At 46.1% G+C, this 72,089-nt stretch overlaps 1 protein-coding gene across 2 annotated transcripts; it reads left to right on the top strand.

The window, feature by feature from the left end:
* The first annotated feature begins 44,653 nt into the window (after positions 1-44,653).
* On the top strand, positions 44,654-71,703 carry CNOT11 (CCR4-NOT transcription complex subunit 11). 2 transcript variants are annotated; one of them, XM_073664778.1, is made up of 7 exons: positions 44,657-45,184; positions 46,579-46,743; positions 48,586-48,738; positions 49,669-49,871; positions 60,392-60,594; positions 64,569-64,665; positions 70,709-71,703. In XM_073664778.1, exons 1-7 carry the CDS (start codon positions 44,869-44,871, stop codon positions 70,904-70,906), a joined length of 1,335 nt encoding a protein of 444 aa, XP_073520879.1. In that variant the 5' UTR covers positions 44,657-44,868; the 3' UTR covers positions 70,907-71,703. The 2 variants fall into 2 exon arrangements, with proteins under 2 accessions (XP_073520880.1, XP_073520879.1); XM_073664779.1 differs by lacking the exon at positions 46,579-46,743 and having other exon boundaries at positions 44,654-45,184.
* The last annotated feature ends 386 nt before the right edge of the window (positions 71,704-72,089 follow it).

Genomic DNA, 72,089 nt, shown 5'->3' with positions numbered 1-72,089 from the left:
GCCTACCCTCTATATATCCATCCTGCCCCCCCCCTGCATATATCCATCCTGACACCTCCCCATATATCCATCCTGCCCCCCCATATATCCATCCTGGACTCCATGTGTCCAGCCTGCCCCACCCATATATCCCTGTGTCCAGCCTGCTCCCCCTACATATCCATCCTGGCCTCCTTGTGTCCAGCCTGCCTCCTCATATATCCATCCTGACACCCCCCATATATCCAGCATGCCCCTCCATATATTTATGTTAGCCCACGTGTATCAAGCCTGCCCATCCACATATCCATCCTAGCCCCCCATGTGTCCAGCCTGTCCCCCCCCATATATCCATCCTGGCCTCCATGTGTTCAGCCTGCCCCCCCCATAGATCCATCCTGGCCTCAATGTGTTCAGCCTGCCCCCCCCCCATAGAGCCATCCTGGCCTCCATGTGTCCAGATTGCCCCCTCCCATATATCCATCCTGGCCTCCATGAGTCCAGCCTGCCCCCCCATGTATCCATCCTGGCCTCCCATGTGTCCAGCCTGCCCCCCCATATATCCGTCCTGGCCTCCCATGTGTCCAGCATGCCCCCCATATATCCATCCTGACCTCCATATGTCCAGCCTGCCCCCCATATATCATCCTGGCCTCCATGAATCCAGCCTGCCCCCCCATATATCCATCCTGCCCACCCCCCCTTTGCCTGGGTCCAGCCAGGGTCCCCCCTTGTGTGTCCAACCAGGGTCCCCCCTTGTGTGTCCAGCCAGGGTCCCCCCTTGTGTGTCCATCCAGGGTTCCCCCCTTGTGTGTCCAGCCAGGGTTCCCCCCTTGTGTGTCCAGGCAGGGTTCCCCCTTGTGTGTCCAGACGGGGTTCCCCCTTGTGTGTCCAGACGGGGTTCCCCTTTGTGTGTCCAGCCGGGGTTCCCCCCTTGTGTGTCCAGCTGGGTTTCCCCCCTTGTGTGTCCATCCAGCTGGGCTTCCCCCCTTGTGTGTCCGTCCAGCTGGGCTTCCCCCCTTGTGTGTCCGTCCAGCTGGGCTTCCCCCCTTGTGTGTCCGTCCAGCTGGGCTTCCCCCCTTGTGTGTCCGTCCAGCTGGGCTTCCTACCTTGTGTGTCCGTCCAGCTGGGCTTCCCCCCTTGTGTGTCCTTCCAGCTGGGCTTCCCCCCTTGTGTGTCCGTCCAACTGGGCTTCCCCCCCTTGTGTGTCTGTCCAGCTGGGCTTCCCCCCTTGTGTGTCTGTCCAGCTGGGCTTCCCCCCTTGTGTGTCTGTCCAGCTGGGCTTCCCCCCTTGTGTGTCTGTCCAGCTGGGCTTCCCCCCTTGTGTGTCTGTCCAGCTGGGCTCCCCCCCTTGTGTGTCTGTCCAGCTGGGCTTCCCCCTTGTGTGTCTGTCCAGCTGGGCTTCCCCCTTGTGTGTCTGTCCAGCTGGGCTTCCCTCCTTGTGTGTCTGTCCAGCTGGGCTTCCCCCCTTGTGTGTCTGTCCAGCTGGGCTTCCCCCCTTGTGTGTCTGTCCAGCTGGGCTTCCCCCCTTGTGTGTCTGTCCAGCTGGGCTTCCCCCCTTGTGTGTCTGTCCAGCTGGGCTTCCCCCCTTGTGTGTCTGTCCAGCTGGGCTTCCCCCCCTTGTGTGTCTGTCCAGCTGGGCTTCCCACCTTGTGTGTCTGTCCAGCTGGGCTTCCCCACCTTGTGTGTCTGTCCACTGTCCAGCTGGGATTCCCCCCTTGTGTGTCCAGCCAGGGGCCCAGACCATTACATACACACACACACACACACACACACATACACCTCTTACCTTCCTGCGATCCCGTGCGCCGTCCTCCTTCTCCTGAGTTGCGCACCTCCTTCACAGCAGGCGCATGACGATGACGTCATAAGCCGGCCGGCGAAGGGAGACGCGCAGCTTCAGCTGCTTCACAGGGACGTGCGCCGTGGTGGTTCAGGTAATGAACGCCGCGTGCGCGCGTCCCCGCATACACTGTGCCTGCGCTTTTAAAGGGCCTGTGCCCCTTAAAACCGCAGGATTTTTTTTTTGCTCTCTTCTCCCCCTCTCCTCTGCAGCAGGGGGCGGGGCCCACCGGGAAAATTCCCGGTATCCCGCCAGCCCAGTCCGACCCTGGTTGTTGTTATATATGTATTTGATTTCCTCATGCTGCAGTAACACCAGACTCCATGCTGTGACTATGCTGGATATGAATAAACCTACATTCTGTGTTCTAAACTCTGGATGCCACGCGGATTAATCCTCTGCTAACAGACATGTATGGCCATAGACGATGGTGAGCTCTAACATTGGGGAGACAGTGTTTGTTTGTTTTTTTGCGCACCTGAGCCTTTGAAGCAATAAGGGAACACTTTAACACTTGATTGGTTTAATGGAGTAATAATATCCAGGGCCCTCCTTTTACTTTGCTCTGTTACCAATTACCCATTTTAGGGTCCCCTCTTCTTTTCCCCTTTGTTCCAGCTATTCTGAGAAGTGTGTCAGCCATGTTATGGGACAGAAGAGAGGCCCTAAAAAACGCAGATTGGGTGTAGAATGAAGCCAAAGGAAGGTACCAGGTATTATTGCCCTTTATACCCTATTATATGCTAAATTTGGTTCCTGGAGCAGAGTCATGACATCTACCGTATATTTACAGTAGATGCCCACTGCATACATGTCAGGTGCAGGCTGTATTTTCCAGATGGTTGGTCAGAAGTAAGATATTGATAATATTAGAATACAATGCGGTACACAAGTATTGTATTGTATAAGCAATCACAAGTTGTAGAGAATATTAAAAAAAAAGAGTCTAACAAATTTAAAGAAAACCTGACCGCTGATACCCATTATCCACGGGCAGCATGTATCAGGCACTGGCTGTATGATCTCAGCCATGCATGCTTGACTCTGAAAAGCTTCCGCATTTCAGAGAAAAGCATACTCTAAATCAGGGGTTTCAAAGTTTGCTAAGTATATGGGCCGCACATAGAAAAAATGTGAATTTGAAGGGCCGCATTCTTTGTAGGATGATATTGTAGCACCCTGAGGATTCGGCTGCTACAGGGGTATTGCACCTCAACCCAGAGGTGTGGTATTCCACTCCCGGGTAAGGATGGAGTGTGGAACTGAGCTCAGTTAGCTGCATGCACTACACACATCCCATTTCCGAGGAACAGACCGATGGTACTCCCACTAGAGAAATGTGCAGGTACGACAGTGTCTGTTCCTGGCTGGAGTGGGAGGGGGGTGGAACATCCCAGTAGTGTAGGGGCAGATAGGGGGAGCAGTCTGGGTAGTGCTAGGAGCTCATTGGGTGCTGGTCACCTGAGCTCACACATAGAGGGAGTATATAAGGTGGGAACCATCTTAGATCAGGGTCAGTCTGTCAGAGTGGAGTCAGAGAAGCAGAGCAGAGGAGAAGAGCAGCTCCAAGGCCAAGAGAGAGAGAGAGGAGAAAGAAAGACCCAGAGGGGGAGAAAGAAGGAACTCCAAGAGCCCAAATTAGACCAGAGGGTGAAGAGTTGGCAACAGGGTACCGGATCCCAAGCTGGCAGAGGCTACAGCACACCTTAGCCAGGAACCGGAGGTCGTGGGCAGGATCGATCTGCCACGATCACCCACTAAATCCACCCGGAAGGCAGACCAGGAATAGGGTCAGGGAACCCAGAAACAAGGGTTTACCACCAAGAGGCCCGAGGGAGCCGGACATAGGTGGATCCCTGGTGGGGAAGGCCAGAGAAGAGGACAGGACAGAAAGGGAGCTCAGGACCACGCTCCAGAATCACCTGGGGGTTGGCCGAGTCCAGGACCTGGTGGACGCAGCACGGCTCGGGTGGTCACTTAAGGCCGGAGTGACCAGAACAACTGCAGTAAGTAAACAAACCCTGAACTGCACAGCCCGACTCTGAGTCTCATTTCCATCCCCGCTGCACCACCACAACCCCCATCCTCTGCAACTGACCCCCTGAGGCTATACCCCTCCCGTTGGGGGTTATACTACCTAAGCTGCACACACATCACCAGCCTCAGTGGACCCTGCTGCAGCGGCGGCCTTTTGCCCGCAAATCAACGGGTGGCGTAGTCGACACAAAAGAACATCTAGTAACATCATAAGGACTGCCACACACTGAGCTTGACACCCTGGGCACGGACCGGGTCACAGCCACTCGGAGACTACAACCCCCATCTGATCCGGCTCCGGGTATCCCCAACAGCACTGGCCCAGGGGGCGCGTCAATATAAATTTTTAATGATACCATATTGTTTTTTCTATACACCTTTTGGATCATTTTTTGAACATTGTTTATTTTATTTTATTCTTTTAAATGGCATTCTTTTTATGGGCTATGGTACAATTTTAAAGTTTTTACAAGTTTACAGTTTTACAGCATTTACAATTTTAATTTCCTTTTTGTGTCCCCTAATTGGCCACATACAGTGATTTTTTTTCCTTACAATTAGCACCATATAGCAATTCTGACCAACTTCTTATAGCAATGTCCCCATCTTGTAGTAATGCCCCCATCCTTGTCCCCATCTTGTAGTAATGTCCCCCATCTTGGGCTGCATCTTGTAGTAATGTGCCCATCCTGGTCCCCATCTTGTAATAATGTGCCCATCCCAGTCCCCATCTTGTAGTAATGTGCCCATCCTGGTCCCCATTTTGTAGTAATGTGCCCATCCTGGTCCCCATCTTGTAGTAATGTGCCCATCCTGGTCCCTATCTTGTAGTAATGTGCCCATCCTGGTCCCCATCTTGTAGTAATGTGCCCATCCTGGTCCCCATCTTGTTGTAATGTGCCCATCCTGGTCCCCATCTTGTAGTAATGTGCCCATCCTGGTCCCCATCTTGTAGTAATGTGCCCATCCTGGTCCCCATCTTGTAGTAATGTGCCCATCCCGGTCCCCATCTTGTAGTAATGTGCCCATCCCGGTCCCCATCTTGTAATAATGTGCCCATCCTGGTCCCTATCTTGTAGTAATGTGCCCATCCTGGTCCCCATCTTGTAGTAATGTGCCCATCCTGGTCCCCATCTTGTAGTAATGGCCCATGCTGGTCCCTAACTTGTAGAACATTCAACTGAAAAGAATCACTGACTTCAGCAGCCCTCAGGACCAGGCCTCAATCATTACGGGGGCTCCGGTACTTGCGGGCCGCATTAAGAAGCATCTGGGGCCGCATGCGGCCCTCGGGCCTCTTGTTTGGGACCCCTGCTCTAAATGCAGCCGGGAGACTAGATGGACAGGCAAACCCCCGGTAGCTTCTCCCCTCCTGCTGCCAGTGACTTACAGGTCTCTGCCTATCCAACCACATCGGGAGAGATCTGTCACTCCAGGGCAGCAGGCGGGGAGAAGCTGCCAGGGACCCACCTGTCCAACTAATCTCCTGTGCGGCTCAGTCCCCGGTGGTTATTAAACTATGTTTTTCTCTGAAACGCTGCCACCTTTCAGAGTCAAGCATGCATGGCTGAGATCATACAGCCAGTGCCTGATACACGCTGCTCATGGGTCAGCTGTCTGGTTCACTTTAAAAATACTTAAATATTGCCCCCCTTAGGAAGCATCACACGAAACGTGCGTCGGGGCAGCAGCGTGGCGTGTGAGCGGTGACACCACATATGGGTAAGAGGATTTAGCGCCCTATTTGATCATTGCACTGTGAAAGCAGGAGTTATTTTATCTATCCTGACTCCATTTTCATTTTTGTACGTGCATTTCCTTGCTCACAGAATGGAGTTTATGTAAGGGGGGCATTTTAGGAATATCTTTGTCTAGAGACTAGAGATAATGGAGAAATTAAACTTAAGGGGGGTAGTATAAGACTACAGACAGAAGAGCTGGGTGTCAGTATTGTTAACTTAGCCAATTATATGTATGTATGCTAATGCCAGCACTTACTATAAAACTAAATAGAATAGGGGCGCAAATGGTGCTGTTACCCAATGAAACAATGGTTGAATAATAAAAAGGACGCTCACCTTGTCGTGTTGTGATGATGCACAACACTTATAAGAGCTAATGTGGAGAGCTGCAGATAGCACCAACCCTAGCAGGGTTTCCAAAATGTATCAACAAACCGATGTAGAAGAAGAAAGGTGTCTAAATGTCCGTGCTCCTCCGCATGCAATGATGATCTCGTGTCCGATGGATAGATGTAAGAATTTTGAAACGCGTTTGAATGTGGCTTTTATTTAATAGAAATTCTTACATCTATCCATCGGACACAAGATCATCATTGCATGAGGAGGAGCGTGGACATTTAGACACCTTTCTTCTTCTACATCGGTTTGTTGATACAATGCCAGCACATATGTAGAGATAAGCAGAGCCAATTATATTGTTACCATGTATGACTATTTCTAAGCTATATAAGTGACCTATTGTGTAATAAAATTCAGATCTACCCTGATGCTCAAATGTATCAGTGTAGTTCTTCCGTGCACGTATTTGAATTTTATAATTTAATTTGGAACAGGCACAATGTCTCAGAACGTCTCACATTATGTGGCGACGACAAAACCTGGCACAACGAACAGGGACCCGCTAATGCAAAAGACTGCTGACCCAACCAATTTGCTGGACCCCAGACAGATGAATAACTTGGGACAGCTGCTGCAATTGGTAGGAAGCTTTATTCTTACACTATCTGAACTTATCCCTCTGTTTTTGTGGGTTGTAGTGTGCGTTGGGTGAGAATTTTCAGGTAATTCAATCTGTTCATAGTAAGTGGGTCCGTTATTGTTAGACAAAGAACCCTGATGAGACCTTGTGTACTGTGTTGAACTTCTGTGTTGTAAGGGGAGTGTGGATTTTGGTATTTCACTGATCATCTGTACGTGGGGTTGGATTGTAGTGATTAGTTGATTGTACCCGGTGGAGCAGACGTTGGTGATTGTCAGCAGTAGCCTCTTGTATTGCTAAGGAAACCCATATTGTCCCTGCCCCTTGACGTAGGGGCTGATGGTTTTCATCTGATTATAAGTCAGGCATGGAGCGACAGAGTGGAAAGCCAATGTGTGTGTGGTACGAGTCCCCACTGGTTTGTGTCTCTAGTCCTGTATTCCTGTTTTTAAAGAAACAGAAAGAAAGGAAAGAAATTTGTGCAGAAAATGCATAGGTTTTGTTCAATGTTTGGTTGTCCACCGGGTGGCAGATTTGATGAAGGTTTCTGGAAGTATATTGAAGGAACAGAAAGGTTGTTTAAATGATGTTGGTTTACTAGACCAGGATGAGATATGCTGGAAAAACTCTAAATCTGTAACTACAGGTGAGTTGGAGGAAGAAAAACATGGTGATAAGTTTTTGTATGTTAAAGTATGTAACAAAGATGGCATTCATTCCCCTGCTGCTCCCAGTTTGACTCCACCCCCTTACATTGTCCCTGAGGGATGGACATGTTGTGTATGTAGGAATCAGAACCCAGATTGGGTGTAGACCTGTTGTTTTTGTGGTGCCCCCTGTTGGCACATAGTAACCATTAAACCTCCTTCTCCTAAAACACGATTGTACCCTTTTTGTTAACGCCCCACAATTCATTTGCATAATGAGCCCCCACCTTGCCAGTGCCCCAAGTGCTACGCCACCATAAGTCTCGGTCAAGCCCCCACTGAATACTATGCCTGCACTGGATGGGACCAATGCCCCTTCAGGCCCTGCCCTGCCCTCCAGTACTTCCCCTAACACAACCCAAATGGATGCAGCAGTTATACGTCAGCCTTTTGCTGCCATGAAAGACTCACTAGGACAATAACTCAGTCAGGGTGAGCAGCTCACCTTAACCCCCCCTGCTCCGCACCCGCAGCATTCGCCCAGATTGCTACCACCAGACCTCACACTCCAGTCTAGAGCCCTGGGAGGTTGTGTGGCATCCCTGGAATCCTAGTGAAACGCTGGCCATGATGAAAAACCAAACAGAGACTAAGAGTATAAATGGCTTACAAAAGAGGATTGTTTATTAATAGATAAATATACAGTACAAAAATTCATTTTAAATATCATAAATGTAGGAAAGGGGGAAAAAAGTGCAAAGTGCCTAAACCAATGTCCCCAAAAGTTCACTGCATCCCATCCCAAATGCTGAGGAAGTTGCGGCCATCAGAATTTCAAGCCACACTCACCACTGCAGTAGTGGCCCGAATGGATGTGGGAAAACCCCACTTGCCAAGTAGGAAACAGTATGTACTCACCGCAAAGTGGATGGGAACGCAGGGAAGGGGGGAACCTCAGGGTAGCAGGCGCACCTCGACGCACGTTTCGCTTTCTCATAATGAGTAGAATGCCAGACCCTGAAATGTTTCCCATGCCATTTGTTAGAGAAAGTAGGAAAAAAAAAATTAGAAAGGCCTTCTCCTGTCAGTAAAAAAATATTATACCCGGGTCTGGCAGAGATGGCAGAACTTAGTATATGAGAACACGTCTAAAGTTCACACCCGTTTACTGTCCTGTGCCTCTGTTGAAGTTTTAAAAGCCTGTGATTAAAGAGCCACTAATAGTGTGCTGCCCGGAGTACCTGTCTATGTCCCCAGCCGTGATACTCCAAGTAGCCAAGGGTGTGGAAGCAACAAATGCCTGAATAACCAGGCAAAAACCCGGTCCAGAGCCCCTCTTATGTACAACCAGTCCAGGCAAGGACAAATAAATTTCACACGTTATAATTGTGAGAAGTCTAAACACACAGAAACTGCAGCCCTGCTAGACTAATGATAACCCCACTTCCTCCCCCTTCTCCAGCAGGGAGGGGGGAGACAGTGTCTCACTAAGAATCCTATTTCTGCTGTATGAGTCTGCTTGAATTTCTTTAACTTTCTTTCTCACTGTTTAGGTCTCTCATGCTGTTACGGCCATTCTTTCTCAGTACTGCTTGACATCTCTGACTTTAATATTCCCTCCTCATGCCTGATAACGTCACCATTCACGTTGCACTACTCTAAATCTAGCCACCTTGTTGCCTCTGGAGCTGTGATTGGGTGGTAGTGATAATGTGGGTGATCTGCTAGTTAAGCCACAAGAGGAACATGACTGTGTACAAATAATGTCCCACGGGGGGGTTCAGTCATGTTACCGATGTCCCACTAGATAACCCAGACCATGAGCTCTTTGTGGATGGATCGTGGTATGGCGTGGATGGCCGGTTCTACATTGGATATGCTGCTGTTTCCCTTCATGAAACCATAAAAGCAGAGCAGCTGCCCCCACACATGTCCACCCAGGAAGCTTAACTACATGCCCTTAAAGAAGCCTGCAGACATACTAAAGATCAGACTGCCACGATTTATACAGACAGCCACTATGCTTTCATGATTATGGACCTATATGGAGAGCTGGATCTTTTGTCGCAGCAGCAAGTAAGCCTATCAAGAATGATAAACCTGTCCAACGCTTGATGGAGGACCTACCTTTACCCAAAAAAGTTGCCATGATGAAAGTCAAAGGTCATGCAAAGGACGACTCCACTACAGCTAAAGGCAACCACCTGGCCGACCAGACTGAAAAATCTGCAACTTGCCAACCTAGAGACAACCCTGCCGGGGTGGCAGCTGCACAGGTGGCCCCCGCCGCAGACCCACTGGTGACCTACGACCTTCTCCAGAAGCTACAACAGGCTGGTGATGAAGAATTCGCCAGATGACAAGAGAAGGGAGCCGTGCAGTCACCAGAAGGACTGTGACACGTGAGGGACTAAGGTTGCCTTTCCCGAGTTCAGTATCCTATCATGGCTCAAGCTACCCACGGCAATACCCACCAGTCAAAGACTGCCATGACAGACCTCGTCCACCACCATTGGTATGCCCATGGGTTCAGTGTCACTGCAGCCAAGCACGTTCAAGACTGTCTGACCTGAGTGCTCAACAACGTGGGAAGCAACACCAAGACGCCTATGAGACACACACCAAGGCCCCTGTACCTGTTCCAGCATCTTCAGAAGGACTACATTAATCTCCCCAAGATGCAAACATACGAGTATGTACTTGTGTGTGTTGTCCTCTTCTCAGGATGTACAGAAGCGTACTCTGTGTGTAAAGCCACCGCCAAGGCTACAGCAAAGAGACTAATCTAAGAAGTCGTCGCAGATATGGGGTGCCTGAGACCATAAAAAGTGACAGAAGCACCCACTTTACCATAGAAGCAATGCAGGAAACAGTGTCCGCCCTGGGAGTGAAAAAGGCCTACATACAGTGTACCATCCACAAAGTAGCGGTACAGTAGAGAGATTGAATGGGACCCTGAAACTGAAAATCCAGAAAGCCATGGCCGAAATGGGCTGACACTGGACAGAATGCTTGCCCCTTGCACTCTTCTCAGTCAGGTATACTCCCAACAAAAAGACAGGCCTCAACCCATATGAGGTGTTATTTGGGTCAGCCCCTAGGCTAGGGTTGTATTTTCCACAGCGGCTCCAGATTGCAACATGATAGGCTGTCTTCTTATGTTATTGAAATTACTAAACGCTTGTCTAACATATATTCTCGAGTTTTCTAGATCCAGATTCTGTGGAGGGGAGCCACCCCCTGCAGCCCGGAGACTGGGTGGTGGTCAAAAGACACGTCAGGAGAGCCCTTAAGCCTTGATTTGATGGACCCTTTCAAGTCCTGATGACAACTGAGACAGCTGCAAAGCTCGAGAGAAAGCCCAACTGGATCTACGCCTCACACTGCAGGAGGACAACTGACACTCTGTGCCTTATCCAGATAAATGGGGGGCTCATCGAGGACTATGTCCCAAGAGAGAAAGAATGGGGAGCTAGTTACCACTTTCTGGTTTCATACCTCAGTCCCGTAGTCAGTTATAAATATGACCTGTGAAACATGGTCTCCTGCCCTCGGGAGGAGTGGCAGCAAGGGGACACCTATAGACTCACCCAAAAGTATATATAAGCCTCCTTACTAGAATGACTCTGCTACAACCAGAATTTGTGTCCAAACGTTGCACAGTAGGGTCCTGCCTTACTTGTAAGTCTGACAACTATCTTCCCTTATACTTGACGATAGAGAACCCCTCTGTTACAGACGCAGGACTATATATGTGACGGGCATAAATACCCTGGGGGGCACTGACTGATTAGGACTCTTTTACCTTAAAGATATCAGGGACCAACCTATTCTAAATTAGACTGAGACCCTGCAACTTAAGACTTCCAAAGACTTATTCCTGGTGGCCTTCCCTATAAGCGACTAAACAAACCTCATTGTTTTCTCCTGCCTAATTCAGCTATTTTCTGCTACAGAAGGAGAAAATACTTCAGAGTGTAATCTGCTCCAGCAGTTGTATCCCCTTATAAATCCTAAAAACGTAAAGGCCAATGGGCCAGGGAATTACACTGGTTTCCAGAATTTAACATGTACCATTGACCTAAAGCATTTAGGTTCCTCCTACTGAAGTCTCAATACCACCACTAACTTGGTAAGAGGCCCTCTAAAATCAGACGGTAGCTAGGGCTGACTTGGCAAAATCGTGAGTTTTATCCAGTACTGCCAGTGGGATGGGAGAGCTCTTGTTCTATTGTTAAATTCATGATACTACACCAGATTGTAATTCCAAATACAGACAAGCTCCACAAATATGCAACAGAAAATCGGAGACACAAGCGTGACACCAGTATTCCTACTTCTTTCGACCCTCACATGTACCTTGACTCTATTGAGATTCCAAGAGAAGTACCGGATGAGTTCAATGCCAGAGATCAAATAGTAGCGAATAAAAATGTGGACTGGATAAATGATATCTACAATGACAAATTGTTGGATGCAAACTCTGACCAGCACATGAATGTGGCACCGTATAGTTTCCTTGCTTGTTGTGGCTTGTGTGTGTGTGTATGTGTGTCCATCCGATGGTGTGACAAACAGACCAATCCGGAGAATCCGGTGAAGCAGTGTAGGGAGACCCGGCTTCTTCTATTATGGGAGGAGAATGTATCTGGGGGAATCTGTAAATGAGCACTGCGGCTGGAACAGCCACCCACTGCCACAAGAGAAGGGAATTGTGAGAGCAGGGGTTATTTTATCTATCCTGACTCCATTTTGATTTTTGTACGTCCATTTCCTTACTCACAGAATGGAGTCTATGTAAGGGGGGAATCTTAGGAATGTCTTTGTCTAGAGACTTTGGGGGGGGGGTAATATAATACTACAGACAGAAGAGCTGGGTGTCATTAGTGTTAACTTAGCCAATTAGATGTATGTATGCTAATGCCAGCACATATATAGAGATAAGCTGAGCCAATTATATTGTTACCGTGTATGACTATTAATAAGCTATATAAGTAACCTATTGTGTAATAAAAGACAGATCTACCCTGATGCTCAAATGTATCAGTGTAGTTCTTCTGTGCACGTATTTGAATTTTACAATTTAATTTGGAACAGGCACAATGTCTCAGAGCATCTCACATGTGGCAACGACAGTACTAAGCACTTTATTCATTTCACCTTTTATGCACAGGACTGACTTGGGCTATAGCCATAGATTACTTAAATGTACTATACAGTAATGTTATGAAGATGTCCTTGTGCATTCAGGTTGTGGCGTAGATATATGTAGCCTTTTACTTTCTGTCTTGCCCTATTCCCTTTTCCTCTGTCATCCCCCTTTCTTTGTAGGCATTGCCTTGGGAAAAACTAGAAGACAAGGGTTATAAAAAAGTACATATTACCTCTCTCTGTCACATTGCTCACACCATCGCCTTATGTTGTGTGGTTGCCCACCTGTCCATTCCATGCACTTTTTTCATATTGATTTGTTATGCTACTAAAATCTGTTTTTAATATATTTGGAATAAAGATTGTATTTTTATAATATAAACAGTTTCTTGTTGATCTACTTTACTCTCTATTGGGCTCCAAAGCTCCCTGGCTTTCGTCTTTGTTAATATATGTTGTTAGTCCTCTCAGGACTATGGTCCTCTTTCTAGTCCATGATGCTGGCTATGTATGGATCACTTTAAAAATATTTGCATTTATAAAGAAAATCTTAATTGGAAATTATACCACATCATGAAAAGGAAACCAGGGCATCACTGATGGAATTACTTTTTCCTCCATCCACCTCACAAAGGATTTTTCCCCATTTTGAGTATATTACATTGTATAATAAATTGTTGCATTTCAAACTACAACTACCAAAAAACACCCCCGCACCACTATATCAACCAGAGGATACAAATGTTATGGGTCTTGGAAGATGGTGATGAAAAAATTAAAGCAAAAAAAAAAGGACAAATGGCCATGAAGGGAAAGTTCTCTAAGGAGTATTGTAGTAGGGAGAAATTATCACCTATCCACGTGATATTTGATATCTTTTAGATGGATGGGCTTCCAACCTCTGGGACCCCCACCAATTGGCACTTTTATCCCCTTTAGAGTAGAGCAGCCATGTGCATGGTCGACTTCCATTCATTCTCTATAGGACTGCCAGAAAGTTGTACTGCTTTCTCTGGCAGTCCCATAAGGCATTAATGGAGTAGCAGTCGAGCATGCAAACTGCCACTAAAGGGTGGGCCATTTACAGTTAGGTCCATATATATTTGGACAGAGACAACATTTTTCTAATTTTGGTTCTAGACATTACCACAATGAATTTTAAACAAAACAATTCAGATGCAGTTGAAGTTCAGACTTTCAGCTTTCATTTGAGGGTATCCACATTAAAATTGGATGAAGGGTTTAAGAGTTTCAGTTCCTTAACATGTGCCACCCTGTTTTTAAAAGGACCAAAAGTAATTGGACAGATTAAATAATTGTAAATAAAATGTTCATTTCTAGTACTTGGTTGAAAACCCTTTGTTGGCAATGACTGCCTGAAGTCTTGAATCATGGACATCACCAGACGCTGTGTTTCCTCCTTTTTGATGCTCTGCCAGGCCTTCACTGGGGTGGTTTTCAGTTGCTGTTTGTTTGTGGGCCTTTCTGTCTGAAGTTTAGTCTTTAACAAGTGAAATGCATGCTCAATTGGGTTCAGATCAGGTGACTGACTTGGCCATTCAATGATATTCCACTTCTTTTCTTTAATAAACTCCTGGGTTGCTTTGGCTTTATGTTTTGGGTCATTGTCCATCTGTAGTATGAAACGACGACCAATCAGTTTGGCTGCATTTGGCTGGATCTGAGCACACAGTATGGCTCTGAATACATCAGAATTGATTTGGCTGCTTCAGTCCTGTGTAACATCATCAATAAACACTAGTGACCCAGTGCCACTGGCAGCCATGCATGCCCAAGCCATCACACTGCCTCCGCCGTGTTTTACAGATGATGTGGTATGCTTTGGATCATGAGCTGTACCATGCCTTTGCCATACTTTTCTCTTTCCATCATTCTGGTAGAGGTTGATCTTGGTTTTATCTGTCTAAAGAATGTTCTTTCAGAACTGTGCTGGCTTTTTAGATGTTTTTTAGCAAAGTCCAGTCTAGCCTTTTTATTCTTGATGCTTATGAGTGGCTTGCACCGTGCAGGGAACCCTCTGTTTTTACTTTCATGCAGTCTTCTCTTTATGGTAGATTTGGATATTGATACGCCTACCTCCTGGAGAGTGTTGTTCACTTGGTTGGCTGTTGTGAAGGGGTTTCTCTTCACCATGGAGATTATTCTGCGATCATCCACCACTGTTGTCTTCCGTGGGCGCCCATGTCTTTTTGCATTGATGAGTTCACCAGTGCTTTCTTTCTTTCTCAGGATGTACCAAACTGTAGATTTTGCCACTCCTAATATTGTAGCAATTTCTCGGATGGGTTTTTTCTGTTTTTGGAGCTTAAGGATGGCTTGATTCACCTGCATGGAGAGCTCCTTTGACCGCATGTTTACTTCACAGCAAAACCTTCCAAATGCAAGCACCACACCTCAAATCAACTCCAGGCCTTTTATCTGCTTAATTGCGAATGATATAACGAAGGGATTGCCCACACCTGTCCATGAAATAGCCTTGGAGTCAATTGTCCAATTACTTTTGGTCCCTTTAAAAACAGGGTGGCACATGTTAAGGAGCTGAAACTCCTAAACCCTTCATCCAATTTGAATGTGGATATCCTCAAATGAAAGCTGAAAGTCTGAATTTCAACTGCATCTGAATTGTTTTGTTTAAAATTCATTGTGGTAATGTCTAGAACCACAATTAGAAAATGTTGTCTCTGTCCAAATATACAGTACAGACCAAAAGTTTGGACACACCTTCTCATTTAAAGATTTTTCTGTATTTTCAAGACTCTGAAAATTGTACATTCACACTGAAGGCATCAAAACTATGAATTAACATATGTGGAATTATATACTTAACAAAAAAGTGTGAAACAACTGAAAATATGTCTTATATTCTAGGTTCTTCAAAGTAGCCACCTTTTGCATTGATGACTGCTTTGCACACTCTTGGCATTCTCTTGATGAGCTTCAAGAGGTAGTCACCGGAAATGGTCTTCCAACAATCTTCAAGGAGTTCCCAGAGATGCTTAGCACTTGTTGGCCCTTTCGCCTTCACTCTGCGGTCCAGCTCACCCCAAACCATCTCGATTGGGTTCAGGTCTGGTGACTGTGGAGGCCAGGTCATCTGGCGTAGCACCCCATCACTCTCCTTCTTGGTCAAATTGCCCTTACACAGCTTGGAGGTGTGTTTGGGGTCATTGTCCTGTTGAAAAATAAATGATGGTCCAACTAAACTCAAACCGGATGGAATAGCGTGCCGCTGCAAGATGCTGTGGTAGCCATGCTGGTTCAGTATGCATTCAATTTTGAATAAATCCCCAACAGTGTCACCAGCAAAGTACCCCCACACCATCACACCTCCTCCTCCATGATTCACGGTGGGAACCAGGCATGTAGAGTCCATCCGTTCACCTTTTCTGCGTCGCATAAAGACACGGTGGTTGGAACTAAAGATCTCAAATTTGGACTTCTCAGACCAAAGCACAGATTTCCACTAGTCTAATGTCCATTCCTTGTGTTCTTTAGCCCAAACAAGTCTCTTCTGCTTGTTGCCTGTCCTTAGCAGTGGTTTCCTAGCAACTATTTTACCATGATGGCCTGCTGCACAAAGTCTCCTCTTAACAGTTGTTGTAGAGATGTGTCTGCTGCTAGAACTCTGTGTGGCATTGACCTGGTCTCTAATCTGAACTGCTGTTAACCTGCGATTTCTGAGGCTGGTGACTCGAATTAACTTATCCTCAGAAGCAGAGGTGACTCTTGGTCTTCCTTTCCTGGGGTGGTCCTCATTTGAGCCAGTTTCTTTGTAGCGCTTGATGGTTTTTGCAACTGCACTTGGGGACACTTTCAAAGTTTTCCCAATTTTCCGCACTGACTGACCTTCATTTCTTAAAGTAATGATGGCCACTCGTTTTTCTTTACTTAGCTGTTTTTTTCTTGCCATAATACAAATTCTAACAGTCTATTCAGTAGGACTATAAGCTGTGTATCCACCAGAGTTCTGCACAACACAACTGATGATCCCAACCCCATTTATAAGGCAAGAAATCCCACTTATTAAACCTGACAGGGCACACCTGTGAAGTGAAAACCATTTCCGGTGACTACCTCTTGAAGCTCATCAAGAGAATGCCAAGAGTGTGCAAAGCAGTCATCAAAGCAAAAGGTGGTTACTTTGAAGAACCTAGAATATAAGACATATTTTCAGTTGTTTCACACTTTTTTGTTAAGTATATAATTCCACATGTGTTAATTCATAGTTTTGATGCCTTCAGTGTGAATCTACAATTTTCATAGTCATGAAAATACAGAAAAATCTTTAAATGAGAAGGTGTGTCCAAACTTTTGGTCTGTACTGTATATGGACCTAACTGTATAAGGATACACCTAAATTAAAAGATAATGGTTGGTGATAGCAACTTCCTGTTTGTGGCACATTAGTATATGGGAGGGGGAAAACTTTTCCAGATGTCTGATGACCATGGTGGCCATTTTTAAGTCAACCATTTTGGATCCAACTTTATTTTTTTCAATGGGAAGAGGGTCATGTGACACATTAAGCTTATTGAGAATTTCATAATAAAAACAATGGTGTGCTTGGTTTTAAGGTAACTTTATTCTTTCATGAGTTTTTTACAAGTTTATGAACACTTATAAAATGTGTTAAAAGTGCTGCCCATTGTGTTGGATTGTCAATGCAACCCTCTTCTCCCACTCTTGTCACACTGATAGCAACACTGCAGAAGAAATGCTAGCACAAGCTTCCAGTTTCCGTTGTTTCAGATGCTGCACATCTCGTATCTTCACAGCATAGACAGTTGCCTTCAGATGACCCCAAAGATAAAAGTCTAAGGGGATCAGATCGGGAGACCTTGGTGGCCATTCAACTGGCCCACGACGACCAATCCACTTTCCAGGAAACTATTCATGTAGGAATGCTCGGACCTGACACCCATAATGTGGTGGAGCACCATCTTGTTGGAAAAACTCAGGGAAAATGCCATCTTCAGTGCATAAAGAGGGCAACACTTCATGTAGCAATTTCAGATATCCAGTGGCATTGAGGTTTCCATTGATGAAGAATGGCCCCACTATCTTTGTACCCCATATACCACACCATACCATAAAGATACGAGATGTGCAGCATCTGAAACAACGGATACTGGAAGCCTGTGCTAGCATTTCCTCTGCGGAAAGATGCATAAGAGGAGGAAAATAAAAAAAAAAATCAGCAAAAAATGTGTTCATGATGCACTTTTAAGGGGGAAGAGATCTTCTGCTGACACTGGTATAGGGGTAATGTCCTCCAATTCTGACAATATCCCCCATCCTGGTATATATCCCCCCCCTTCCTTTTATACTTGGTCCCCATCCCCATCCTGGTATGCCTGGCATCCCTCCATCCTGGTATGCATGGAACCCCTCCATCTTGGTATGCATGGCACCCCTCATCCTGGTATGCATGGCACCCCTCATACCTATCCTGGTATGCGTGGTACCTCTCATCCCTGTCCTGGTATGCATGGCACTCCTCATACCTATCCTGGTATGCATGGCACCCCTCATCCTTATCCTGGTATGTATGGCCCCCATCCTTATCCTGGTATGAATGGCCCCTCATCCTTATCTTGGTATGCATGGCCCCCTCATCTTTATCCTGTTATGTATGCCCCCCTCAGCGTTATCTTGGTATGTCTGGCCCCCTCATCTTTATCCTGTTATGTATGCCCCCTCATCCTTATCCTAGTATGTATAGTCCCCCTAATCCCCATCAGGCTGCACATAAAAAAAAAAATAAACACTCATCCTCACCTTTCTTCTCTCTCCTCCAGCACTGGGTCCTGTCTGCCCGCACTGATCTCTCCATGTGAGCCGCGCATGACGTCACTGCCATGCGCGGCTCACAAGGAGAGAACAGCTGCCGGAAGTCACTGCTCCCTACGCCGGGACTGTGTGCGCGGGGAGCAGTGACTTCATGCTGCTTAATAGCCGGCACACAGTGTAGCCGCAGTGCAGCTTCTGCTGCTGCCGGGCTACCTCGTGTGCCCATGGGCGTGGAGAGAGGTTGAATATTCATGCCCTTTAACAGCGGGCACACACGATCCCCGGCAGCAGCAGGAGCCGCGCTGCTGATACACTGTGTGCCACTATTAAGGAGCATGAATATTCAGTGCTCTCCATGCCCCATTGGTGTGGGGAGCACTGAATATTAATTTTCTTTAGCAGCGGGGACAGTGTACAGTCATGGCCAAAAGTATTGAGAATGACACCAAAATTATATTTTCACATGATCTGCTGGCCTCTGGTTTTTATTAGTGTTTGTCTGATGTTTATATCACATGAAATATAATTGCAATCATATTATGAGTACCAATAGGTTATATTGACAGTTAGAATGAGTTAATGCAGCAAGTCAATATTTGCAGTGTTGCCCCTTCTTCTTCAAGACCTCTGTAATTCTCCCTGGCATGCTCTCAATGAACTTTTGGACCAAATCCTGACTGATAGCAGTCCATTCTTGCATAATCAATGCTTGCATTTAGCCAGAATTTGTTGTTTTTTGTTTGTCCACCCGTCTCTTGATGATTGACCACAAGTTCTCAATGGGATTAAGATCTGGGGAGTTTCCAGGCCATGGACCCAAAATCTCTATGTTTTGTTCCATGAGCCATTTAGTTATCACCTTTGCTTTATGGCAAGGTGCTCCATCATGCTGGAAAAGGCATTGTTGGGCGCCAGACTGCTCTTGGACGGTTGGGAGAAGTTGCTCTTGGAGGACATTCTGGTACCATTCTTTATTCATGGCTGTGTTTTTAGGCAAGACTGTGAGTGAGCCGATTCCCTTGGCTGAGAAGCAACCCCACACATGAATGGTTTCAGGATGCTTTACAGTTGGCATGAGACAAGACTGGTGGTAGCGCTCACCTCTTCTTCTCCGAATAAGCTGTTTTCCAGATGTGACAATCGAAAAGGGGATTCATCAGAGAAAATGACTTTGCCCCAGTCCTCAGCAGTCCACTCCCTGTACCTTTTGCAGAATATCAGTCGGTCCCTGATGTTTTTTCTGGAGAGAAGTGGCTTCTTTGCTGCCCTCCTTGAAACCAGCCCTTGCTCAAAGAGTCTCCGCCTCACAGTGCGTGCAGAAGCACTCACACCAGCCTGCTGCCATTCCTGAGCAAGCTCGGCACTGCTGGTAGTCCGATCCCGCAGCTGAAACAGTTTTAAGATACGGTCCTGGCGCTTGCTGGTCTTTCTTGGGCGCCCTGGAGCCTTTTTGACAACAATGGAAGCTCTCTCCTTGAAGTTCTTGATGATGCGATAGATTGTTGACTGAGGTGCAATCTTTGTAGCTGCGATACTTTTCCCTGTTAGGCCATTTTTGTGCAGTGCAATGATGGCTGCACATGTCTCTTTAGAGATAACCATGGTTAACTGAAGAGAAACAATGATACCAAGAACCAGCCTCCTTTTAAAGTGTCCAGTGATGTCATTCTTACTTAATCATGACTGATTGATCGCCAGCCCTGTCCTCATCAACACCCACACCTGTGTTAATGGATCAATCACTAAAACGATGTTAGCTGCTCCTTTTAAGGCAGGACTGCAATGATGTTGAAATGTGTTTTGGGGGTTAAAGTTCATTTTCTGGGCAAATATTGACTTTGCAAGTACAGTAATTGCTGTTAAGCTGATCACTCTTTGACACTCAGGAGTATATGCAAGTTGCCATTACAAAAAATGAAGCAGTAAACTTTGGAAAAATTACTATTTGTCTCATTCTCAATACTTTTGCCCATGACTGTAGACTGCAGCAGGCGGCTGCTGCCTCCTGTGCCCCGCTCCTTCACCGCTACCACTCCCCCCCACACCACACAGCATATACAGTTAGGTCCATATATATTTGGACAGAGACAACATTTTTCTAATTGTGGTTCTAGACATTACCACAATGAATTTTAAACAAAACAATTCAGATGCAATTGAAGTTCAGACTTTCAGCTTTCATTTGAGGGTATCCACATTAAAATTGGATGAAGGGTTTAGGAGTTTCAGCTCCTTAACATGTGGAGTAAACCTATGGATATATAAAAAAGCACAGATAATCCATACTCTACTTTTAGAGATGAGAAAGACTTTTCGTTCAGTCATAAGAGTGACATGTGACTCTGGCCTCCAGCTGAGCATCACGGTATGAAGCGATACTAAGTCTACATAATCAGCAATGACTCATGTGACATCCGCTCTATAGTTATTATCTGAAAAAAATAAATATATGCGGTGAGTCCAGCAAACCTTCCCGTTTCACCATTGCTTCATCCATGGTTTTATCTAATTATTCTTCTGTGTAATTTCTGGATGTTTACATGCTTCTTATCTACTATATAATCGGCTTATCCTGTCTGTCTGTCCGTCCAGAAAATCCCGGGTCGCTGATTGGTCCGTCCGCGGCCAATCAGCGACGTGGGATTTCAGAACAAGATGGCGGCCGTTAGCGGCTCATCTGCTCGCAGCAGAAGTACCCCGACCGGCGGTCCTCCCTTCACACTTGCCGTCAGAAGATCAGCGGCCGCTGATCTCCCGACGGTAGCCGCATGGAGGTCAGCGGCAATGCAGCTTGGAGATGACAGGCGCTAGCCGGTCATCTCCCGGCTGCTCGCAGCGGAAGTACCCGCACAGGCTGCGCCACTCCTGTTATGTTCTGCTACCAGAGCTAAGGAAAGAGAGGAGATCTGTCCCTACGATAGAACTCAGCTTGATCCCTACGATGTAACAGGGAACCTGATCCTGCGATCAGACCTGCTAAAGTCCTCAGCTAGTCTGTACGGAGACCTATAGATGTGGGGAAGGAATCCCTACAAGTACTAGGGACTGGGAGCAAAATGGACACCTCCTAACAGAAATAGTAGCAGACAGACGAACAAACAAAATATATAGAACACAGAGGTCCGAAGACCAAGCAAACTAACAGAGTTAGATACTGAGCACAGGCTAGCTAAAGAGTAGTAATACAATGAAGTCCAGCAAAGCCAGAAGGGCGGAGCAGGACTAAATAGGCCAACAAGGTCATGTGACCAGCAATAGAAAAAACCTAAGAGCAAGGTTCTAACAGTACCCCCCCTTCTAAGAGGATCCTCCGGATCCCCTAGGACCAGGCTTATCAGGAAATCTCCTGTGAAACGCTCTGATAAGTCTGGACGCGGAAACATCATCCGACCTCACCCATGAGTTATCCTCGGGTCCGAAGCCTTTCCAGGCCACGAGATACTGCAAACTACCTCTATACCGTCTAGAATTAAGGATGCGAGAAATTTCATATTCCCCGTCCTCCACCACCGGAGGAACAGAGGCAGAGGCGTCACAATCCGACATAACAACTTTTTTCAACAGAGAGACATGAAACACCGGATTAATTCTCCAGGAGGTAGGAACCTCCAACCTAACAGCAGATTGGTTGACAACCTGAAGCACCTTAAAGGGCCCTACAAACTTGGGACCCAATTTCTTAGAAGGAATCCTCAACCGCAGATTCCTAGAGGACAACCAAACCATGTCACCAACAGTGAACAAAACCTCCTGTCGTTTCCTATCAAAGTAGTCTTTAGATTTTCTGTTAGCCTCCTGAAGATTACCACGCACATCCGTCCAAACTCTCTCCAAATCGCCGGAAAAATTCTCCTCCTCAGGCACGGCAGATACCAACTTGGAGAACGACCCAAACGACGGATGTCTCCCAGAACAACAAAAAAAAGGCGAACAACCAGCAGAAGAAGATGTATGATTGTTCAGAGCAAATTCAGCAAGTGGCAGAAACTCAGACCACCCCTCTTGATTGTCTGCCACAAAACAACGCAAGAACTGCTCAACATCCTGGTTTTTCCTTTCTGTCTGGCCATTAGATTCAGGATGATATCCAGATGAGAACGACAAATGAACTCCCAACCTGTCACAAAAGGCGCGCCAAAAACGAGCCACGAACTGAGGTCCCCTATCAGAAACAATGTCAGTAGGAACGCCATGAAGTCTGACAATTTCCTTGACAAAGGCCTTAGCGAGAGTCTTAGCGCAGGGCAGTTTGACGAAGGGAACCAAGTGACACATCTTGCTAAAACGGTCCACGACCACCCAGATGACAGTAAAACCCTCAGAGGGGGGAAGGTCAGTTATAAAGTCCATAGCCAAATGTGTCCAAGGAGCACTGGGAACCTCCAGAGGGCAAAGTAACCCCGCAGCAGGAGTATGTGAGTACTTAGATCTAGCACATATAGTACATTGACGCACCCACTTAATGACTTCCTTCTGCCATCCAGGCCACCAAAAACTGGGACCCACCCGTCTCTTGGTCTCAGAGATACCGGGATGACCTGCCAACCGAGATTCGTGACACTCAACAAACAAATCTCTCTTAAAGGTCCCAGGCACAAACAACCTCCCATGGGGAGTGTTAGATGGGGCATTCTCCGGTGCTTTAAGAATCTCATCTTCCAAAACGGAGTCCAAAGCAGCTATCACAACACCTTCTTGTAAAATGTTCTCCTCTTTCTCAGCACCGACTATGGGAGAAAAACTGCGAGACAAGGCATCCGCCTTAACATTCTTAGTACCTGGGATGTAAGTAACGGAAAAATTAAACCGCGAGAAAAACAGTGCCCACCTAGCCTGACGGGCATTCAGGCGCTTGGCAGCATCAAGATATATCAGATTTTTATGATCCGTAAAAACCTGAACAGGAAATTCAGCACCTTCCAAGAGGTGGCGCCAGTGTTCAAATGCGAGTTTAATAGCCAATAATTCCCGATTACCAATATCGTAATTCAGTTCAGTCTCCGAAAATTTTTTTGAAAAAAAGGCACAGGGATGTACTCCATCCCCGTTATCCTGAGACAATACTGCGCCAACCCCCACAGAGGAAGCATCAACCTCAACCAAAAACGGCTTAATCACATCAGGCTGCATAAGGATGGGAGCAGAGGTGAACCTCTCCTTGAGATACACAAAAGCTTCAATGGCCTCAGCAGTCCACTGAACCGCATCAGCACCTTTCCTGGTGAGATCGGTCAGAGGTTTGACAATAATAGAAAAATTTTTAATGAATTTTCTATAATAATTGGCGAAACCCAAAAACCTCTGTATCGATTTCAAACCAATAGGCCTAGGCCATTCCTGCACAGCTTGAACTTTCACCGGGTCCATCTCAAAACCTTCGCTGGAGATAATGTAGCCCAAAAAACTAATTCTCTGTACAGCGAACTCACATTTCTCCAGCTTAGCAAAAAGCGAATTGTCAATTAATAACTGTAATACTTCACGTACGCTTCGCCAATGAGACTCCAGATCCGGCGAATAAATCAGAATGTCATCCAAATACACAACCACATTTTTGCCGATCAAAGGTCTGAGGATGTCATTAATAAGATTCTGAAAAAATGCAGGAGCATTAGTAAGACCAAAGGGCATAACCAAATTCTCAACATGACCCACAGGAGTGTTAAAAGCAGTCTTCCATTCGTCACCCTCCTTCATGCGCAACAGATTGTATGCCCCCCGAAGGTCAATTTTAGAGAACCACTTGGCCCCCACTAACTGGTTAAACAGATCAGGAATCAATGGCAGTGGGTAAGGATTGCGTACAGTAATTTTGTTAATCTCACGAAAATCCAGACAAGGACGTAAACCGCCGTCCTTTTTTTTTACAAAAAAAAATCCAACCGCCACAGGAGACTTAGAGGGCCTAATGTGACCGGCGGCCAAACTTGTCTGTATGTATTCCTCCAAAGCCTTTCTCTCAGGAATAGTAAGGTTAAATAAACGACTTTTAGGAAGAGTCGCTCCAGGGACAAATTCAATAGTACAATCATAGTCTCTATGGGGAGGCAAAACCTGCGATTCCTTCTCAGAAAAAACTCTCCAAAAATCCTGAATAGGAACAGGCAATTCCCCCCTATCCACAGCTGCAATACGCCCGTTACAACACTTGTCATAACATTCATGGCTCCAGGATTTAATTTCATTGGTAGACCAATCCAGTACAGGATTGTGCAATTTTAACCAGGCCAATCCCAACACCACCGGAGAAGGCAAGTTATTCAAAACTACCAAATCCAATTTCTCATGGTGAACACCATTAATAGTGAGAGGAAATTCACAGACCTTGAGAGTAACATTCTTCAAAGGGGAGCCATCCACAGAAACCACAGCAATGGGGAATGACAAAGGTTCGGGTTTTAAATTGAGTTTTTCCAAGAATCCCTCATCAATTACATTCAGAGTAGACCCACAATCGACAAACACCCGAAATTCCATTAATTCATCCTGAGCAATAGTGGAAGCAGCTAAAAATACACCCTTGGAATTTAAACAGGCAATACGGGCATGACTGACCATTTTTTTTTCTTTCTTCATACAAAGCACACAGCTTTTAATGAAATGACCAGAATTTCCGCAATAGAAACACAAACCTTCAGAAAATCTGCGGTCCTTTTCTTGAGAGCGAGGTGCCATCGCTCCAATCTCCATCGGCTCTCCACTGTCAGTACACACATTCTCATGACCAGAAACTGACATAGCAGAGGATTTGCTCTCATTAACCCTTGCACGCAGTCTCCTATCCACCCGTATAGCTAATTGCATAGCCTGTTGCAAATCTTCAGGTGTGGGATAAGCAATTAGCAGGTATTTAACCCTTTCACTAAGCCCAGCAAGAAACAGACTCTTCAGAGCAGAATCGTTCCACCCTATTTGAGTAGACCACCGACGGAAATGAGTACAATATTTTTCCACATTACCTGATCCCTGTCTCAAACGTCTCAACTCAGTCTCAGCAGATGAGACACGGTCAGGATCATCATATAATAGCCCCAAAGCAGAAAAAAAACTATCCACTGATCTAAAGCATGTATCACTAGGTTGCAAAGAAAAGGCCCACTCCTGAGGCTCTTTGCGCAAAAGTGACATTATGAACCCTATGCGCTGGGATTCATCCCCAGAGGACCTGGGTCTCAAACAAAAATACAATAAGCAAGCATTTTTAAATGAAAAAAATTCTTGGTGTTCACCAAAAAATAAATCAGGCAAACGTACCTTAGGCTCCAAGAAATGTGCTCCAGGACAGTTACTCACGTGTTGATGGAGCTCGGCCACCTCCAGAGAGAGTTCCTGCAGGCGTTTAGCCAAATCCAGAACCGACACCATGATGGAACAGAAAAATCTTTCCTTAGAGAATTTGCAGGCTGGACTTACTGTTATGTTCTGCTACCAGAGCTAAGGAAAGAGAGGAGATCTGCCCCTACGATAGAACTCAGCTTGATCCCTACGATGTAACAGGGAACCTGATCCTGCGATCAGACCTGCTAAAGTCCTCAGCTAGTCTGCACGGAGACCTATAGATGTGGGGAAGGAATCCCTACAAGTACTAGGGACTGGGAGCAAAATGGACACCTCCTAACAGAAATAGTAGCAGACAGACGAACAAACAAAATATATAGAACACAGAGGTCCGAAGACCAAGCAAACTAACAGTTAGATACTGAGCACAGGCTAGCTAAAGAGTAGTAATACAGTGAAGTCCAGCAAAGCCAGAAGGGCGGAGCAGGACTAAATAGGCCAACAAGGTCATGCGACCAGCAATAGAAAAAACCTAAGAGCAAGGTTCTAACAACTCCCCAGTCCTCACTAACACGGTTCGCTGATTGGTCGCGGCCACCATCTAGTTTTAGGATAACAAGGACAGAACACTTTGCATAAGTTCCAAGTGTAAGCATCTAGAAGAGGACAGAGTCAAGAGCCTTGAGGCACCTGTAACTTTATGTGTGACTTTGTGTAGGAACAATTAACAACCCACCTACGTCAGAAAAAAATGAATATACTGCAGCATATTCCTGGCCGACTATAGTCTACCTCTGACTATTAGGTCTCAGAGAAGGGACAAGATACGTAGGTTGACCTACAGCTTACCACTTTTCTTTTAAACACAGTAAAACAAGAAGGAACATGCTAACATAACATTATAAGTCACTATTAGAATACATGATCTCTTTGCTTTTTACATCCCTCAAATCTGTGATGTGTATTTTACTTATAATTATTCTATGGTTATTACAGATGTTTTCCTGGAAAAAAACAGAATAATTTTGAGGATATATACAACTGGTAATGTTCAACTAGTGTCAATCATATAGTCTATCTTTCAGATAACCACAATATGAGAGTGTCAGCAGTTGGAATTGCACTGATAAAGCACTATATCTCTACTGCTGCTAAATCCTGACATTTCTGACTCACATTCCTCTGATTCTCTGCTTACAAGAAGTTTCAGTAAAACTAATTCATACTTCATCTTTTCTTGAAAGCAATTACCCATACATATGCCATTGGATTTGCTATGAAGGTGGGCTGTAGGGCCCACTATGGGGCCTCAGGTTGCCATACCCAGGTGCAGAATGAATAAACGAGTGGTTGAGTTTACAGTGGTGGCCAAAAGTATTGGCACCCCTGCAATTCTGTCAGATAATACTCAGTTTCTTCCTGAAAATGATTGCAATCGCAAATTATTTGGTATTATTATCTTCATTTAATTTGTCTTCAATGAAAAAACACAAAAAGAATTGTCCTAAAGCCAAATTGGATATAATTTCACACCAAACCTAAAAAAGGGGGTGGACAAAAGTATTGGCACTGTTTGAAAAATCATGTGATGCTTCTCTAATTCGTGTAATTAACAGCACCTGTAACTTACCTCTGGTACCTAACAGGTGTTGGCAATAACTAAACCACACTTGCAGCCAGTTAACATGGATTAAAGTTGACTCAACCTCTGTCCTGTGTCCTTGTGTGTACCACATTGAGCATGGAGAAAAGAAAGAAGACCAAAGAACTGTCTGAGGACTTGAGAAACCAAATTGTGAGGAAGCATGAGCAATCTCAAGGCTACAAGTCCATCTCCAAAGACCTGAATGTTCCTGTGTCTTCCGTGCGCAGTGTCGTCAAGAAGTTTAAAGCCCATGGCACTGTGGCTAACCTCCCTAGATGTGGACGGAAAAGAAAAATTGACGAGAGATTTCAACGCAAGATTGTGCGGATGGTGGATAAAGAACCTCGACTAACATCCAAACAAGTTCAAGCTGCCCTGCAGTCCGAGGGTACAACAGTGTCAACCCGTACTATTCGTCGGCGTCTGAATGAAAAGGGACTGTATGGTAGGATAGCCAGGAAGACCCCCACTTCTTACCCCGAGACATAAAAAAGCCAGGCTGGAGTTTGCCAAAACTTACCTGAGAAAGCCTAAAACGTTTTGGAAGAATGTTCTCTGGTCAGATGAGACAAAAGTAGAGCTTTTTGGGAAAAAGCATCAACATAGAGTGTAGAGGGAAAAAAAAGAGGCATTCAAAGAAAAGAGCACGGTCCCTACAGTCAAACATAGTGGAGGTTCCCTGATGTTTTGGGGTTGCTTTGCTGCCTCTGGCACTGGACTGCTTGACCGTGTGCATGGCATTATGAAGTCTGAAGAATACCAACAAATTTTGCAGCATAATGTAGGGCCCAGTATGAGAAAGCTGGGTCTCCCTCAGAGGTCATGGGTCTTCCAGCAGGATAATGACCCAAAACACACTTCCAAAAGCACTATAAAATGGTTTGAGAGTAAGCACTGGGGACTTCTAAGGTGGCCAGCAATGAGTCCAGACCTGAATCCCATAGAACACCTGTGGAGAGATCTCAAAATGGCAGTTTGGAGAAGGCACCCTTCAAATATCAGGGACCTTAGGCAGTTTGCCAAAGAAGAATGGTCTACAATTCCAGCAGAGCATTGTAAGAAACTCATTGATGGTTACCAGAAGCGGTTGTTCGCAGTTATTTTTGTGCAACCAAGTATTAGGCTGAGGGTGCCAATACTTTTGTCAGGCCCATTTTTGGAGTTTTGTGTGAAATGATCAATGATTTGATTTTTACTTCATTCTCTTTTGTGTTTTTTTCCTTGCAAGCAAATTAAATGAAGAGAATAAGACCAAAGAATTTGTGATTGCAATCATTTTCAGGAAGAAACTGAGTATTATCTGACAGAATTGCAGGGGTGCCAATACTTTTGGCCACCACTGTATGCACTATTCTCTATTCATAACCATGGGTGTTATGCTTGCTCAACAATTTGTGTAAATCCTATTGAAGTGAATAGAGGGAGCTCCACCTATCACACCTTTATTGCATATATTGTTGACGTGAACCCTTTTACATCACCTTAAAAGGAACCTGTCACCAGAAAAAAAACGCTATTAGCCTGCAGATATGGGATTAAAAGTATTAGCGTTACTAACCTGCCCGGCATCTGCACGCAGCTGAACGTTGCACGGAGACAATCGGTTTCCGTCACAGTGGGGGCGCTGGTTCAGTCACCACTCTGACACTGGCTCTGCATTAGGGCCGGGGGCTCGGTTACAGCCGCACTCTCTATACTCACCCCGTAACTAGAGTTCATTTTCTTCCCGCAGCATTATGCTACATGCAGTCGCCGGGCAGGTTAGTAATGCTATTAACCTGTGTAGCGTCGGCGTCCCTGCCCTCTGCTAGGCAGGGACGCTGTTCCCCTCACCTCTCTGCTCCGAGCCCGGCGTCCTCCTCCCGCTCTGCTGGCAGCGCGCGCTCCTTCACGGCCACTGTGCTTAGGGCGCGCGCGCGCTCCCTCCCTCTTAAAGGGGCCGCGCGCGCCGTCCTAAGGAGTCCCCGGCCAATGGCCGGAGGACTTCACCATATATAAGGCACCTCCTCCAAAATGGAGGTGCCCGAGCAATGTTGTTGCACTGTTCACTACTCTGCTTCAGCCCTCAGGTCCCGTTGCCAGTTACCTGCCTGATTCCTGCCAGAGTCCTGCCAGTTTGCTGTCTGTTTCCTGCCTGATATTCCTGCTACCTGCTTGCTAGCCTGAGGTCCGACGGTCTGCCTTCCTACTCCTGTCAGTCTGTCTATGGACCATCTGCTACCTGCCTGCTAGCCTTCCTGGAGGCTCCGCCGTCACGTGCTGTGACCACCTGCTATTCCAGAGACTCCTGCCCGCTCACCTGGGAGCGCTCCTCCACTACCTGCCTGCTTGCCTACCTGGAGGCTCCGCCGTCACGTGCTGTGACCACCTGCTATTCCAGAGACTCCTGCCCGCTCACCTGGGAGCGCTCCTCCGCTACCTGCCTGCTTGCCTACCTGGAGGCTCCGCCGTCACGTGCTGTGACCACCTGCTATTCCAGAGACTCTTGCCCGCTCACCTGGGAGCGCTCATCTGCTGCCTGTCTGTTGGACTTCCTGGAGGCTCCGCCGTCACATGCTGTGACCACCCGATTATCCAGAGACTCTCGCCTGCTCACCTGGGAGCTCACGTCTATCATCTGCCGCCACAGGTCGTACCAATCCTTTACCCAGAGACTGCCCCGGTCACTTGCCGTGACCTCCTGCCCGTTCATCCAGAGACTGCCCCGGTCACTTGCCGTGACCTCCTGCCCGTTCATCCAGAGACTGCCCCGGTCACTTGCCGTGACCTCCTGCCCGTTCATCCAGAGACTGCCCCGGTCACTTGCCGTGACCTCCTGCCCGTTCATCCAGAGACTGCCCCGGTCACTTGCCGTGACCTCCTGTCCGTTCATTCAGAGACTGTCCCAGTCACCTGCTGTGACTGCCTGCCCGTCTACCCTGGTCGCCACCCGCTCCCTTACAAGGACCGCCCCCTTGTATAGTAGCTCAGAGGTTCCGCCTCCCAGACCTGTTACAGTTTGCTCGGGCCATGGAACCCGGTGGCACCCAAGCTCCCTCGCTCTCGGACCTCTGTCATGAACTGTCCCGTCAGAGGTCCCAACAGGAGTCCATCCTGGGTCACCTGCGGAATGTCAATTCTCGCCTAGACACTCTGACTGCTCCACCAGCAACCACCGCCAGTGCCATGACTCGCAACCCGGCAGCTCCGCTGCCCACCAATACCATGGTATCCTACCCCGGACCCCGGCTTTCTGCACCTCCTCGCTTCGGAGGCGACTCCGCCCAGGCTCGGGGCTTCATAAATCAGTGCACCCTGCACTTTGAACTCCTGTCCCACCAGTTTAACTCCGACCGGGCCAAAATTGCCTTCATCATGTCCCATCTCACCGGGGAGGCCCTGGCCTGGCTAAATCCTCTATGGGAGAGAGGAGACCCCCTGGTGTCCGACTTGCCTGCCTTTCTCATGGCTTTCCGGAAAGTCTTCGACGAACCCTGACGGAAGACCTCATCCGCATCATCTCTGCTACGCCTCCGTCAGGGAAGTCTCACCGTGGGCCAATATGCCATACGGTTCCGTACCCTTGCCTCGGAGCTGGCCTGGGATAACGACGCTCTGGTATCCGTCTTCTGGGAGGGTCTGTCCGGCCGTATTAAAGATGAACTTGCCGGTCGGGACATTCCTACCACTCTCGATGACCTAATAACTCTTGCCACCCGGATTGACCTACGGTTCCAGGAGCGTGCCAAAGAGGTCACCCGTGAGAGGAGGTTTCCACGTCTAGCTCCTACTTTTCAGAAATCCGTCTCTCCCCAGGTACACTCTCCTGAGCCTATGCAGGTCGACCAGACCAAGATGGTCAAAACCCGTCAGGACTTACGCCGTGCCGAAGGGAGCTGCTTCTACTGTGGCAGTAAGGAGCACCGGATCCGTACCTGCCCGGAGAGGTCGGGAAACGCCTGTGTCTAGGTTCGCTCAGAGAGGTCAACCTAGACAAGAATAAATCCTCTCCATCTCTGCTACTGTCAGTCTCTATTATCTGCGGGGAGAATCGTTATTTCGAACTAGCCCAACTTGACTCTGGAGCGGCCGGGAATCTTATCTCACAGTCCCTGGTAGAAAAATACCGCATTCCCACCAAACCTCTGGTTGTACCATTATCTGTCGCTGCTGTGGATGGGGGCCTCTTACCACGTCCCATCCAACTCATCACCGAATCCGTAACTCTGCAGGTGGGAATGCTGCATTCTGAGAGCATCTCTTTTCATGTTCTGCCTGGACTCTCTCACGCCCTCTTACTAGGTCTACCTTGGCTCCAGAGACATGCACCCGTGCTTGACTGGCAGACCGGAGAAGTCCTTCGCTGGGGACAGGACTGTCATAAGACTTGTTTGGTTCCTGTTCATCCCGTCCGTCCTTCTCCTACCCCAACTAATCTACCTGGACTTCCGATTCCCTATTGGTCATTTGCTGATGTCTTTAATAAAAAGGAGGCAGAGACATTACCCCCTCATAGACCATACGACTGTCCTATCGACCTGTTACCCGGTACTACTCCTCCCCGTGGGCGTATTTACCCATTGTCCGCTGCTGAGACCCGGTCGATGTCCGAATATATTGAGGAGAATTTGGCCAGGGGATTCATCCGGAAATCTACCTCCCCGGCGGGAGCAGGCTTCTTCTTCGTAAAAAAGAAGGACGGCTCTCTCCGTCCCTGTATAGACTATAGAGGCCTTAACCAGATCACGGTGAAGAATAAGTACCCCCTTCCGCTCATTCCAGAATTATTTGATCGCCTGAGGGGGGCTAGAGTCTTCACCAAACTGGACCTCCGTGGGGCGTACAACCTGGTCCGTATCCGTCAAGGGGATGAATGGAAGACTGCATTCAACACCCGGGACGGCCACTATGAATATCTGGTAATGCCCTTTGGTCTCTGTAACGCTCCTGCCGTCTTTCAAGAGTTGGTCAATGACATCTTCCGGGACCTTCTCTACTCCTGCGTTGTGGTGTACCTGGACGACATCTTGGTCTTCTCTCCGGATCTTCAGACTCACCGGAGGGACGTTCGTCAGGTCCTGCTCAGGCTCAGGCAGAACCACCTCTTCGCTAAATATGAGAAGTGCCTCTTTGAGCAGACCTCGCTTCCGTTTTTGGGCTACATTATTTCTCAGACCGGCCTACGAATGGATCCAGAGAAACTGTCTGCCATCGAGAAATGGCCCCGACCGGAGGGGTTGAAGGCCATTCAGCGGTTCCTGGGCTTCGCCAACTACTACCGCCTCTTCATACCGCACTTCTCTTCCCGGACTGCCCCAATTTCCGCGCTCACCCGTAAGGGTACTAATCCCAAAGAGTGGCCGCCCGAAGCAGAGGAGGCCTTTCTTTCCTTAAAACAGGCCTTCTCCTCCGCCCCGATGCTGCATCGTCCGGACGGCAACAAGCAGTTCTTTCTGGAGGTTGACGCCTCCTCCTCTGGAGCCGGAGCTGTACTTACTCAAAAATCTTCTTCCGGGAGGATGGTAACTTGCGGCTTCTTCTCCAAACTCTTCTCCTCTTCTGAGCGCAATTATTCCATAGGAGACCGAGAGTTATTGGCCATCAAGCTGGCATTGGAGGAGTGGCGTTACCTACTCGAGGGGGCTCTTCATCCGGTAATAATTTACACTGACCACAAGAATTTGGCTTATCTCCAGCATGCCCAGAGACTTAATCCGCGCCAAGCCCGGTGGTCCTTGTTTTTTGCTCGCTTTGATTTTGTTCTACATTTTCGCCCGGCTGACAAGAACATCAAAGCAGACGCCTTGTCCCGATCCTTTCTGGTATCTGATCTCGAGGAAGAACCTAAACATATCATCGATCCCGCCAGAGTAATGCAGGTGGCTCCCGTGAGTCTAAATCGTCTCCCTCCCGGTAAGACGTTCGTATCGGTACCTGATCGGGAGAAGATCCTACACTGGGGTCATTCGTCTAAACTAGCTGGCCACGCCGGTCAGAAAAAGACCCTCCAGCTTATTTCCCGGCACTACTGGTGGCCTAACCTGCGCAAGGATGTAATAGACTTTGTTTCTGCCTGTGTGTCCTGTGCCCGCAACAAAGTTCCGAGACACCTGCCAGCCGGTCGCCTTCTTCCTCTGCCAGTACCTGCTGCCCCCTGGCAGCATATAGCGATGGACTTCATAACTGATCTTCCCGTCTCTGCCGGTTGTACGGTCATTTGGGTGGTCGCTGACCGCTTTTCCAAGATGGCTCACTTCATTCCCCTGCCAGGCCTCCCGTCTGCACCCGAGCTGGCTAAAGACTTTATCCGCCACATCTTCCGTCTTCATGGCCTGCCCCATCACATCGTGTCGGATCGTGGGGTACAGTTCACTTCTCGTTTCTGGAGAGCCACTTGTAAATTGCTAGACGTCACCCTGGACTTCTCCTCCGCTTACCACCCACAGTCTAATGGTCAAGTGGAGCGGATCAATCAGATCCTGACCAGTTACCTCCGGCACTTCGTTAATGCCCACCATTCTGACTGGGTGGATCTCCTGCCATGGGCCGAATTCTCGTACAACAATCACGAGAGCGAATCTTCCTCCAAATCCCCGTTTTTTGTAGTCTTCGGTCAGCATCCTCGGATCCCGTTTCCCGTCTCCACCTCGGTGGACAATCCGGCTGCGGAATCTCTTGTTAACAAATTTTCCTCCACATGGGAGAGTACCCGGTCCGCACTCCTTCTGTCATCCGAGCGTATGAAAAGACATGCTGACAAAAAACGTCTGGATCCTCCTCAATTCCGTCCAGGGGATAAGGTCTGGCTCTCGTCCAAGTATGTCCGGCTCAAGATTCCTTCCTATAAGTTAGGGCCTCGGTTCATCGGTCCTCTGGAAGTCATCAGTCAGATCAACCCGGTGGCCTATAAATTGAAACTCCCGGCCAACTTGCGGATCCCTAACTCCTTCCATGTATCTCTCCTCAAACCTGTGGTACTTAACTCTTTTTCCAAGTCTACAGGCACGCCTCCTGCTCCGGTTTCCGCTGAAAACGAATTTGAGGTAGAGAACATTCTGGCCACCAAAAGGGTAAGAGGGAAGACCTTTTTTCTAGTAGATTGGAAGGGGTTTGGTCCTGAAGAGAGAACGTGGGAGCCCCCGGAGAACATCCATGCCCCTCTCATCCTTGCTAAATTTCTGTCTGGCCTAAAAAAGGGGGGGCCTAAAGGGGGGGGTACTGTAGCGTCGGCGTCCCTGCCCTCTGCTAGGCAGGGACGCTGTTCCCCTCACCTCTCTGCTCCGAGCCCGGCGTCCTCCTCCCGCTCTGCTGGCAGCGCGCGCTCCTTCCCGGCCACTGTGCTTAGGGCGCGCGCGCGCTCGCTCCCTCCCTCTTAAAGGGGCCGCGCGCGCCGTCCTAAGGAGTCCCCGGCCAATGGCCGGAGGACTTCACCATATATAAGGCACCTCCTCCAAAATGGAGGTGCCCGAGCAATGTTGTTGCACTGTTCACTACTCTGCTTCAGCCCTCAGGTCCCGTTGCCAGTTACCTGCCTGATTCCTGAGTCCTGCCAGTTTGCTGTCTGTTTCCTGCCTGATATTCCTGCTACCTGCTTGCTAGCCTGAGGTCCGACGGTCTGCCTTCCTACTCTTGTCAGTCTGTCTATGGACCAGCTTGGCCGCTCACCTGGGAACGCACATCTGCTACCTGCCTGCTAGCCTTCCTGGAGGCTCCGCCGTCACGTGCTGTGACCACCTGCTATTCCAGAGACTCCTGCCCGCTCACCTGGGAGCGCTCCTCCGCTACCTGCCTGCTTGCCTACCTGGAGGCTCCGCCGTCATGTGCTGTGACCACCTGCTATTCCAGAGACTCCTGCCCGCTCACCTGGGAGCGCTCATCTGCTGCCTGCATGTTGGACTTCCTGGAGGCTCCGCCGTCACATGCTGTGACCACCCGATTATCCAGAGACTCTCGCCTGCTCACCTGGGAGCTCACGTCTATCATCTGCCGCCACAGGTCGTACCAATCCTTTACCCAGAGACTGCCCCGGTCACTTGCCGTGACCTCCTGCCCGTTCATCCAGAGACTGCCCCGGTCACTTGCCGTGACCTCCTGCCCGTTCATCCAGAGACTGCCCCGGTCACTTGCCGTGACCTCCTGCCCGTTCATCCAGAGACTGCCCCGGTCACTTGCCGTGACCTCCTGTCTGTTCATTCAGAGACTGTCCCAGTCACCTGCTGTGACTGCCTGCCCGTCTACCCTGGTCACCACCCGCTCCCTTACAAGGACCGCCCCCTTGTATAGTAGCTCAGAGGTTCCGCCTCCCAGACCCGTTACAACCTGCAGATTAACCCCATATCTGCCGGTTTATAGCCTTTTTTCTGGTGACAGGTTCCCTTTAATCACACATTTTTCTGTTAGTGTGCCATCTAGTGGTAATACATATTAAGTGCATGTTTCATATTGCTTATTATCTATCGAAAGTTAGAATGAGTAGTCAGTGGTTTGACAGCTGCACCTACCATGATACCCACATTTATACTACAGTCAGTCTCCCTGAATATACTGAGAGAAATCCTGTATTTATTTACAGATTTATGCACATGCAGATTTATGGCTCATGCTCATGTATAACCGCAAGTATGAACAATGTATCACAGTAGTGAAGTCCCAATGGATCTACACTAAATAGACAAGAGTCCTCAGACACCTATGCATTATACCTACAGAAGCCTTTGATATCCCATTCTAAATTCGTAGGCATTAACCCCTTGATGCTATCTGCCAGATTTATCCTTTATGCGCACATCAGTTAGTGCTCCATCACGGGTATCTTCATCATGCTGATTGCATAGTACAGCTTCTGTACCAATGCGATCAGTTGCAGACTATTGTGGCCTTACTGATATACACAGTCTTGGGGTTCGCTCACATCTGTGTATATAAAGTAGCTGAGATTCTCAGCTAGAAAAATTGGAGAGTGTCACTCGTTTTTTTCTCACCTAGCATCTGTATGACATGTGTATGCAATCCGTATGCAATGCGTTTTTAACATCAGCTTTATATACAGTAATTCTCTATGTCATTTCAATCTAGTTTTCGAACTAATAAAACAATCTTATACACAGATATGGATAGATGATAGTAAGAAATATGTCAGTGAGATATATATAGTCAGTGCTTTGTGTGTGTAGTTTTCTGTACACATATTTAGCTAATAAAAAAATAGCATGGGGTCCCCCTTATTTTTATTAACCAGCTGAGTGAAAGCAGACAGCTGAGAGCTGGTCTTAATAGTCTGGGAAGGGGACAATAAACATGGCGCTTCCCAGGCTATTAATATCAGCTCACAGCTGTCTGCATAGCCTTTAGTGCATACATGTCAAACTCTGGCCCGTGGGCCAAATCTGGCCTTCAGGGTGGTTTTATTTGGCCCGCGACACCAGAACTACCACCCCTATGTGGGGCCATTATTCTGTATGGAGGACTATGTGGGGCCATTATTCTGTATGGAGGACTATGTGAGGCCCATTATTCTGTATGGAGGACTATGTGGGTCCCATTATTCTGTATGGAGGACTATGTGGGGCCCATTATTCTGTATGGAGGACTATGTGGGACCTTTTATTCTGTATGGAGGACTATGTGGGGCCCATTATTCTGTATGGAGGACTATGTGGGAACCATTATTCTGTATGGCGGACTATGTGGGGCCCATTATTCTGTATGGAGGACTATGTGGGGCCCATTATTCTGCATTAGAGGACTATGTGGGGCCCTTTATTCTGTATGGAGGACTATTTGGGAACCATTATTCTGTATGGAGGACTATGTGGGGCCCATTATTCTGTATGGAGGACTATGTGGGAACCATTATTCTGTATGGAGGACTATGACTATGTGGGGGCCATTATTCAGTATGGAGGACTATGTGGGGACCATTATTCTGTATGGAGCACTATGTGGGGACCATTATTCTGTATGGAGGACTTTGTGGGGCCCATTATACTGTATACTGGTTGGCCCGTGACTTTGTCCCAGTTTTTCATTTTGGCTCTGTGTGTTTGAGTTTGACATCCCTGCTTTACTGGTTATTAAAAAGGGGGGAACCCCCCAAAAATGACGTGGGGTACCCCCTATTTTTAATAGCAAGCAAAGGCTAAGCAGACAGCTGCTGGCTGATATTAATAATGATAACAAACACTGCACTTCCGGGTATACTTCGGTGCACAAGTAGGACCCAATCCTTTAAACAGTGTAAGAAAGACTTGGCACTTGCTTCTTCACATAGACTGAATTATTTTATTGTTCATAGAAATTCCAGATTCAATAAAGACATTACGGTCAGAAAGACCTTCATCAGTCACCCGGGAGTTGATTACACTGCAGCAGGCAGCACTGAAAAGGTGTCTGCAGTATCCACTGCTCAGACAAGTGGCATAATTCATTGTTTACAATGCCATAACTTAGTATTTTGTAGCATAACTTCTTGCTTTAATTACTGCACCAAACCGATGAGGCATTGAAGCCACTTGGGTATTTAAGACATGAATGTGAGATCTTGCTCCATTCCATTTGCAAACCTGCAAACAATTAAAATTTATTGCTATGGGTACAGGCCCCAAATCGTCGCCCTAACTCATCCCAAATGTACTCTATAAGGTTTAAATCAGGTGACTGGCTTGGCCATTGCAGCAGGCGAACATTTTTCTTTGCTAACCAATTTTTGACTAAATTGGATGTGTGCTTAGGATCATTGTCTTGCTGGAATTTCCATCCCCTGTCTACTTTGGTTTTACCATGTGGCATCTTTACATTCTCCATGTTATTCTTGTACATGGTGGCATTCATATTTCCATCAATTCTATGCAGAGGGCCAATGACAGATGCAGAAAAGCAGCCCCAAACCATGACATTGCCACCACCATGTTTCACTGTAGGTGTGTGGTACCTTACATCATTACGTTTTCTAATTGGGTGGTATATATAGTGCATGCCATCACTACCAAACAGATTGAGCTCGGATTCATCCGACCACAACACCTTAGACCAATCTGTCTCTTTCCATTGGCTGTGTTCTTTGGCAAACTCAAGACGGACCTTCCGGTTCTTTGCTGAGATGAAAGGCTTCTTGACTGGAACGCGTGGATTCAGCCCTACTGCTCTTAGCCATCGCACCACAGTTTGGCGACTCACTTTCTCTCCATATTCTTCAATCATTTCGTGTGAAATCTGTACGGCACTTTTATGTACATCAGATACTGACCTTTTCTTACTAATGTGATCAACTCTGGAGGAAGTTTTCCGTGGTAGTCCACTTCTAGGTTTGTTAGCTGTTCTGTAATTTTCTTTTTCTTTCTTTAATATATGTGACACTTGACTCTGAGAACAGTTGATTTTCATAGCTACCTCTTCACTCTCAGAATAATAAGCTTCCTGACATCTGGTGATAAATTTGGCTCTGTCTTTGCCATGTTTTAACCTAAAAACACACACACACACCAAAAAAATTTAGGCAAAATTCAAATACCCATGACAAATTATGCAAAACATTTGGCCCAGCTGCCAGCAAATGTTGAAAACTAACACGTAAAGGGATAAAACAATTTCAAACACAATGTTTGTCCCTATAGCTGACAACCATTTTCTTCAGGTTTACTAAAATCACCAGGAAAATGGCATCACCACAACTAGACAGAAGTAATCACACTTTAGAGAAAAAAAGCAAACGTTTGGTCGCCACTGTATATACAGGTTATATACAAAGAGGCCTTTCTTATGTTCATTGTGAATACAAGTACAATACAATACAGTACATTCTTCAGTATCAAAAATACAAGTTCAATACCAGTATATTCTTCAGCATCCGGAAGGACATCCATCCAATTTGCAGGGTTTCAGTGAGAATGTACTGGTATTGCATTGTACTTGCATTCACAATGAACATAAGAAAGACCTCTTTGTATATAACAAAGACAAAGTGCGACACGAAGGGATGAGGGGAAGGGAGCCCAGACACTAGGGAAAGGGGGAAGTGGACGACCTCCTAGGCTGATCTACAATCACCCTGTCTACCCCTACCGTCCCTATATTGGTTCCTCACCAATCGCTGCACAGGAACCTATCCCTTTATTTCCTTAGCGCATGGCCCTAGATAGAGAAAGGGGGATGAGCTCTAGTCGATCCCCACTGTCAATTAAAGACAGCAAAGGGAGACAGAAATGTGGGAAATAGCTTGGCTTGAGTTGACTTCAGAGAGATGGCACACATGTCGTCTTAGCACCAGAGAGGAAGTAAGAACTGTCATGGCTTGGATTGGGGATTCGATTTGGTGACCTGTTTCTTCATGGTCAGTTCTTTTGTCTCTTGAGCTATTACTCTTTTCCTTTCCTGTCCAAATGCTGAATGTCCCTATTGTCTTTATTCCACCTTCTTGGTTGGCTCCTCTCCAGGTGTTTTCCCATTTTGATTTGCCCTATCATTTTTGGATGGGGGTTTATATATTATCCCTTCACTGCACTTCCTTGCTGGCTATACTTCAAAGAGGATTTGTGCTGAGTTCCAGCCCTTTAGCGAAGGAATTTTCCCTGCTAGGTTTACACCACTTATATTCTTGCTGTGTGTTTCTTTGTCTACCTTCTCAGTACCTTTTTATTTTACCACTATTAGGTTTCTGGGAGGTCATACTAGTTCCATTTATTTTTTGGTTCTCCTTACTATTCCCTCTCTCACCTTTTATCAACATGCTTTAAGTGTCTCACCGTGGGTCTTCGTTTCTACCTGCAAAACTTCCTCTCCCATTATTAGCAGTGTGTTGCAGCCTCCCCTGTGATTCCTCAGGAGGCATGAGAAACCCCTCGACAGCCTTTTAGGGAGTCAGGACCGAGGCGGTGTGCAGCTAGAGATTGACTAGTCTGAATAGGACCAGTTGGATGTAGGTGTGGTTTCTCTCCATAGTAAGTCTTCCTTAATCCCTTTACCCTCAGTGTGTGACATGATGTAACATAGACCATCAGTGTGCGACAAGATGTATATAGACCCTCAGTGTGTGACATGATGTAACATAGACCCTCTGTCATGGTTTGGGGATTCGATCTGGTGACCTGTTAATTCGTAGTCGGTTCTTCTGTCTGTTGAGCTATTTCTCTTTTCTTTCCCTATCCAAATACCGATTGTTCCTTTTGTCTTTATTCTCCTTTCTTAATTTGCTCCTCTCCCTTTACCCATGTGTGAATGTGGTATGTGCATAACACCCTCAATGTGTGACATGATGTAATATAGAGCCTCAGTGTGTGACACGATGTAACATAGACCCTCAGTGTGTGACACGATGTAACATAGACCCTCAGTGTGTGACACGATGTAACATAGACCCTCAGTGTGTGACACGATGTAACATAGACCCTCAGTGTGTGACATGATGTAACATAGACCCTCAATGTGTGACATGACATAATATGTACCCTCAGTGTGTTACATGGCGTAACATGTACCCTCAGCCTGTGACATGATGTAAAATATACGCTTAGTATTTGTTACGGCGTAACATATACCCTTAAAGTGTTACATGACGTAACGTACCCAGTGTGTGACATGACGTAACACATACAGGTGCTTCTCACAAAATTAGAATATCATCAAAAAGTTAATTTATTTCAGTTCTTCAATACAAAAAGTGAAACTAATATATTATATAGAATCATTACATACAGAGTGATCTATTTCAAGTGTTTATTTCTGTTAATGTTGCTGATTATGGCTTACAGCCAATGAAAACACAAAAGTCATTATCTCAGTAAATTAGAATAATTAACAAAAAACACCTGCAAAGGCTTCCTAAGTGTTTAAAAAAGGTCCCTTAGTCTGTTTCAGTAGGCTCCACAATCATGGGGAAGACTGCTGACTTGACAGATGTCCAGAAGGAAGTCATTGACTGAAAAAGGTGCACAAGCAACCGGGATAACCGCAGCCTTGAAAGAATTGTTAAGAAAAGGCCATTCAAAAATTTGGGGGAGATTCACAAGGAGTGGACTGCTGCTGGAGTCATTGCTTCACACACAGAGATATCCAGGACATGGGCTACAAGTGTTGCATTCCTTGTGTCAAGCCACTCATGACCATCAGACAACGCCAGAATCGTCTTACCTGGGCCAAGGAGAAAAAATTAAAGTAAATTTTGCATTTCATTTGAAAATCAAGGTCCCAGAGTCTGGAGGAAGATTGGAGAGGCACACAATCCAAGCAGCTTGAGGTCTAGTGTGAAGTTCGCACAATCAGTGATGGTTTGGGGAGCCATGTCATCTGCTGGTGTAGGTCCACTGTGTTTTATCAAGACCAGAGTCAGCGCGGCCGTCTACTAGGAAATTTTAGAGCACTTTATGCTTCCCTCTGCCGACAAGCTTTTTGGAGATGGAAATTTCATTCTCCAGCAGGACTTGGCACCTGTCCACACTGCCAAAAGTACCAATACCTGGTTTAAAAACAACAGTATCACTGTGCTTGATTGGCCGGCAAACTCGCCTGACCTTAACCTCATAGAGAATCTATGGAGTATTGTGAAGAGGAAGATGAGAGACTTCAGACCCAACAATGCAGATGAGCTGAAGGCTGCTATGAAAGCAACCTGGGCTTCCATAACACCTCAGCAGTGCCACAGGCTGATCGGCTCCATGCCACGCCGCATTGATGCAGTAATTGATGCAAAAAGGAGCCCCGACCAATTATTGAGTGAATTTACTGAACATACATTTCAGTAGGTCAACATTTCGGATTTTAAAAACATTCTTCAAGCTGTTGTTATAAAGTATTCTAATTTACTGGGATAATGACTTTTGTGTTTTCATTGGCTATAAGCCATAATCATCAACATTAACAGAAATAAACACTTGAAATAGATCACTCTGTTTGTAATGACTCTATATGAGTTTCACTTTTTGTATTGAAGAACTGAAATAAATTAACTTTTTGATGATATTCTAATTTTGCGAGAAGCACCTGTATGCCATTAGTGTGTCACATCATATAATATGTACCCTCAGTGTGTGACATGATGTAACATATACCCTCAGTGTGACATGACATAACACAGCCCCTCAGTGTCTGACATGATGTAACATAGACCCTCAGTGTGTGACATGACGTAACATAGACCCTCAGTGTGTGACATGATGTAACATAGACTCTCAGTGTGTGACATGACGTAACATAGACCCTCAGTGTGTGACATGACGTAACATAGACCCTCAGTGTGTGACATGACGTAATATAGACCCTTCAGTGTGTGACATGATGTAACATAGACCCTCAGTGTGTGATGAGATAACGTCTGGAGGAAAGAAGGTTTAATCATAATCACAGACGGGGATTCTTTACTTGTAAGAGCAGTGAGACTATGGAACTCTCTGCCGCATGATGTTGTAATGAGTGATTCACTGTTAAAATTTAAGAAGGGCATGGATGCCTTTCTTGAAAAGTATAATATTACAGGTTATAAATACTAGATTCCTTGATAGGGCGTTGATCCAGGGAACTAGGCTGATTGTCGTATGGAGTCGGGAAGGAATTTTTTTCCCCAATGTGGAGCTTAGTGTTTGCCACGTGGGTTTTTTTTGCCTTCCTCTGGATCAACAAGTTAGGCTATGGGTTGAACTAGATGGACTTAGTCTTCCTTCAACCTTAAAAACTATGTTACTATGTAACATAGACCCTCAGTGTGACATAATGTAACATATACCCTCAGTATGTGATATGAGATAACATAGACCCTCAGTGTGACATAATGTAACATAGACCCTCAGTGTGTAACATGACGTAACACAGCCCCTCAGTGTGGGACATGATGTAACACAGACCCTCAGTGTGTGACATGATGTAACATAGACCCTCAGTGTGTGACATGACGTAACATAGACCCTCAGTGTGTGACATGATGTAACATAGACCCTCAGTGTGTGACATGATGTAACATAGACCTTCAATGTGGGACATGACGTAACATATCCTGTGTGTGCATAGACGGATTATAATGAGGGTAATCTGGGCTACCACCCAGGGCTCCATGGCCAGATTGCCCTCATTATAATATGTGCGGCGCCGCGGCACGTACCGGCAGTCAGAGACGGGGGGCCCCCGGACCGTTCCCCCAGCAGCGGCGCACTGCCGCTGCTTCTTCTTCGGCCGGGCCAGCATTGCACCTGTTAACTTCCCTGTGTGCTGGCCCAGCCGCGTCACAGCTAGGAGACACGGCATGGCCGTGTCTGCTAGTGTGACGTCACGCAGTGCGCGCCCTGCACTGCTACTTACCACCGGAGAGGAGCTGGACGACGGGAGCTGGGGGATGGTGTGTATGTGTGTGCAGGCAAATATCATTGTGTGATGTCTGTTTATATGTATTTTTGTGCTTCAAATGTGTGTGTATGTATGTATATGTCTGTATATGTTTGTGTGTGTGTGCGTGACTGCGTGCGGCCTCCCGCTGTCTCTGGGGGGGGCACCGTGCGGCCTCCCGCTGTGTATAGATGGCTACGTGTGGCCTCCTGCTGTGTATAGATGGCTATGTGCGGCCTCCCGCTGTGTATAGATGGCTACGTGCGGCCTCCCGCTGTGTATAGATGGCTACGTGCTGCCTCCCGCTTTGTATGGGATGATTGTGGCAGTTCATATTGTGTGTAGGGTCTCATACTGTATATAGGGGATGTCAGCATACTTAATTGTGCTCAATAATAATAATAATAATAATAATATTTTTTTATTTATATAGCGCCAACATATTCCGCAGCACTTTACAATTAAGCGGGGACATGTACAAACAATAAATTCAATACAAGGTGAGACAGTTTAAACAGTTACATCAGGAGTGAGGTCCCTGCTCGCAAGCTTACATTCTACAAGGAAATGGGGGACACAATAAGTGGAAAGTGCTTGTTATTTCAGGTCAGACAATTATAATAAATCGGGATTATCATATAAAGCTGTATAATCCGGTCATCAGCCTGTATGTTCAAGTGCAATACTCAATTACCGCGTGCAGTTATCGTGTGCATGGAGGGTGTAGAGACAGATGAACAGTAGGGAGCAGATTCTGAATAGTATTTAGGAGGGAACAGGGGAAAGTTAGTTTACTGGGTATTTGAGATGGTAGGCCTGTTTAAAGAGATGGGTTCGGATTATGGGGGATGTTAGTCTTAGGTCATTTGTGGAGGGCACGTGTAGGACGATAGACTGAGATGAGAGAGGAGATATAAGGTGGTGCAATTAATGTAAAAAAAATGATTATAATTAATATATTAATATTGTGCCAAATTAATTTCACGAGAACTATCACATGATCTATCACAGGGGATCATGTGACATGTGATACATCAGGTGTGTGTGTGTGGTGGGGGGCCCTTGCTACTCTTAATCCACCCCTGTGTGTGTGTTACATGACATAACTCATATCGCAGCTCTAGAATGGGATGAACTCTAACCTCACCAGCTGTAACATTCACTCCACTATAGCTGACAAGTCTCCTGCACATGCGCACTCTTACACGATGCATTGGGTGGAACAGGTCGTCAGACACGTTAACGGGAACGCGCACGTAAGTTCTCTCGCAGGTGACGTCATTTCGCAGCCCTAATCCATCTAAACGTTTGCGGCCTTTTTTTTTTTTTACAGCTTTATTGCAAGCGAAAACAAGAACAGCAGCCCGGCACCAGCAGCGCAGCCCTTCAGTAGCACTAGTACTGGAAGGCAAATGCCAGAAGAGGTGGGAGAGCAGCCGGAGCAGTAATCGTTGGACGCGGCCGGCCTCGCCATGAATCTGTGTGGGAAGGAGCTGTCCAACCTGCTGGGCATCATGACGGAGGAGGCGTGCAGCAATACGTTCGAGGGCCTCTCCACTGCCTTCCACCATTACTTCACCAAGGCCGACCATTTTCGGGTTGGCTCTGTGCTGGTGATGCTCCTGCAGCAGCCCGACCTCCTGCCCACCTCCCCGCAGCGGCTCACCGCCCTCTACCTGCTGTGGGAGATGTACCGCACGGAGCCGCTGGCCGCTAACCCCTTCGCCGCCATCTTCGCCCACCTGCTGAACCCCCCGCCCGCGGAGGAGGCCGAGAGGCCGCTGTCAGGTGAGCGCCGGCATTATCGCCTGTGCCTGGTGTGCCGGCCGCAGCACGCTGGGACTTTTAGTGCTTGGCTGTGTGCAGTGAGTGCTGGTCACTATAGAGGGGGTCCCCGGCCCAGAGCCCCCATATAGAGCACCGCCTGCAGGAATGTCATTGATGGGCATGTGATGAGTGACCCCCGGGGCTGCACATCGGGGACGGGACGCCATAGCTTGTGTTAGATCTGCCCTTGGGTTACTCTCTGCACTCACTACTCTGCAGCTTCAGAGCTGTAATCTCCCATCATCCCCTGTGTCTGTGCAGTAATGAAGTATCCTGCCAACTATATCAGCTCTGCTGGTAAAGGGGTTCTCCCAAAATATCATGTTATCTTCCATCTATGAGACTTCAGATGAGGCCGGGTGCAGCGATCAGCGGTCCCATAGACAGTGAACGGAGCGGAGGGCGACTACACGCACCAGTGCTGAAGGATTTGCAGCCCCCCCGTTCTCAGGATCTCTGGAAAACCAAGTGGTCGGGTCCCCAGTAATCAGAAACTTGTCTCCTATCCTATGGACAAGGGGTGAACTTGGTGATTTTGGGAATAACTACAGATCAGTTGCAGCACCAAAGCGCTGCTTTCTCTGTCTGCCTGGCAGTGATATGTCGTGTCGTACCTTTATGGATGTACAGTCGTGAGATGAATGCCCTTGCACTGTTGTGATGAAGCAGGGAAGGAAGAGCCTGGATAGTTGTGGCGTGCAGGGCGGCACCATTATGATGGGGAGTACGTGCAAAGTCTCTTGTTTTACGTTCTGATTTAGTAGGAAAAACTGTTTGAATGTTGTATACATGGACTGTGATTTGGTGTCTGTATACCTTGGGCTGTATTCACACCAGCATTCTAGACTTCTGTCAGGATTTCTGCTGGCCTTGTCAGTATGTCTCACAGGTGGAAGTGCTGTTTTTGCCCACGTTATAGTCATCGGGGTCAGTCAGGATTCACTAGTATCCGATAGAAAATATTAGAAAATAAAGTGCTTCAGGATTTCAAAACACCAGAGAAAAGCAGCATCCATGCACATCCAAGTACAGCGGTGTACTGCGGAGTTTCACTGCCTGCCGTCCTGCTATGTCTGTGTCTCTACACTTGTATGGATACCTTTCTAGGAGGAACAGGATGCAGTCTCATGAGAAACGTTATTTCATGGGACTTGCTAGTAAGTGCTATTGCCTGTCACTAATAGACATATCTGAAACGATGATTGGTTCTGGACATAGAACTATGGTAAATAAGTCGCACACATATACTAATTGTAGACTAGTTAATTACTTTTCACTATCTATCTGAATGATCTCCATGGTATTATGATGTGAAAATTATTGCATTTATTAGAGCAAACATGCTATTTTTGCAGGATTTCTGCCACCAATCACTGCACCTGAAAAGTTCTTCCTCTCACAGTTAATGCTTGCACCGCCCCGTGAGCTATTTAAAAAGACTCCTAGACAAATTTCCGTTATGGACGTGACCAATTTGGCCCAAGCTGTGGACATCAGTGGACTTCAGTTAGCGCTTGCAGGTAACATATGCAGAACCAGTTCTCCAAGCGTGCGTTGTAAACTGAGGGTAATAGGTTGCACTTTACCATCTATATAATGGCCGCAAGCTCCGGCTGAAGCACAGGTCTATTGACCTGCACTAACTACAGTATAGGAATTAGACCACCAGTCAGACCCAAACTTTTGGCCTGTCATGTGGATACTAAAATGTGGCTGTAGATAGTCACTAACCTTTGTGAAGGGGGCTAAGGACAGATGGGACTACTGGGCAACTTCAATACACATCAACCAGGCATAGGAACCACTGTATACCGGCTATATGTGCTGTTTCCACTCTGTGTTGGTAGCTAAGCCTGAGAGCCTGAGAACCATTTCTTATGTACTCCTTTTTATCTGACCCAGTAAATTGGTCACTGATTGGCTGCAGGGCTTAAGTGACATAACGTCACACGAGCCCTGGGGAACGCTAGCACTGTCGTTGCTGGATGGGCGCTGGCACCAGAAGTGAGTGTGGACTGATTTTATTCAGAGGAATGTAGCAATTGGGAAGGGGTTGTCCGAGTAGTGGACAATCACTTTAACTGTAAAAACATGAAAACATGACTTTTAATAGGCAATATTATTAAAACCTGGTTACGTAAAAAACTGATAACACAATCAACCTTACGTGTCAAACAAGTGCACATACACCCATAACAAACAAAATCAAAAAGATTCCAATAAAGGCATGTTTGCAATCCCTGTTATATCATATGCCAACCTGATAAGCACAGTTGGCGCACATATATCAGTAAAAGAAAACAGGGATTGCCTATAACATGGAGGCTCAGAGATGTAGAATAGTATAAATGAAACGATCTCACCCAAGTGATATGGAAGTTTCCATGACCATTTCATCTAGGTCCCTCTTCAGTGGCATTTGAGGGGGACCAGATACTCACTAACCAGCAGTGACCGAGGGAACAGTTATCTCCCGATGCATTTCCTCAGGGGAGTATATGAGACTGTCATATCATATATCGGGATGGGGAACCTTTTTTTATCTGCCAAGGGCCATTTGCATATTTATACCATCATTCGGGGGCCGTACAAAACTCTCAACCTACATTTGGTCAAACTTTTAATTAACTCATCCCATAATGTGACAGCTGAAACTGTTTCTCTTTTGTGCGGCTGTGATGTTAGGTGGTATGGAGGATGTTGCTTCCTGTAACTGATTTTCCAGATTTGCATTAGTCGTGAACGCAAGTAAGTCGTACTCAATCCAGATGTACATTACACTGCAGGTCTCATCACAGTGGGAAATCTATCACTGCTCACGTTACTTCTATAGAACTCAACCAGTGTGAGGTCTGCAGTATATGCATCACATAGGAGACGCTGGGGCATAGACATCACATAGGAGACGCTGGGGCTGCTGTGTTCTACTGTGGGACAGTAGTGCATCAGTCACTAACTCCATCTACAAAGTACGTCCAGTATGAAGGCGTAATCTTTCATTGCACACACCGCAGGGTTCTGTAGTGAATGCTACATGTGTCTGCTTGCAGAGTAAGAAGAAATTAAAAAGCCGGCAGCCGTCAAAATGCAGCTGCAGGTCCGAGCACTACGGTTCTTGGGAATCTGCCCGGGGGCCTGAGGTTCCTCACCCCTGTCATAGCAGTCTACTACTCTTTTGCCTGCACATCTCCATTAAAAACCTAGTAGCTAGTTAGAAAAATAAGTTATATGAAAATGTGTCATAATTCTGCAGCTTTGTTTTTTCTCTTACTTTCTGTTTGCCTACTATACCTATTCAAAATGAAGGCAAAGGCTTTGGCGAGTTAATAACAATAATTGATATATTTTTCTTTTCTCTTTAGAGCGACAGTCTGAACTCCCGACACAGAGTAAAGCCAGTTTCCCGAGCATCCTAAGTGACCCTGATCCTGATTCTTCTAATTCTGGATTTGACAGTTCGGTTGCATCACAAATTACAGAAGCTTTAGTTAGTGGCCCAAAGCCACCAATAGAAAGTATGTGCCATTCTAAAAGGGTAACATAAAGCTTGTAATGTAACTTTCTTCTGTCTAGACCAGGGGTCCTCAAACTTTTTAAACATGGGGCCAGTTCACTGTCCCTCAGACCATTCGAGGGCCGGAATATAGTTTTTAAAAAACACTATGAACAAATTCCTATGCACACTGCACATATCTTATTTTGAAGTAAAAAAAACAATACAGGAACAAATACAATATTTAAAATGAAGAACAAGTAAAGTTAAATCAACCGGTATTTCAATAGGCAGGTAAATGTCCCCAATAGGCAGCATAGGTCCCCAATAGGCAGCATAGGTCCCCAATAGGCAGTCTGTTTACCCCTTATAATGCCCCATGCAGCATGTCACTCCCCCCATATAATGCCCCATGCAGCATGTCACTCCCTCCATATAATGCAGCATGTCACTCCCCCCATATAATGTCCCATGCCTCCATACATTTAAAAAAAAAAAAATCCAATACTCACCTCCCTCCTCCTCACCTGCTGCCGCTGCTCGGGTCTGGACTCCAGCGTCGCGGCGTCGTCGTCCTGCTCTGCGCTGCCTGTGACGGCTCAGGGGAGGGCGCGGTGTAAAGACGTCACCGCGCCCTCTGACCTGAGACGTCACAGGGAGCACACAGCAGGAAGACAGTGGATCTGCGGAGGCACGAGGAGAGGTAAGTATCCGGCTGCCGGGGCCCTGAGCAAGCAGGGGGGAGCGGGAGCTGACACCGCTCTCCTCCGCCCACAGCCCGGCGGGCTGGATAAAAATCCTCCGCGGGCCGCATGTGGCCCGCGGGCCGTAGTTTGAGGGCCCCTGGTGTAGACGTTTGCATTTTGTGTGGGGTATTGACAGAAAAAAACAAACAAAATTGTGTTGCATTGTTCAGTATTTTATGTGTAGTTTTGTCTATTATCCTTTCCAGGCCATTTTCGCCCAGAGTTTATTCGTCCGCCGCCACCACTACATATCTGTGAAGATGAGCTTGCTTGGTTGAATCCAATTGAACCTGATCATGCCGTCAAATGGGACAAATCGATGTGTGTGAAGAACAGCACGGGCGTTGAAATCAAACGTGTAATGGCCAAAGCATTTAAGAGTCCATTGTCCTCTCCTCAGCAGACACAGGTATTCATATCCTAATATTGTATTCTGTTTATTCAGCGTTCTTATAAGAGGGCATTACTCTGGTACAAGGGTACAGAGTGAGCAGTTTCTATAAAAGATCAGCTGTCACTGACAAACTTAACGCAGCCATGTCTTACATGGCCTTCCATTCAATTAAATGGGCGTTATCTAATACTATATTTCAAAAAGACCGTGAGTAACTGCATATACTGTCCCCAAGAATAACAGACTATGAGGGGTTAGAGAAGTGCAATGTGCAGCCATCAGAAGATTGCTGTTGTGGTTTCATGCTAAGAGGATGTTGTGCAACTGAGAATTATTTTATTTTTTTGCATTTATTATGTATTTTCTATCCATTTATGAAGCGGAGTTTTCTTGCTTAAAGGCACCCTGTCACATTGTACATGCCGTCCTATCTGTGGACAGCATGGTATTGAGGAGAAGCTGAGCAGAATGATTTGTAGGAAGAGATTCAGCATAACTTGTATTTATTCACTACAATCTCAGCTTGTCTATCAGCACTTACGACTACTACGTTCTATACTACATTTACCAAAAATAGATTCTGGAGAAAAAAGTTAATCACAAAAAAATGAACAAAATTTATTAAAGTATAAATACAGATAAAAACAGGACTCACTGAATAAGTATATACGTAACAGGTGTTGTGGTGTTAGTCTGTGTACCAAGTGTACAGAATTTTCGGTCCGTTATCTACATATTTATCTAGTTTAGGAGCGTGCCTGCTTCCATGCATTATTTACCTTTTGGTTTGCAACCTGTAAATTATGTAGTACATTCATTGACTCTTTGCTGGGTAACTGTTATATATTTTGGACATTTATTATTTTCTCATTACCCTATTGGTATCAACCTTCATATTCCAACTTGAATATACAGGTGCATCTCACAAAATTAGAATATCATGAAAAGGTTAATTCATTTCAGTTCTTCAATACAAAAAGTGAAACTCATATATTATATAGAGTCATTACAAACAGAGTGATCTTTCAAGTGTTTCTTTCTGTTAATGTTGATGATTATGGCTTACAGCCAATGAAAACACAAAACTCGTTATCTCAGTAAATTAGAATACTTTATAGCAACAGCTTGACAAATGTTTTTAAAATCCGAAATGTATGTTCAGTAAATGCACTCAATACTTGGTCGGGGCTCCTTTTGCATCAATTACTGCATCTATGCGGCGTGGCATGGAGGTGATCAGCCTGTGGCACTGCTGAGGTATTATGGAAGCCCAGGTTGCTTTGATAGCAGCCTTCAGCTCGTCTGCATTGTTGGGTCTGTGTAGCATTGGCGTCTCTGCCCCCTGCCAGGCAGAGACGCCGTCCCCCCTTACCGCCGCAGTCCTCCTCTGGCGTCTTCCGGCCTCGCTGCTGCTGGTGCACGCAGCTTACCTGGCTCTGTGCTTAGGGCACGCGCGCTCCCTCCCTCTTAACGGGGCTGCGCGCGGCGTCCTAAAAAGTCCCCGGCCAATGGCCGGAGGACTTTCCCTATAAAAGGCACCTCCTCCAATATGGAGGTGCCCGTGCGAGGTTGTTGCTTTGTGTTACTTACTTTGCTTCAGCCCTCATGTCCTCTGCAAGTCAGTCCTGTCTGCCAGCCTGTTCTACAGCCCAGCCCGACAGGCTGTCCACAGTCGACAGTCTGTCTATGGGCTCTGCCTGCCCGCTTACCTGGAAGCATTTGCCAGCTATCTGTTGTGCCCGCCTGCCTGCTTACCTGGAAGCACCTGCCAATTACCTGTTGTGCCCGCCAGCTTGCCTACCCGGAACACTCGCCTGACTATCTGCCTAATCAGCCTGTTTGGCAACCCGGACCACCCGTCAGCCTGCCTGCCGAAGCTCATCCGCTGTACTGGTCAGTTCCTGCCCTCTGACCCGTGGGTTTCACCTGCTCTCCTACAAGGTCGTTCCTAGAGTGGCACCTGGTCCCTCTGCTCGGTTCCTTCCTGGTTCACGGAGCCGTCGTGCGACCTTGGTCAGACCGAGTACATACTTAGTCACGCCCCTCTGGCCCCTCCTTGCACCGCAGCACAGAGGTTCCACCACCTGTATTCATAAGAGTTTGCACGGGCCATGGAACCCGGTGGCCCCCAGGCTCCTTCGCTTGCTGACCTGTACCAGGAGGTTTCTCGTCAGAGATCCCAACAGGAAACTATCCTCACCTACCTGCGGTCTGTCCACTCCCGCCTGGACACGCTGTCCTTCCCACTTGTGTCCGTCTCGAGATGAGCGGCACCCGCTCCGGCGGTGCCTCAGCCTACTAGTGCCATGGCACCCGGACCTGGTCCCCGGCTCTCTGCGCCCCCACGTTTTGGCGGTGACCCCGTCTTATGTCGGGGTTTTCTAAACCAGTGCACACTGCACGTTGAACTTCTGGCACATCAGTTTCTCCCCGACCGGGCCAAGGTGGCGTTCATCATGTCTCGCCTCTCCGGGGAAGCATTGGCATGGCTAAACACTCTATGGGAGAGAGGTGATCACCTGGTGTCCGATCTTCCGGCTTTCCTCACTGCCTTTCGGAAGGTCTTAGATGAGCCCTTACGAAAGACTTCTACTGCCTCCTCTCTTCTCCGTCTCCGCCAAGGGAGTCTCACCGTGGGCCAGTATGCCATACAGTTCCGTACCCTCGCATCTGAGCTTGCCTGGAACAACGAGGCTCTGGTGTCCACCTTCTGGGAGGGTCTTTCCGGACGGATCAAGGACGAGCTAGCCGGCCGGGACATTCCTTCCACCCTGGACGACCTGGTGTCACTAGCTACCTGGATTGACATCCGTTTCTTGAAACGAGTTAAGGAGACTACCCGGGAGAGAAGATTTCCTCGTCTCGCTCCTGTTTTCCAGAAACCTGCCTCCCAAACAGCAATTCCCCGGGCATTCTTGCCCGAACCCATGCAGATTGACCAGTCCAAGATGGTAAAGTCTCGCCAAGAGACGCGCCGAGGGGAGTTGTTTCTACTGTGGCAGTAAGGCGCATCTGATCCGTTCCTATCCGGTGAAGCCGGGAAACTCCAGTGTCTAGGACCGCTCGGAGAGGTCATCCTAGGCAAGAGTAAATCCTCTCCGTCCTTGACTCTATCCGTTTCTATTTCCTGTGGAGATATCCTCTTCTTTGAAACCGCCCACCTTGATTCCGGAGCCGCTGGGAATCTCATTTCTCAGTCCCTTGTGGAGAAGTATCAGATTCCTACCAAACGTCTGGACGAACCATTGGCAGTCTCTTCCGTGGATGGGAGACTCCTTCCGGTGACCATCTTGCTCGTCACAGAGCCTGTGACCCTTCAGGTGGGAATGCTGCACTCGGAGAGGATCTCCTTCCATGTGCTATCCGGACTCTCTCACTCCCTTTTGCTAGGTCTACCCTCGCTACAGAAACATGAACCCGTCCTGAATTGGCGATCTGGTGAGGTGCTCCGTTGGGAGCAGGATTGCCATGAGACCTGCCTGGTTCCAGTTCGCCCTGCTCGACCTCCGGCTAATCTCCCGGGTCTGCCGGCACCCTACTGGTCCTATGCAGACGTCTTCGACAAGAAGAAGGCTGAGACACTTCCACCTCATAGGCAGTATGATTGCCCCATCGACCTGGTACCTGGTGGTTCTCCTCCCCGCGTGCGTATCTACCCCTTGTCGCTGGCTGAGACCCGGGCCATGTCTGAGTACATCGAGGAGAATTTTGCTAGGGGATTCATTCAGAAATCTACTTCCCCGGCTGGAGCAGGATTCTTCTTCGTTTAAAAAGATAGACTGCTTGCTACGGCCGTGTATCAATTACAGGGGGCTTAACTAAATTACCATCAAGAATAAGTATGCCCTGCCTCTCATCTCAGAGCTGTTCGACCACCTTAAAGTCGCGAGGGTCTTCAAGCTCGATCTACGTGGGGCGTACAATTTGGTCCGGATCCGCCAGGGAGACGAGTGGAAGACTGCATTCAACACCCGGGACGGTCACTATGAATACCGCGATTGGTCTCTGTAATGCTCCAGCCGTCTTCCAGGAGCTAGTTAATGACATTTTCTGTGACCTCTTGTATTCTTGCGTAGTGGTATACCTGGACGATATCTTGGTCTTCTCTCCGGATCTGCCCTCACACCGGAGGAATGTTCGTCAGGTTCTGCTAAGGCTCCGACAGAATCGTCTCTAAGCAAAATTTGAAAAATGTCTCTTTGAGCAGACTTCCCTTCCGTTCCTGGGATATATTCTCTCCGAGACAGGTCTTCGGATGGATCCCGAGAAGGTTTCTGCCGTCTTAAGATGGCCCCGACCGGAGGGGTTGCAGGTGAGTCAGCGATTCCTGGGCTTCGCAAATTATTACTGCCTCTTCATTCCTCACTTCTCCTCCTGGACCTCTCCCATCTCCACGCTCACCCGTAAGGGAGAAAATCCCAAGGAATGGACTTCCGAAGCGGAGGAGGCCTTCGTCTCCCTAAAACAAGCTTTCTCTTCCGCCCCTGTGCTGCACAGTCCGGATAGCAACAAGCAGTTCTTCCTGGAGGTTGATGCTTCCTCCTCCGGAGCCGGAGCGGTGCTCTCCCAGAAATCCCGGTCCGGGAGAATGCAGCTACGGCTTCTTCTTCAAGCTCTTCATCTCGTCCGAGCGCAACTACTCCATAGGAGATTGTGAGCTGCTTGCCATCAAATTGGCGCTGGAGGAGTGGCGCTACCTGCTGGAAGGGGCTCTGCACCCGGTGATCATCTACACAGGCCAGGTTTTTGTGATCTATCTACAAAACGCCCAGAGACTCAATCCGCTTCAGGCCCGGTGGTCTCTGTTCTTTGCCCGATTTCTGCTTTTCTCTACATTACCGCCCTGCGGACAAAAACGTTGAAGCCGACGCGTTATCTTGCGCTTTCCTGTCCTCCGACCAAGAGGAGGAGCCTTTGCATATCATCGACCCCTCCAGTGTAATGACTGTGGCCCCGTTTGACCTGTCTCGTCTTCCACCCGGTAAGACTTTTGTAGCTGTTCCGGATAGTAAGAAGGTTCTTCTCTGGGGTCATTTGTCCAAACTATCTGGCCATGCAGGCCAGAGGAAGACCTTCCTGCTTATCGCCCGGCATTACTAGTGGCCTTCTCTATGCAAGGACGTTGCTTGTTCCTCCTGTGCCTGTAACAAAGTTCCTAGGCATCTTTCCGCTGGCTGTCTCCTGCCTCTACCCGTACCTTCCGCTCTGTTGCAACACATTGCTATGGACTTTGTTAGAGATCTCCCTGTTTCTGCCGGTTGTACTGTTATTTGGGTGGTCGCTGACTGCTTTTCTAACATGGCCCACTTTATCCCTCTGCCTGGTCTCCCGTACGCATCTGTGCTGGCTAAGGACTTCATTCATCACATCTTTCGTCTCCACGGCCTACCCCTCCACATTGTGTCTGATGGTGGGGTCCAGTTCACTTCGCGCTTCTGGAGAGCTATGTGTAAGCTGCTGGATGTCACCCTGGATTTCTCCTCTGCATATCATCCTCAGTCCAATGGTCAAGTGGAACGTATCAACCAGGTCCTTACCAGCTTTCTCCGGCATTTTGTCAATGCTCACCATAACGACTGGGTTGAGCTCCTGAGTTGGGCCGAGTTCTCCTATAACAACCATGAGAGTGAGTCTTCTTCCAAATCCTCGTTCTTTGTGGTCTATGGACAACACCCCCGGATTCCGTTTCTCGTCTTCGCTTCTGTGGACAATCCTGCCGCGGAGTCTCTGGTCAGCGAATTTTCTACTATTTGCAAACACACTAGATCCGCATTTCTTAAGTCCTCCGAGCGGATGAAGAGAGATGCCGATAAGAGGTGTCTGGATCCGCCTCAATTCCGTCCAGGAGACCGGGTCTGGCTCTCCTCCAAACATGTTCGGCTCAAAATACCATCGTATAAGTTGGGTCTGCGGTTCATCGGCCCGTTTGAGGTTCTCAAGCAAATCAATCCCGTGGCTTACAAGCTAAAACTCCCGGCCACCTTACGGATTCCCAACTCCTTCCACGTATCTCTCCTCAAGCAAGTTGTTCTTTAATTCTTTTTCTGACGATCCAGGTACCACTCCAGCTCCATTCTCCGCTGAGGACATCTATGAGGTAGAGAACATTTTGGCCACCAAAAGGGTAAGAGGAAAAAACTTTTTTCTGGTGTGTTGGAAGGGGTTTGGCGCGGAGGAGAGGTCTTGGGAACCCAGGGAGAACGTCCATGCCCCTCTTCTCCTTAAAGAATTTCTTGCTGGCCTGAAAAAGAGGGGGCGTAAAGGGGGCGGGTACTGTAGCATCGGCGTCTCTGCCCCCTGCCAGATAGAGACTCCATCCCCCTTACCGCCGCGGTCCTGCTTCGGCGTCTTCCGGCCTCCCTGCAGCTGCTGCTGGTGCACGCTGCTTCCCTGGCTCTGTGCTTAGGGCGCGCTCTCCCTCCCTCTTAAAATGGGCCGCGTGCGCCGTCCTAAAAAGTCCCCGGCCAATGGCTGGAGGACTTTCCTTATAAAAGGCACCTCCTCCAATATGGAGGTGCCCGTGCAAGGTTGTTGCTTTGTGTTACTTACTTTGCTTCAGCCCTCAGGTCCTCTGCAAGTCAGTCCTGTCCGCCAGCCTGTTCTACAGCCCAGTCCACCAGTCTGGCTACTATCCAGCCCGACAGTCTGTCCACAGTCCAGTCCGACAGTCTGTCTATGGGCTCTGCCCGCCCGCTTACCTGGAAGCACCTGCCTGTTACCTGCCGTGCCCGCCTGCCTGCTTACCTGGAAGCACCTGCCAGTTACCTGTTGTGCCCGCCAGCTTGCCTACCCGGAACACTCGCTTGACTATCTGCCTAATCAGCCTGCTTGGCAACCCGGACCACCCGTCAGCCTGCCTGCCGAAGCTCATCCACTGTACTGGTCAGTTCCTGCCCTCTGACCCGTGGGAGTCACCTGCTCTCATACGAGGTCGTTCCCATAGTGGCACCTGGTCCCTCTGCTCGGTTCCTCCCTGGTTCACGGAGTCGACGGAGCCGAGTAGATGCTTAGTCACGCCCCTCTGGCCCCTCCTTGCAGCGCAGCACAGACGTTCCACCACCCGATCAGTAATAATCTGGTGTCTCTCATCTTCCTCTTGACAATACCCCATAGATTCTCTATGGGATAAGGTCAGGCGAGTTTGCTGGCCAATCAAGCACAGTGATACTGTTGTGTTTAAACCAGGTATTGGTACTTTTGGTAGTGTGGACAGGTGCCAAGTCCTGCTGGAGAATGAAATTTCCATCTCCAAAAAGCTTGTCGGCAGAGGGAAGCATGAAGTGCTCTAAAATTTCCTGGTAGACGGCTGCGCTGAATTTGGTCTTGATAAAGAGAGATGCTGGGAAGGGAAGTTGGTTTGTCGTGACCCCAGAGAGCACATAAACAATTAGTATGAATAAAAATGTAGGTTTATTGGCTACGCTTTTCAGAGTCCACCGACTCCTTCCTCAGGACAACCATACATAACCTAGTTATGGTAGTTATATACGGGAGTTCTGCTTTGCCATAGTTGTTACTGTATATGTGACTTTTTGCTGCTTTCTCCCCTTTTTTTCTGGATCCTGACTTTATCTGTTTTTTTTTTTTTTTCTCCAGTATATATTTTTGGTGTGGTTAGCACTGCAGCCTTGCAGCACTGGGGTCCTGGGTTCAAATCCCACCAAGTATAACATCTGCAAGGAGTTTTTATGTTCTCCCCGTGTTTGGGTGGGTTTCCTCCCACACTCCAAAGACGTACTGCTAGAGAGTTTAGATTGTGGGGATAGAAATTATGTCTGTAAAGCACCATTGTCACGGGTTTACCGTGACAGAGAGGAGACGGAAGACCGTGCCTTCTGATTCCTTCTACTCTTGCACTGACTAGAAGCACTTCTCCTTCATATTAAACGGTGCAGGGGCTAATCTGCTCAGCTATGAGCTCCTGGAGGCTTACCTGCATTAAGGCTCATTGCTGTTCACTGTTGGCCACTCCCTGCTTTTATATATATATATATATATATATATATATATATATATATATATATATATATATATATATATATATATATATATATATATATATATATATATATATATATATATATATATATATATATATATATATATATTAGTACAGACCAAAAGTTTGGACACACCTCATTTAACGATTTTTCTGTATTTTCATGACTTTGAAAATTGTACATTCACACTGAAGGCATCAAAACTATGAATTAACACATGTGGAATTATATACTTAACAAAAAAGTGTGAAACAACTGAAAATATGTCTTATATTCTAGGTTCTTCAAAGTAGCCACCTTTTGCTTTGATGACTGCTTTGCACACTCTTGGCATTCTCTTGATGAGCTTCAAGAGGTAGTCACCGGAAATGGTTTTCACTTCACAGGTGTGCCCTGTCAGGTTTAATAAGTGGGATTTCTTGCCTTATAAATGGGGTTGGGACCATCAGTTGTGTTGTGCAGAAGTCGGGGGGATACACAGCTGATAGTCCTACTGAATAGACTGTTGGCTGCTTTTTTCTTGCCATAATACAAATTCTATTATGGCAAGAAAAAAGCAGCCAACAGTCTATTCAGTAGGACTATCAGCTGTGTATCCCCCCGACTTCTGCACAACACAACTGATGGTCCCAACCCCATTTATAAGGCAAGAAATCCCACTTATTAAACCTGACAGGGCACACCTGTGAAGTGAAAACCATTTCCGGTGACTACCTCTTGAAGCTCATCAAGAGAATGCCAAGAGTGTGCAAAGCAGTCATCAAAGCAAAAGGTGGCTACTTTGAAGAACCTAGAATATAAGACATATTTTCAGTTGTTTCACACTTTTTTGTTAAGTATATAATTCCACATGTGTTAATTCATAGTTTTGATGCCTTCAGTGTGAATGTACAATTTTCATAGTCGTAAAAATACAGAAAAATCTTTAACGAGAAATCTAAACGAGAAGGTGTGTCCAAACTTATGGTCTGTATTGTATGTATGTGTGTATATAACTCTGGCAAGCAGTCATTGCCACAGCTAGCTTCATTGCTGCATGGTTTCAGGAGTTGGTGGACAGTTGTTGTTTGAGAAGGCGCTTAGTGGATTTATCTGAGACTGTTGCGTCGTTTTGGTTGTGTGCAAATCTTCTCCTTCTCCTACTTTGTTTTTTTTCCCCCCATTCTCCACTCCCCGGTGTTTTCCTCTGTTGTTTGTGTGTGCATATTGGTATGATCAGTATCTTCCTTTATCCCTGTTTGTATTACCTTGTTAGTCTGGCTGGTGTACTGCCATACACCACTACCCCTCCCTCCCCCCCTCCCGCTTCCATGGGTGGAGGGGAAGGAACAGACTGAGGGCTGATTCAGGAGTTCAGCAAGGTATGTGGCCCCGGTGTCTTCTCCTTCAGAAGTAATGCAGAGAACAGGGCCAGCTAGGGTGCCCACTAGCATTAAGGACAGGGAAGGAGCCCCTGTTCCCGGGATACCAGACAACAGAGTCGTGACAGCCATTGTATTAAAGAAGCACTCCTCCCATCAAAGTTTTTATCCTTTTAATATATTGCAGTAATCACATTATATTGCACTACATACTTAAAATTGCTCATTTTGCCTTTCTACCCAGTTAATTCTTCTCTGCTCTATGTTGAAATAGGAAGTCTCTTGTCCCTGCATAAATAATCTCTAAAGCCCCCACCCCCCACCGCCACCTCTTCAACTTCTGACCCAGCTGCTCCCTCCTCACTTTTGCAGTGACTTATTACTCATACAGGGAAAATTGACCTCCTGTTTCTTCTTAGAGCTTAGAAGGATTCAGCTAGTTAGTTTTTAATTATGTAATGCTATAGACTCTAATGGAAAAGAGAACAATTAACTGGATAGAAAGGCAAAATGAGCAATTGTAAGTACACAGTGCAATATAATATGATGATTGCAATGTATTAAGAGGATAATAATTTTGCTGGGAGTGCTTCTTTAAAGGCGCTATATAAGTGTCACATTGCATCATAGTTTTCTCTATGACTTTACTCCTATATTCAATATTATGAGTTCAGGAGACATAGGAAAAAAAAACACTGAGCTCTAATTTTAAAATTGAAATACACTATGACTAGTTAGGAGGTCCGGACTCCCACTATGTGGAATGTAAGGTCAAAGTAGAAAAAAATTGACAAGCCATGTTGTAAAGGGTAAGTGGTTTTCCTTTGGATCTTACTTTTCATCGGTTATTGGGGTTACTTATAAAGTAGTTTCCAGATACTGATGTAGCAGTAAAGTTCTATGTTTTAGAAACTGATCCTTGCCAGTCCCTAAAATTATGGCTGCGTTACATGACAAATACAATTGGTGTGGGGTGGATGCAGAGAGGCGGGTATTTCTGGGTGATTTTGCACAATTCCACTTCTAAACTTGGCACTTACAATAAGTTTGTGAGTAGTTCTGATGTGGAGCTGTGTAGGTCTCCTGGTGTCAGGATTCTTGTTATTTAGCTTCTCCCTGTACGCCATTCAGTCTGGTGTTGGTACTAACTTTTCCCTTTCTGTACTCCTCACAGCTACTTGGGGAGTTGGAGAAGGATCCCAAACTGGTTTACCACATCGGCCTCACACCGGCAAAGCTTCCAGATCTGGTGGAAAATAATCCTTTGGTCGCCATTGAAATGTTGTTAAAATTAATGCAGTCAAGCCAAATTACAGAGTATTTTTCTGTTCTAGTCAACATGGATATGTCCCTGCATTCAATGGAAGTAGTGAATAGGTAAGTGTTTAGGTGCTTCCTCTCCCTACTCTGACCATAATTTATATTTCCTTCAAGATAGACATGTGAAGGTTTGTGTGTTTTGCAAGACCAGCTATAGTTCACGACGACACCATTCATTCTGCCATACAAAGTACTTAAAAATAGGGGGAAAAAATCTTTCCAAGTGGCATGAAATCATGAAAAAATAACAAATTCCTCTATTGTTTTGTGTTTAAAAATAATCTGGAAACATGATCATCCAGGTCATTGTGATTACAGCAATAACAAACTTGCATCAGCTATTTATTTCTTTATCGCCATTTTATAAAACCCGTAACCTTTTTTTTTTTTTTTTTGTTAATGTAGGGTGTGTGTTTGTTTGTTTTTGTTTTTTTTTTTCTACACGGCTCAAAAAAATAAAGGGAACACTCAAATAACACATCCTAGATCTGAATGAATGAAATATTCTCATTGAATACTTTGTTCTGTACAAAGTTGAATGTGCTGACAACAAAATCACACAAAAATCATCAATGGAAATAAAATTTATTAACCAATGGAGGCCTGGATTTGGAGTCACCCCCAAAATGAAAGTGGAAAAACACACTACAGGCTGATCCAACTTTGATGTAATTTCCTTAAAACAAGTCAAAATGAGGCTCAGTATTGTGTGTGGCCTCCACGTGCCTGTATGACCTCCCTACAGCGCCTGGGCATGCTCCTGATGAGGTTGTGGATGGTCTCCTGTGGGATCTCCTCCCAGACCTGGACTAAAGCATCCGCCAACTCCTGGACAGTCTGTGGTGCAACGTGACGTTGGTGGATGGAGCGAGACATGATGTCCTAGATGTGCTCAATCGGATTCAGGTCTGGGGAACGGGCGGGCCAGTCCATAGCTTCAATGCCTTCATCTTGCAGGAACTGCTGACACACTCCAGCCACATGAGGTCTGGCATTGTCCTGCATTAGGAGGAACCCAGGGTCAACCGCACCAGCATATGATCTCACAAGGGATCTGAGGATCTCCTCTCTGTACCTAATGGTTGTCAGGCTACCACTGGCGAGCACTTGGAGGGCTGTGCGGTCCTCCAAAGAAATGCCACCCCACCCCACACCATTACTGACCCACTGCCAAACCGGTCATGCTGAAGGATGTTGCAGGCAGCAGATCGCTCTCCACGGCGTCTCCAGACTGTCATGTCTGTCACATGTGCTCAGTGTGAACCTGCTTTCATCTGTGAAGAGCACAGGGTGCCAGTGACGACTTTGCCAATCCTGGTGTTCTGTGGCAAATGCCAAGCGTCCTGCACTGTGTTGGGCTGTGAGCACAACCCCCATCTGTGGACGTCGGGCCCTCATACCACCCTCATGGACCGTTTGTGCAGACACATGCACATTTTGCAGGGCTCTGGCAGTGCTCCTCCTGTTCCTCCTTGCACAAAGGCGGAGGTAGCTGTCCGGCTGCTGGGTTGTTGCCCTCTTACGGCCCCCTCCTGGTGTACTGGCCTGTCTCCTGTTATCGCCTCCAGCCTCTGGACACTACGCTGACAGATACAGCAAACCTTGCCGCAGCTCGCATTGATGTGCCATCCTGGATGAGCTGCACTACCTGAGCAACTTCTGTGGGTTGTAGAGTCCGTCTCATGCTACCACGATTGTGAAAGCACAACCAACATTCAAAAGTGACCAAAACATCAGCCAGAAAGCATTGGTACTGAGATGTGGTCTGTGGTCCCCACCTGCAGAACCACTCCTTTATTGAGGGTGTCTTGATCATTTCCAATAATTTCCATCTATTGTCTATTCCATTTGCACAACAGCATGTGAAATTGATTGTCAATCAGTGTTGCTTCCTAAGTGGACAGTTTGATTTCACAGAAGTTTGATTTACTTGGAGTTATATTCTGTTGTTTAAGCGTTCCCTTTAGTTTTTTGAGCAGTGTATTTTTAACAGGGGAAAATTGGTGTTATTTTTAGTTTATGTTCCCTTACATTGAACCTACAATTGTCGAATCACTTATACCATAAGCTGTAATGTGACAATATAGCACTACCTAGTGAAAATTATGATCTCCCATGGAGTGCAGCCTTTGGCTGATCCTCATGGGAGTGCCAAGATAGAAGCAACAGTGGCCTTCAGCAGGCCCATGGCTGCCATATTAATCCATCGGTGTCCCACAATTGCGTCACGGGAGAGCGCGATGGGAGCCAATACACGTTACTTTTAAATGCCATTGTCAGTGATTGGCAGCAGCATCATCGAAATGGTTAATGGCCAGAGCGAAGCTTCAACTGTGTCTGTTAGAGACAGATGGCAGCTATGTAATATAACCGCCGTAAGCCGTGCATGGATGGAGCTTAGCTCCTGAGCCACCTCTACAAATGTGGACCCTGTCTGAGGAAGTTAATTTACCTCCGAATACTGCAAGGGGTTAACTTCTTCATCCGTCATGGCTCTATCTGTTGTGGCTGCATTACCTCTATCCTAGCACCGTGTGGCACTGCAGAGTCTTGTGATCGCACTGTTACTGTAGGGCAGAGCAGTGCTTGAGCCATTAACCTCCTATCACAGGAGGCTCCCTCTCTCCATCAGTGTCCTGACAATTACCAGTTACCAATGGGCTCCCATGGCAGCAGGAGGTCTAGCCAAAGGTGATTTACAGTAACAAGTCTTAGCGTTGCAATGTGTTTTATGACTGTATAAGTGAAAACATTAAAAGCATATGTTCTCCTGTACAAAGCTCACTTGCAATTATTCCAGTTACATCACAGGTCATTTTCCCTCTCAGTATTCTGCAGGTGCATGTATTTTAAGGGAGTGTCTTCTATGCTAAATGTTGCTGGTATTTGCCCACTTCTGGATATACAGACAAGCTAAGTGCCACTAGAAGTAATTCACCAATTCGCTGTCACGAATAAAATCTTCCATGAAAAGTAAACTATGATCAGACGGTTGAAATGAAACAGTGATTCTGTATAGTCGCCATTCTACCTGTGCTGTGACCTGAGCTGTCCATGCAGTGATCGAGGATTACATAGAGATCTCCTTTATTTAAATGCCCACCGTGTAATAATAATCCCCTGCAGGGGAAATGTACGGCCATCCATAGCAGCTGATCAGAAAGCTCTAACCCTAAGGGTATGTGCACACACTAAGTATTTGGTGCACAAATTTCAGCATCTTTTGGCAGGAAAAACACTGTGTAAAATAGTCGCATTTTTTTTTTTTTTTTTTTTTTTTCATGCGTCTTTGTTGCAGATTTTCCCCCACTCAGTATGGGTGAAATCTGCAAGTCACAAATAAGCAAAGTGTGCATGAGACTTCAGGATTCTCATTAATTTTTTTTTCTGCGCAGATTTATCACAAAACCTGAAGGGTTTCCTGATGCCAGCAAAATGAATGAGAATCCTGATGTCTCATGCTAACGTTTAATTATTTTTGACTTGCAGATTTAGCGCCTACCGGGAGAATTCAGTCCAGTGGGCGTTGTTGGTCCTGATCCGGCGCCTCCTCTCTTCCTGCAATCGCCATCCTCCTTTCCTGCTTTGTGTGGATGACGTAGGACGCATCATCCACACGATGTCCCTGGTATCACACTCCTGCGCTGGCGTACTTCTGTGCCCTGCTGAGGGCAGTGCAAAGTACTGTAATACACATGCATTACAGGGGCAAAGATCAGGAGCGCAATGGAGGACCTTCTGTGGATGACTATAATAAAAGCTATTTTTTTGTGTTGTGCAGAGCGCATTGGGGGCATATATCCTGCATTCTAGAGTGCTGTAACTGAGTGCTTACAGGTGCTGGCCTTACATTATATGGGGAAAGCCTGGTGCCAGGTTTGCTTTAATGTGTGTGTATACCCTGAAGTTGTTGGTGGTACACTTATTGTTTGTGTTAGTATACCCTGAAGTTGTTGGTGGTACACTTATTGTTTGTGTTAGTATACCCTGAAGTTGTTGGTGGTACACTTATTGTTTGTGTTAATCTGCAGGCTTACAACAGCAGTCGATCTACCTCCAGAATTCATCCATCTTTATATCTCCAACTGTATATCCACATGTGAGCAAATTAAGGACAAGTATATGCAGGTAAGTGAATTGGAAAGAGACCATCCTATACAAATATTATAGGGGGCTGCAGTCATATCTAGAACATTTGTCTTAAACTTTCCTACCTAAAATTTTAATAGTGACAAAAAACAAAACCGTTAAAATGTATTCATTTGGACATTGTCACAGATATCTTTATTCATAAAGACTCGGTGTTTTCACAGTAGAAAGTAATGGCTCCTGCATCCGCAGACAGATACAAAGTTGTTGTTTTTTATGTTAAGAATTTAATTTTTTCTTTCTTAGAGCAATTGATTAAAAATTTGAGGAGACACAAAGATCGTGATTTCTGTTACAGCATAGGCAATCAGACGATCGCAGCTTCAAGTCTCCTAAGAGAAGAACTAATACAGTAAAAAAAGAAAAATAAACATGTTCAAAACACTGTCCTTTTGCCCCACTGAAGGTTAAAAAAAACCCCAAAAAAACTACACATTAGGTATCTGTGCGTTCAGAAATGTCCGATCTATTAAAATATAAAATTGATCCAACAGACAGTGTATCGCGAAACAAATCGAAATGCTAGAATTATGGGGGTTTTTGGCCACCGCAACATTGCAATAACAGGTAATCAAAACATTGCCTCTACAGTAAAATTGTATCAATAAAAATGAACACTCACCCAGCCCATATCCTGAAAAATGGAAACTTTGAGTCTCAGAAAATGGCAACATCGAAAACAAATTTTAATGCAAACGTCAGATTTTTTTTTTCATTTAAAAAAAAAAAAAAAAAATACATGTTTTTTTTTTTTGCAATTTCACAGCATTTGGATTTTTTTTCCTATACACTAAGTGGTAAAATCAATTGTCATTCAAAAGTACAACTTGTCTTACAAAAGACAAGCCCTCACACAGCTATATTGATGGAAAAATAATTGCTCTAGGAAGGGGAGGAAAAACAAAAACCCCTGGGATGAAAGGCCAATTTTTATTTTTTTTATTTTTTTTTTGTACAAATTTTGTGGAAATTGATTGACCAGTGATACAAGTCAAGGAATACTCCTGATGTTTAGACAGAGAAACCGGGTCTGTACAGAACCATAATGCAACTGCATTTTAGCAACTTTATTGAAGCCTCAACTCACGATGGCACTCATGACCTAAACTGTTAGCATCGTAGATCCCTTTGATGCCTTGAATTAGGATCAGGATTATTAGAACTGCCATTGAATCACAACTTATGGCTTTAACTGCTTAAGGCTATGTGCACACTGCATTTTTTGCAGCATTTTTCCCTTGCGGAAGTGGGCCAAAAACGCTGGGTAATCCGTGTGCCAGCTAATGCAATGACATTCCTGAAGTGCTGTGCACATGATGAGGAATTTTTCTGTCAGGATTGTCATTGCGTTTTTAAAACTGCAGCATATCAATTCTTTGTGCGTTTTTGCAGCGTTTTTCACCCATTGACTTCAGTTGAGTCAGTCAAATCCATAGCAAAATGCAGGTATAAAAAGATTTGTGGATTTGCTGCGTATTTGACTGACTCAATGAGTCAAAAACGCACAAAGAATTGACCGCGGGAAACTACTCCTTCCATCAGCCTACAGCCGCTCTTGCTGTTAGCAGCAGAATAAATTGCTAACTTTTTTTTATTTCATTTGTTTTACTAAAATGAAAACAACTCCTACTCCCCTACCGCCGTAATCCCGAGTGTCCTGCAGCGATCGGATCACCTGGCAGCACTCTATACAGTGACAGGAGCGCGATCGCTCCCAGGAGTTTATAGCGCTGAGCTGCCAGGAGTGAGGTCACCGGAGTTTGATCAGTTGACAAGCTCCGGTGACCTCACTTGCGGCATTGGTGCTGCATGAGAGTGTACTCGCGCAACACTGGTGCAGTAAGTGAAGTTACCGGAGCTTGTCAGCTGATTTTACTCCAGTGACCTCACACTCCCGGCAGCGCAGCGCTATATACTGACAGGAGTCATTACACTCCTGTCAGTGTATAGAGTGCTGTTCTCTACAACAGTCACACCAGTGATTTATGGTGTGACTGCTGTAGAAGTGACCCAGATTGTCGTGGAACACTAGATTATGTCATCACGGTGGAGGGGTGAGGGATATGGTTTTGTTTTTTATTTTTGTGGGGTTTTTTTTACCGGTGACTATGGCGTTAGCGGAATGGGCGTTAGATGAGTATATGGTGTTTTTATTTTTAAATGATTAAAACTGTGTGTAAATTTTTATTTAAAATAAGACTTTATTCTGAACGTGTCTTTATTTCAAAAATGTTGCTACAGGGTTAGTAATGGGGGTGTCATATAGACGCTGTCTATTACTAACCTGGGCTTCATATCAGCTGCCAATACAAGACTGACATGAACCCCAACCCTATTACCCCACTGTCCACCGCACCAGGGCAAGTGGGAAGAGCTGAGGCTTGGCACCAGATTTGGCGCATCTTATGGATGCACCAGTTCTGGGGCCATTGAGAGCTGATATTATTAGCCTCGGAGGGGGCCAGGATTCATGGCTCCTTCTCTGACTATTTAATATCAGCCTGCAGCTGTGTGTTTAGCCTTGGCTGATTAGATTTTATAGTGGGGCCCTATGTAATTTTTTTCTGGTGTTCCCCTGTAATATAGCCAGTGAAAGCTAAGCAAACAGCTGTTATTAATAGCCAGGGAACATTTTTGGCTAATGGCCTCTTCCCCGGCTAGTAACATCAGCCCCCAGTGGTGGACTTTCCCTCTGCTGGTTATGAAAATGACGTAGGAGCCCACACCATTTTTTTTTTTAATGTACTGGTATGTGCCCACGATCCGAACATAGCATATTTTTGCTGCATCCAAAACTGTGTTCTGTTTGAATGCAGGTAAAACCGCATGTTTTTCACTGAACCATGTGTATTTACCGCATTCAATACATTCTCGTCAAATTTCTGTTGCTGAGACTAGCGACTCCGCAAAAGAAATTGACATGCTGCGGTCCTGAAAGATGCGCTGCATATTAGTGTTCGCGGGTAATCCGCATCCTCAGATGCACGCATAGTGGACATGGGATTTCTAGAAATGCCATCCACTATGCTGTAACATCCTGCCGCTGTGGGATTGACGCTGCATAAATTTTCAGTGTCAAACCCGCAGCATTTCCATATCATGGACAAATGCCCAAACTCACCCGCAGCATGTAAATTTCTGTAGTGGAGACACTAGTCTCTGCTGCAGATTATGACCGATTGAATTCTCATTACATGCGGTGGAACCTCATGTACTGACAACACAAGTGCAGTATTAGAAGTAATGGGATTAGATGTCGCTGACACTTCATTACTAAAGCTAGGGTTAAGAGGTGTCAACCAGACACCCTCATTACTAAGTAAAGAGTTAAATAAAGTGTTTTATTCTCAGTGTGTGTGTGTTTAATTTAAATGATTAAAGAATGTGTCTGTTTTATTTCAAGTAACCAATATACTCACCCCAGGTCCGACAGTAATACAAGGGTTAAAGCGATGTCCCACGTTTCTTTTTTTAAATATCTTTATTTAGCTCCAAAAAGCATTCATTGCTTCACAAAACGCACCAAAATTGAGGCAAAACACATGTTTTTGCCCCCAAGGGATGCAGAAACCTTGCAGAAATTTCTGCAATCAAATACTGAGCATGTGCACATAGCCTAAAGATTTTGTCCCACGACTAAAGTACATTTTAATCAATAGATCTTGGAATAATAATAAGTTCCCTAATTGGGTGTGTTAAGAGAAAAATGTTCCTGTGCTGAGATAATCTTATAAATGTTCCCCTGCTGTGTACTGTGTAATGTCTGTGTCTGACCGTGCCGGAACATGGTCTGATCATACCACAGCTCCTGGGCAGGGGAGGAAGGAAAAGAGAGAATACAGACATTACAGCATTTTATGAATCGGTCACTGTTCACCATAGTATGGTCATCAACCAGCGCTGGCATCACTGTCTCTGCCTTCGGACAAACAGAACATGAAGAGGAAGTCCGGGATCAGCTGCAGCCCTGGCTTCCTCTTCATGTTCAGTTTATCCGAAGGGTGGGAACAGTGACGCCAGCGCTGATTGGGCACTGGGCATCACATGTCATTCCACCATATCACAGCCCTGGGACCGTGCTGATACCCCTGAAACGGAGCCGGCACGGGAGGTGAGTATAGGTCTTTTCATTTTATCGGAGCCAAACATTTAATTTAAGAAGGGGTTGTCCTAGTAGTGGACTGCCCCCTTTAATGACTCTACAGTACAGCTGCATTATAGTTACCTGAATGAGGCATTAGGCTTTATCTACTCTTAGAACAACCATTCATGATACATAGTGGTCCATTGGAAGGACCCAATATTCATATGTACTATTCTGGAAGGAGAATTAAAGGGGTGTTCCCATCTCCAAGATCCTATCCCAATATGTAGTAGGTGTAATAGTAATATTTATTATTATTAGCAAATATCTCCAATTAGAAATGTAGTATAGTATTTTTGATTCGCTATCTCTTACCTCATGTGTAGGCATCACAGGACCTTGGGTATCCAAGGTTACAACCACTAGCAACTAGCTAACTAACTGACTTATGTAGTAGGTAACTGTAACTGTGAATATGTAGTAGGTGTAATAATAATATTAGCAAATATCTCCAATTAGAAATATAGTATAGTATTTTTGATCCGCTATGTCTCTTACCTCATGTGCAGGCATTGCAGGACTTTAGGTATCCACGGTTACGACCACTAGCAACTAGCTAACTAACTGTGACTTTATCAGTGGACGTAACCATGGCTACCTAAGGTCCTGCGATGCCTGCACATGAGGAAAGAGACATAGCGGATCAAAAATACTATACTACATTTCTAATTGGAGGTATTTGCTAATATTATTATTACACCTACTACATATTCACAGTTACAGTTACCTACTACATAAGTCAGTTAGTTAGCTAGTTGCTAGTGGTCGTAACCTTGGATACCCAAGGTCCTGTGATGCCTACACCTGAGGTAAGAGAGATGGTGAATCAAAAATACTGTACTACATTTCTAATTTGAGATATTTGCTAATAATAATAAATATTACTATTACACCTACTACATATTGGGATAGGATCTTGGAGATGGGAATACCCCTTTAATTACTTAAGTCGGTGGATATGTGCTTTAAATGAGCATGTAACTACCTTTTTGTGTCGTCCAGGTTTTTTTTCCCTCTAATCATGTTATTTTAAATAGCCCTCGTTGCTTATGCTAGTATATTTAAATGCATTAGACAACAGTTCAGATTGTCTGTGCAGTAATTTCTTACTTTAAAGGGGAAGGTGTTGTCCACTATAGCTTAATCAATTCAGGACCCGAATTTAAAATAAAGACCTTGTTTACTCCCCTCCTGGAGGAGAGCCGTGCAGCAATGTCAGCGCCGCTGTTTCCGGTAGTGACGTACTATGGTTGTCATGTGTTGGCTGCAGCCAGTGAGCAGCTACTCGTTAGCCACAGCCTTTACTATTTCATCATAGCGGACGTCAGCCCTAAAGAAATATTGATGAGCTGCAGCTGGAATGTAACACAACAATGTCATGTCATTGCTGGAACAGGGTTGCCGACATCCCTTTACTTAACCGCATCACAGCAGTAGTTCAGTATACTGTTTATAATCCTAATAACGAGCATTTTAAGTCCAGCTAAAGAGTGACAGTGCTCATGAGTCCAAGTGTATTCCGTTTCCACCTACCCTGACAGCTGCAGCTTGTACTGAGCGAGGCGAGATCTCAGCGGCAGCAGCAGAGCGGAATTACATTGAGGAATTTAACAATTAATTTTAATGGGCAAAGATTGAGTTTAAACTTTCAAAAGGATTATTTTGTCATACTAATGTGGATTTTGCATGCGGTGTATGTTATGTATGCACTTTGTATGTGAAATCTGGTGACTTATCTGCATTCATTTGAAAGGTGGACTGATCTTCATGTGCTTGAGTCGATAAATTATGACCTGACCCCTAAGGCCATAAATCCTGTACTCTGTTGTCTTGTTTCATATTTACAGACTTATCTTTTTTTTTTTTTTTCCCCTCCAGAATCGGTTGGTGAGACTAGTATGCGTTTTCCTCCAGTCTTTAATAAGGAACAAAATAATTAATGTCCAGGACTTGTTCATAGAGGTTCAGGCGTTCTGCATAGAGTTCAGCAGGATCCGGGAAGCAGCTGGTCTGTTCAGGCTCTTGAAGACTTTGGATACCGGAGAAAATCCCACAGAAGCAAAACCTGCTAAATAAGCCAACATGTCTGACACTGAACTGATCCTTGTACATTGCTCCCATTTCTCTTTATAGCACAACACCTAATACTTTGCCCTTGAAGTCTATGTCCATTCAGATAACTTCCCAGCAGGCGGCACCAGGATATTGGCCGACATCCCGATTTGTTACTTCTGCCACCTGTCTCTATGAATTAGAATCTGCGCCTACATACATACTACACCTGAGCTATCCAGGAAGGGATTTTATTACTTATTAGTTCAGGAAAATAGATGTAATTATCTACAGGCAGTATGTAGTTGAAAGAAGGCTCCCACCACATTGTACATATTTTAATGTGCATGAGTAACCCTATTTTTGCTCTGATACTCCATCCTAATGCAAATGTCAGCCTGTAGATGTTTTGGACACATATGCCATCGCATTGTTATATTAACAATGAAGCTTGTGAAGACATTAGATTCCTGAAGCCAGGTTGTACTGTTAGCAGGATGCCATAGCCTTTGGTTACTGTGGACTAAAATAATTGGACAGTGATGTTGTATAAAGGCAATATTTCACCATGGATATGGCACAGGTTATATTCTTGGGGAGATGTAATGTTAATATACAGTACATGACTCTTGTGCTTTTTAAGTCATCGCACTCCATTCACAATATTACCAAAATATTCTATAAGCAAAGCAAAGACTGTTGCAGGGTAATGTGTGTAGTCTAACAACACGTATTTCTCGCATGTTGGGTTTTGTCATGTTAACAAATACCACATTGCTGTTTTTTAAATGTAAAGATTAAAATAATCTGTATATTGCAAAGGTCTGCTTTGTTCACAGAAACGGAACATTTCTTGTTTTATCAGACTAAGCTGTTATATTTAAGATAAAAGATAATCTAGTAGAAATGTATTTACTACGTTCTTATGCCAGTCTGAAAAGGCACACTGCCAGAAAACAAAGCACTTTGTCTCGCTGTACTCTATGGCTTCTTTGGAGGTTCTCTTCGATTTCCGTTCTTCAGGGATCCGGCTGGAATACCCGACGGAAGGAACAGGAAATAAAGGATTGATGAGAATGTCACCAGTGGAATATGACAAGGATCTGCGTTGAGCCCAATTAATTGTAATGGGAATTTGACAGTTTAAAATGGTTTATACCAATTACAGGTATACCCTGGGTGTGGCCAAACAGTTCATTTTCCCTCC

The sequence above is a fragment of the Phyllobates terribilis genome, unplaced genomic scaffold (genome assembly GCF_046119375.1).
Source record: "Phyllobates terribilis strain yellow unplaced genomic scaffold, ASM4611937v1 Scaffold_2__4_contigs__length_985480577, whole genome shotgun sequence".
NCBI classification, from domain to species: domain Eukaryota; kingdom Metazoa; phylum Chordata; class Amphibia; order Anura; family Dendrobatidae; genus Phyllobates; species Phyllobates terribilis.
The sequence above is the reverse complement of the archived record's forward strand: the minus strand, read 5'-3'. Positions and strand labels throughout refer to the sequence as shown.

Bases quoted from the DNA above. Each gene is read 5' to 3' on its own strand.
- CNOT11 (XM_073664778.1), top strand. From the start codon at position 44,869: ATGAATCTGTGTGGGAAGGAGCTGTCCAACCTGCTGGGCATCATGACG. The intron at 45,185-46,578 runs GTGAGCGCCGGC...CTATTTTTGCAG, and splicing joins GGCCGAGAGGCCGCTGTCAG to GATTTCTGCCACCAATCACT. The intron at 60,595-64,568 runs GTAAGTGTTTAG...GTTAATCTGCAG, and splicing joins TCAATGGAAGTAGTGAATAG to GCTTACAACAGCAGTCGATC.